Below are 60,948 nucleotides of genomic sequence, written 5' to 3'. Positions count from 1 at the left end.
TGCAAAAACCTTATTTTTTGAAAATAGACAAAATGTTTTATAATGGGATTATAGTGGTGAGATACTGCCTAATTTGAAATAGTAGAGAACTAAACATATTTTAGCATTACAGGTCCTTCTCAAAATATTAGCATATTGTGATAAAGTTCATTATTTTCCATAATGTCATGATGAAAATGTAACATTCATATATTTTAGATTCATTGCACACTAACTGAAATATTTCAGGTCTTTTATTGTCTTAATACGGATGATTTTGGCATACAGCTCATGAAAACCCAAAATTCCTATCTCACAAAATTAGCATATTTCATCCGACCAATAAAAGAAAAGTGTTTTTAATACAAAAAACCTTCAAATAATCATGTACAGTTATGCACTCAATACTTGGTCAGGAATCCTTTTGCAGAAATGACTGCTTCAATGCGGCGTGGCATGGAGGCAATCAGCCTGTGGCACTGCTGAGGTCTTATGGAGGCCCAGGATGCTTCGATAGCGGCCTTTAGCTCATCCAGAGTGTTGGGTCTTGAGTCTCTCAACGTTCTCTTCACAATATCCCACAGATTCTCTATGGGGTTCAGGTCAGGAGAGTTGGCAGGCCAATTGAGCACAGTGATACCATGGTCAGTAAACCATTTACCAGTGGTTTTGGCACTGTGAGCAGGTGCCAGGTCGTGCTGAAAAATGAAATCTTCATCTCCATAAAGCTTTTCAGCAGATGGAAGCATGAAGTGCTCCAAAATCTCCTGATAGCTAGCTGCATTGACCCTGCCCTTGATAAAACACAGTGGACCAACACCAGCAGCTGACACGGCACCCCAGACCATCACTGACTGTGGGTACTTGACACTGGACCTCTGGCATTTTGGCATTTCCTTCTCCCCAGTCTTCCTCCAGACTCTGGCACCTTGATTTCCGAATGACATGCAGAATTTGCTTTCATCCGAAAAAAGTACTTTGGACCACTGAGCAACAGTCCAGTGCTGCTTCTCTGTAGCCCAGGTCAGGCGCTTCTGCCGCTGTTTCTGGTTCAAAAGTGGCTTGACCTGGGGAATGCAGCACCTGTAGCCCATTTCCTGCACACGCCTGTGCACGGTGGCTCTGGATGTTTCTACTCCAGACTCAGTCCACTGCTTCCGCAGGTCCCCCAAGGTCTGGAATCGGCCCTTCTCCAAAATCTTCCTCAGGGTCCGGTCACCTCTTCTCGTTGTGCAGCGTTTTCTGCCACACTTTTTCCTTCCCACAAACTTCCCACTGAGGTGCCTTGATACAGCACTCTGGGAACAGCCTATTCGTTCAGAAATGTCTTTCTGTGTCTTACCCTCTTGCTTGAGGGTGTCAATAGTGGCCTTCTGGACAGCAGTCAGGTCGGCAGTCTTACCCATGATTGGGGTTTTGAGTGATGAACCAGGCTGGGAGTTTTAAAGGCCTCAGGAATCTATTGCAGGTGTTTAGAGTTAACTCGTTGATTCAGATGATTAGGTTCATAGCTCGTTTAGAGACCCTTTTAATGATATGCTAATTTTGTGAGATAGGAATTTTGGGTTTTCATGAGCTGTATGCCAAAATCATCCGTATTAAGACAATAAAAGACCTGAAATATTTCAGTTAGTGTGCAATGAATCTAAAATATATGAATGTTAAATTTTCATCATGACATTATGGAAAATAATGAACTTTATCACAATATGCTAATATTTTGAGAAGGACCTGTATAATTAAAACCTTCACACGTTTTGTGTCATTATATGACTGGAATTTACAATGCTCTATGTCTTTATGTTGACAAAGATTGTTTTATATTTGTTAATAGTGAAGACCTGATATTTATTCTCATCATAACACATATCCGACCAATAATCTCCAAAAAAGGAAATCTGCTTACAGATTTTACTTCCCCCATTGCTCTGCTTCGAAGAGGATGTCAAATGCGTTAAAAAAACAGAGAGAGGAAGACAGAGGAGAGGGAGGAGAGAGACTGAAGCATATGTTTGGAGTTGCCTTTTTTACTTCACTCAGTCTTCTTTTTAGGTCAAGGATGAAGCGTGTTGGTTGTTCCCTCTGGCTTTATCCACTCATGCTGGCTTTGTTACAACTTTTGGGTAAGCATCATAACACAGATCTGTTTGAAATGTTTTCTTTTAATTTAAAAAATACGGTTTGTGTGAATACATTTACATCAGTCTTTCTCTATTTCAGACTAACAATAAAACATGTATCAAAGGAAAAATTCTCAGTGTTTTGAGGATGAAGTGCAGTGTTGTAATTTTCTGTTGAAATCATCTGTTTAGATAAACCCACACATCACCCGGTGTAGCAATCACTGATTGCACATTGCAGGTGATGTTATTTCTTAGGAAAGTTTTGTAACTCGTACTGGATCTTTCTTTCATGCAGAAAAACTGTCAGCCTCCACTTCCACTCCTACCTTTCCATCACCAACCCTGGACATCTATTCATGGTCAGGAGACTCGGTGGTCCTGGTGTGCCGGGCCCCCAAGGGTCACCGTGGGGTTCAATTCACGTTGTACCGTGACACAAAACAGGTAATTTAATTTTATTATTAAAGAGTCCATTTTTTTGGAGTATGTTTGGCATCTCCTGTGAGTATATTTAGTGTTTTATTTTCTCATTTCATTGAGATGGACATGCATGAACCACAGTATGGTACTGAGCAGGTCTACTTCACTGTCAGGATGGAAGAACCAGATTCAGGCCAGCACTATCTTTACTGCTGCCTATACAAGAACCAGGAGGGACTATACAGTCTTTTCAGTCCCTACTTACAACTGAAACAAAAAGGTATTTTTTTACAACTTCCCTGTTTTATTCCTTGTTAGCAAGCTTGAGATGAATTAAACCTTGAATCAGTCTTTTTGTGTTTTTCAGATCAAGAAAGAAATACATGTTTCTGTACTTTATTTCAACCCACATGGTTGATCTCTGCACTGTTATGAATATCACTGTAAACTGATCAGTTATGAATGGTATAAAGAATTAAAGTAGAAAAACAAATGAGTCACACATTTTTTAGGTTAAAGCTCTGCATTAAAAAAATCATGTATTTATAGAGTTGGTTTAGTCTGTTGCCAGCTATGATTCTTCACACGGTGTAAAATAAACACTCCCATCCGCTCTGCGCTAACCCCAAAAACACACTTCAGTATGCAGGTGCTGTCTGTGTCTCCTATTGTCCTCAACTCTGTGGGTGTGAAAAGCTGCGGTTATATCCTGTGCTTCATATAGAAACCACACACACCCACTAACTGATACACACACAGACAAAAAGATGAAACACATAATGTACTGGTTTCCACTACTGCCCCTCACAAAAGGAAGTTTAGTTAGAAACATGGAATATGGCAGTATTGTAGATATAACATACATCATCCATCTATTGTCTCAGTTGAAGGGAGTGGGGGTGGGGGGGCTATCTCCAGCAACCACTGGATGAGAGGTGGTGCTCATCCTGGACAGCTGGTATCCAATACTGATATATGTTAAATCAAGTAGGTCACAAACAACTTGCCATTGTATTGTTGAGCTAACTCTTCTCTGATTTCTGGTTGTATCTTAAAGGCCTTCAAGCATGCTGAATATACCTGAGTATACCTTTTTATCAGAAAGAACAACCTTGATCTCACTCTATTATTTTAGTATTAGCCATCTCTAGGCTTCATTATTTTTAGAAGTGTTGGAAAAGGTAGTTTTTATAAGTAGTTTCAGTCATTTCTTCATTTAAATTGTGTTGGTAAAAAATATTGTTTTAGTTTAAATCTTGCCACAGCGTATCTGTCTGTCTGTCTGTCTGTCTGTCTGTCTGTCTGTCTGTCTGTCTGTCTGTCTATCTATCTATCTATCTATCTATCTATCTATCTATCTATCTATCTATCTATCTATCTATCTATCTATCTATCTATCTATCTATCTATCTATCTATCTATCCAGCATTTAACATTGGAATGTGTTGCTTAAAGGTTGTTTTAATATGACAAACAAGCCTCACCAGAACACATATTCCAGTTTATTAAATATGTCCGTATGGATAGATAGATATATTATTTATTGTCTTTGAGGGGGCTAATATTTTGCTGATTATAATATATATAACAACAATAGGTTGTTGGTGAATTTATGCATTGTGCAACACTGTTGTTTTAAGTGTGAAGCAGAAAAACACTTTTACTGGTTGTGATAACGATTTAGTGTTTCTTCTTTACTTTTTTGTCCAGCAGCTCAAGGCCCGTCTCCTTATATTCCCTCGTTCCCTTCACCAATCCTATCTGTAGAGCCATCCAATTGTGCAGTAAAACTGGGGGACACGCTCCAGTTTCGATGTAGCGTCCCCACTCAGTCAATTATTATCTGCCCACTACTGACGTTATGCATAACTGGCGTTATTTTACCAGAAATTCTTAACATTGCGGGGACTAAACTGTTCAAGATGTGTTTCAACACCAGTAAATGTTTCTGCAGTAAAGACAATAATTTTGTTACTAGAGTTACAATATCTTGTAACCTGAGCACATTTTTTGCAGATTAGTTTAGTCAGTCATTTTCTACCGTTTATTCCATAGTGGGTCCTGGGGAAGCTGGTGCCTATCTCCAGCAGTCTATGGGCGAGAGGCGGGGTACACCCTGGACAGGTCACCAGTCCATCTCAGGGCAACACACAAACAACCATGCACACACTCATTCATACACCTAAGGGCAATTTAGATTGACCAATTAACCTAACAGGCAGGTCTTTGGACTGTGGGAGGAAGCCAGAGTACCTGGTGAGAACCCACGCATGCATGGGGAGAACATGCAAACTCCATGCAGAAAGACCCCAGGCTGGGAATTGAACCCAGGACCTTCTTGCTGCAAGGCAACAGTGCTACCAACTGTGCCACCGTGCAGCTCCAGATTAGTTTAATTGTGTGAAATACATTCTACGTCATTTAATTTTGTAAGGCTGAAGCCATGTGGCCCATGACATAGACCCTTACAGGTAGGGTAGTAGAGATAATATCCTAATCAAATGAGGATTCTAGTGACAATCCCTATGAATGCTTCTCAGTAAAGAAGGTTTTTGGAAGCATAATGCAGAAGGTCAAAATGCTGAGATAGGAAACAAACCTGGGGACAAAACGTGCTGCCTGACAAACTTTAAGGTTTATGAATCACTGAGTTCATTGATTGATTCATTTTTGTGGCATGAACAACATTTGTGATGTTCTTATACAAATGTTATTGTTAGAATACATAATTCAACAGGGGGTAGTGGGGTTCTCAGTAGACAAGGCATAAAGCCTGAATGTTGGAGGAATGAGACTGAAACAAGCACAGAGATAAGGCTAGGATTGTCAAGAACAAGAAATTTGTTTTCTTTACGCAGACTAATATTAAAAAATAAAATGCGTGGCCACTTTGCATTGTGTTACACTTTTAATTATATAGTATTATAGTATTTTGTCATAAATTAAGTGGACATTTGAAAAAACTTAAATGATAAAATTTTTTATTTTGTTTCATGCCAAAACATGACTAAAAAGGAAAATAATGCTGGATGAAGTTATCATAATTCATGTATTTGAGGGCTAGTATATAATTTCACAGGACTAATGTTTTTTGGCCATTTTTTGCTCCCAGGTGTGCTTCCTGTGCCCTCCCTTGTTCTCCAACCGCAGACAGATGTTTGGCATTTGCTCTGTACAGGATCCCCCGCATACCCCGGTTCTATGTTCTCACTCTATGTGGCTGATAATGAGCTTCCTGTGGCAACTTACCATGCAAAAGCATTGCAACATCAAGTCACATTCCCAGTGCCTGTCCAGGACTCACCAGTGACCTTTTATCAGTGCCAGTACACAGCTCTGTTAGGAAGCGCGTGGAGCACCTCTAAGAGAAGCGCCCCTGTGGCTTTATCCACAGGTAGGGACCTACAGTGCTAACATATGCAAAGTTCTGGGTGATTAGAGTTTTGACAGTTTCTTTTCCTGCATCTTTCAGGAATGTCCCCTCCATCATCAAAAGGTAGGCTACAGAGTGTATCTTTATACTTGTCTTTAAAATGCTGGATTTTGATATAATGTGTGTATACCAGGTGTGGACTGGCCTCTTGCACTGGGCTCCTTCTCTGCAGCTGTATTGTTTCTATGCTCGCTGGTTTTTGTGGTTGTGCTGGCCAAGAGGAAAGGTACATGCCACAAGAAACTCCTCTTTTTATTTTAGCTTTTCTTCATTTGTGAAAGTCATGATGTCTGTAATATCTCTTATATTCACTTCTTTAAAGTAAAATCAGCTGCCGAGGAAAAGAAGAGAAGGTAATGCATCCATAGTCCTAATACATCCTGCAAAGAGCACTGTTATTCCGACTGTTTTTCAGCATATGATTGTGCCTTTTGCACTACAAAAATAAATGTTTTCCTAAAGAAAGAGACTAAGAAAATTAAATAAAAAAATGAAATGAAAATGCAATATTTTAAATATAGAGTACTAAATATGTACATACGTATATTTTAAAATGAAGAGTAAATAGGAATTTACCAAATAAATGTATATTTTTCATTGCTAATTGATACATTTACATTAAATGGTGCCCTTGTTGCTCTGTTCCAGGCAACAAGCACAGTTCTGGACTAAAGTGCATGCTCAAGACCACATTGTGGGTAGGTTCTCTTCTTCAGAATCTCATTTCCTCCTGGCTCAGAACATTTTTGTAAATTTTTCTGCTCACATGCTTTTATTAAAACAGAACGTAATGTCCCAACTGCATGAGAAAGAGACATGCTGAAAGCATTTCTATAAAAGTGTATCTGACTGTGCTTTCTTTTTTCAGATCTTACTCTCAGAAGTACAAGTTTTACTTCTCAGGTAAACATTTGCTTTTTGACACTTAAAATCAGATGTCTTTTTACAAAGAAAAATCTGAATAGTGTGGCAAAGATTTGTATTCAGCTCTCTTTACTCTGATACCCCTAAATTAAATCCAGTGCAAGTATTTCCTTTCAGATGTTGCCAAATTAGTAAATAGTCCACCTGTGTGTCATTTATTCTCAGTGTGAAGAGTTGTTCTATAAAGGTTTACTAGAGAATATTGATGAACAAACATCATGAACATCAAGAAACACACCAGATAGGACATTAATCAGAGAAGCAGTCAGGAGGCCCATGGTAACTCTGTAGGAACTATAGATATCCATAGCTCAGGTAAGAGAATTAGATGACAGGACAACTATTAGTCAATTCAATTCAATTCAAAAATACTTTATTAATCCCAAAGGGAAATTAAATGTTGTTATAGCTCATATTATGTAGGTTTCTTCAAAGAGCCGTTGTAGATGCTGATGGCTGTGGGCAGGAAGGATCTCATGTAGCGCTCCGTCTTACAGCAAATCTGAAGAAGCCTCTGACTGAAGACACTCTGTTGTTGTAGGACCGTCTCATGAAGAGGATGCTCAGGGTTCTCCATAATGTTCTTCATTTTATGAAGAATCCTTCTTTGTACAATGATCTCCAGAGGTTCCAGAGGAGTCCCCAGAAGAGAGCCAGCCTTTTTTATCAGCTTGTTGAGCTTTTTTAAGTCCCTGGCTCTGATGCCGCTTCCCCAGCAGATGATGGTAGAAGAGATCACACTTTCCACAACAGATTTATAGAAGATATGCAGCATCTTGCTGCAAACACTGAAGGCCCTAAGCTTCCTCAAGAAGAATGGTCTGCTCTGTCCCTTCTTGTAGATGGCTTCACAGTTGCATCTCCACTCTAGTCTGTTGTCCAGGTGAACACCGAGGTATTTATACTCGTCCACCACCTCCACTTCTTCTCCCACGATGGAAATAGTGTTTGACTTATTCCTGTTTCTCTTAAAATCATCTCCTTTGTTTTAGTCACGTTCAAAATGAGATGATTGTTTCCACACCATGCCACAAATGTCCACCAGCTCCCTGGACTCAGCTTCTTGTTCATCTCTGATCCACCCCACGACTGCAGAATCATCCGAGTATTTCTGCAGATGACAGGAGTCTGTCTTGTACTGGAAATCTGAGGTGTACAGAGTGAAAAGGAATGGTGAGAGTACAGTTCCCTGTGGTGCTCCTGTGCTGCTGACTACCTGGTTAGACTCACAACCCTTCAGTCTCACAAACTGGGGTCTGTTTGTCAGGTAGTCTTTGATCCAGGAGATTGTTGAGGTCTCCTCCTGAGTCTTCCGGAGTTTCTGACAAAGCAAATCAGGTTGGATTGTATTAAATGCACTGGAGAAATCAAAGAACATGATCCTCACAGAGCTGCTGGCTGTGTCCAGATGACAGTGGGTTTGTTGAAGCAGGTATATGATGGCATCTTCAACTCCGTGCACTAGGTTAGTTTAGGAAGAATACAGAAAACCACAGTGGAGCAAACTCATCTTAATGAGCCTTGAAACACAAATAACTATCCCCAAGGCTAAGAGGTTTGTTCACACTGGCTGAGCAGAGAGCTTGCTAGCACTCAAAATAGTTCAACCTTTTGAACCACATATGCAAAACACCATGAAATAAACAATGTTTAGATTGTTTCATCCTGAACTAATTTTCTCTCTCCAAACACCACCTCTTAGTGAACCATTTTAAAAGGAGGATGGGAGGATTGGTAGGGAAGCCATGAACTAAAAAGGACATTGACGTGACAGCTGCTCAGTAGCCCCCTTTTGGGGTAGTTCATGCTGGGTCGGCACGTATCAGGTGTGTAGAGCTGTAGTTCTGATCCCGTCATCTCCAGGCTGTGGGGAAAACCACTTCAATTAGAGAATGTCTCTCTAGCACTGGCTGCTTTTCTGCAGAAGCTCAAAAAGAAAAGTTGAAGACAGATTGTCTTAATAGCCCCTTTTTGCATCAACGCTGAATTATTTGGACAGCAGATCATACTTAACTTTGGTTGTTCTTGATCGATGGATTTGCTAAAATCAGATCGTGCTCAACTTTGGATCCAGCTTTGAAATATTAGTCCATCCAGATTTTGTTTGTGAAAACTTTGTCTTTTGCCTTCCATGTCATTGTTATGCACAGTGTTGTTGTTCTATCACATTAAAAAAGCGATGAAACATTAATATTTTTGGTTAAAATGTGAAAACACTTGAAAAGTTGAAAAGGTGTGAATTATTTTGTTAGAAACTGTAGAAAGGCAATACTTGCAAGTAAGATTAAGGGGTCTGATTTAGATGTTTGATTCGCATTTATTTACAAGAAATGTAAAGGAGCAGCTAAACTTTGAGAATATAACTGAGAATCGCTGTGACAGAAAAGAGAAAGTATCTGCACTTTTTCAGCTGGAATTTGTGGTATTTTTCTAACCTCAGTTTGTAGATTCCTAATGCAAACAACAGTAAACTTTCGAAACCTCTTTGAAGTAAACACACATCTATCACTACAAATCAACAGATCACCCCTCCACAGCGTATTTTAGTTCAGATCTGCACACACATTGCTTTTCATTAGTGCTGTTGTTCACTAATAGTGCTTGCTTCTCATTAGGTATAATTATTTTCATTGATTAGCTTGATGAAAGGTTCTTTTCAGACTAAAGGCTCTCTCCAGGCTACCTTTCCGCTCCTCAGCAGCCATCATAAACAGCAGAATGCCGTCGACACCAGCTGCTTTTTCCTCATGCTGGTGAGCAGGATTTCTTTTAGCAGAAGAAAAATGATCTGCGGTATATGTTGTATGTCTTGTGTTAGTAGGTGTTGTTCGCATAAATAAATTAGAATGTATTTGGGTTTCAGTTATGCTAATTAGCCCCATTATGAACAGTATTTCTCAGGGCTATTGGTGCAAAAGCAGAGACAGAGAAGTTGTCTTTTCATATAAACCTAACATAATCATTTAAAACAGGGCCTAACTGTCACCTAAACTAAGCCGGAAGATATAAAGGAAAAGAAAGCTCTGCTATTCTAGTCTAACAAAACAAGCTCAAAACATTACATGGGTGACACCAACCTACTTACCTAGTGTGTATAACAGAGAAAAAACTATGTGATGGAAATGTACAGGGTACCCCAAACTTACCTAGCCCACAAACTCCCACCACAAACCTTCAAACAATGCTAGAGAACAAAGCATGTGCCAAAAAGCCAGCCAGGTGAAGTCACACCCCCAGCCCTACAGGTGAGCAGTTTATGTAGAGCTGCCTGATCGGCTCCCTCAAGCCAATCAAGACGAATTGGCATCAGCCTGCACTCTGAACCCGTGAGAGACAGGAGACACAGGGGGGAACACACAGTCCAGCAGACATGTAACACACCCACCCTTACAGGTCCAAACAAAATGTTTGGTATGCCTAAAACTAAAAATGCAAGGTTGAAACGTACGTGACAAAGCATCTGCCAAAACATTTTCCGACCCTTTTTGATGGCAGATCTTAAGGTTGTACTCTTGAATGATTAAAGCCCAACGCATAACTCGCTGATTTTGATTGTACATCCTAGAAAGGAAGACAAGTGGGTTATGGTCTGTGAAGACTGTTATGGGCTTCACACTCAAGCCAAGATAAACCTCATAATGCTGCAATGCCAAAAGCAATGCATGCGTTTCTTTTTCAATAGTAGAATACCTACTTTGATCAAGGTTGAACTTCCTTGAGAAGTAACCTTCAGGATGATCTATGCCATCTTTATCTTCCTGCTGCAGGACAGCTCCTATCCCAACTGCACTGGCAACTACCTCCAATTTAAATGGCAGATTGACATTTGGGGCAGAAAGAACAGGAGAACAAGAAAGCAATCCTTTCAGACTCTGAAACGGATGCTGACACTCCTCAGACCACGTAAAAGGTTTAGAAGCACTGGTCAAAGCAGTTAAAGGGGCCGCTACCGTTGAAAAATTCCTACAAAAGCGACAATAGAACCAGGCCATCCCAAGGAATCGATGGAGCTCCCTCCTTTTAGAAGGAACTGGAAAGTCAGATGACATTGCAGAATGAGGTCATTCCCTCTTATGGGCAAAATGGGAAGAACAGCAACTCTGCAAAAACCACTCACAAAATGTGAGCTAATGTGAATATTATGCAATAGAGTAGAAACAAAAGACATTTAATACCTTGGATGACCACATTTGACCGACAAGATGACATGGCAGAAAAAGACAAAATGCCCTCTCGGATAACAGACTGGGAACCACCTGTGTCCCTCAGTATTGTGACTGGCTGGTTATCCTTTGGATTCCCTGTTAGAGAAACAAAACCCTGAGTAACAAAGGGTTTGAAACAGGGATCTAGATCATTCTCAGTTTTAGACATCTGGGTACTGGGGTGAGATACATTTTTAAGCAAACCCATGCCTTTTGTTGGGGTTGACGAAGCTTTATTCTTTAACAAAAGGCAGACAGCAATGACATGAACTTTTTTATGACAGTAAAAGCACTCCCGTAACTCCCGTGAAGGAAAAAGTGGCTGCTTGGCCTTGGCTTCTGACTGACCTGGTTCAGGTTTTGAGGGACAGGCGGTTGAAACCCTATCTGTATGAGGTGCAGCTACAAACACATTTTTGTGTGTCAACATGAACTCATCAGCTAAGACTGCAACTTTTGATAATGAGGCCCCTTTTTGCTCATTTAAGTAAACCACCATTTGCTCAGGCAATGTAGTCTTGAAATCTTCCAGCAAGATTGGCTGACGAAGAGATTCAAAGCTTCCCTTGACTTCATTAGCTACATACCATTTATCAAATTAGACAGCTTTCTCTCATGCAAATTCCACGTAAGTTTGACTACTAGACCGCTTATGATTCCTAAAGTTTTGCCTGTAAGCCTCTGGCACAAGCTCATGAGCACGCAAGATAGACTGTTTCAGTACATCATAATTCATGCCATCCTCAGTTGACAGTGATGATACAACTTCTTGTGCTTTACCCATTAGCTTACATTGTAGCAGCACAGCCCACATCTCCTTTGACCACTCTAGTGCTGTTGCAATCCTTTCAAAGGCATTGAAGTAGGAATCAACTTCTGACTCCCTAAATGGTGGCACCAAAGCAATATTTCTGCTAACATCAAACCTGTTTTTATTTAGCAAGAACTCCACAGAATCAGATGGAACAGATGAACCAAGCAATGACTTACTTTGCAAAAGCCTCATAGCTTCCACTTCGAGCTGTTTTAATTTGATCTCCTTCTCAGCTTCAATTTCCAGCTTCCGAATCTCAAGTCTGAGATCAAACTCAGCTTTACGTACCATCTCTCTTTCATGTGCTTTCAACTGAAGGCGAGCCAGCCAAGCATTAAGTCTGACATTACCACTGGAACTACCGAGGTCTGGTGACCCAGGATCGAAGCGAGGTATAGTCCCAGGAGGCATCTGATGTTCCTCCAACACCTTTGGGGGAGTTATCATGGCGACAGCTCCTGTTTCCGACGGGGAGACTCCTAATTCACCAGAAGAAACACAATCACAAACATCCAGATCAGTTTCACTTGAGTCCCCTAGGATATTCAGCGCAACCAGTTTTTGCAAAACAATATTCTTAATTTCCTTTTTAGCAACATGCTTCTTCAGAGAAATATCAAAAGGGTCTGCAATGGCCAACAAGTCATTCTTACGACATAACTCCACCTTCTCACGGCAAGGAGCCTGAATGAACTCAGGGGGGGAAACACACAGTCCAACAGACATGTAACAGCCATCATAACATTTGAATATACTTTGATATAATCCATTCCACTGTAGCTCTGGCTGTACGGTTAGTCTGGTCCTGCTGGAAGACAAACCTCCGACCAAATCTAAAGCTTTTTGCAGCCGTAAAGGTTTCTTCCAGGATTGTCCTGTATTGATCTTCATTCATTCCCCCATAAACTCTGACCAGCTTCTCTGTCCCTGCTGACAAAAAACATCTCCACAGCATGATGCTGTCACCACCATGTGTCACTGTGGCGATAGTATGTTCAGGGTGCAGTGGTAGTACACAGAGCATTTTGCATGTCGGTCAGAAGGTGAAATTTTGGTCGGAGCGTCTTCTTCCACATGTTTGCTGTGTTCCCTACTTGGCTTTGTGACAAACCTTAAAACAGGAGTTTTTTTTACTTTCCTTCGACAATATCTGTCTTCTTGCCACTCTTCCATAAAGACCAGTGTGTGGAGCACATAGCCATTAGTTGTCCTAGTGTGAATCTGTGCAAGTCCTTCAGTTACCATGGGATTAATGCTGTCCTTGTCGGGCTTTGTCAATTTAGGTGGATGGCTATGTCTCGGTAGGTTTGGAGTTGTGTCATATTCGATGCACTTTGGCATCATGAATTGAACCATCCTCTGCGAGATGTTGGAAAGTTTGTTATATTGTTTTATTAAACATCCCCATAACTTTTTCTTTGACCTGTTTGCTGTGTTTCTTGGTCTTTGTGATGCTGATTGTTCACTAACAAACCTGTAAAGCCTTCACAGCAGCGTTGTATTTATACTGAGATTACTTTACACCCAGGCCAACTCTATTTAGACTCTATTAGGTGGCGTCAGAAAGCAATGGATTTTATTTATGAGTAGAAATGTAAAGAAGGTTGCATTGGATGAAGTCTTCTTTATTCTTTACTTATTGAACTTTCAACATATTGTACTGGTTATTTTGTTCCTGACTAAAACTAAATTTGATGTTTGGACTTAGTAAAAAGTTGAATACAGATCACATCTGTGGAAAAGGAGTAATGGAAAGACAAGGTGATATATGAGCACTCTAAAGGACAGTATTTAGCACTTGCGTTTTTATGTAACCTTGATCATCACAAGCTTTCTTTCAGAAAGCGAGAGATCAAATTTAGCAATGATAATAGTGGTTAGCCACAGGAAATGACATCGCACGTACTTTAGTAGGCTGCCTTACTATGCTTGATTCTTTACAGGAATGGGCCTGCGGGGACACAGAAGCACCCTCCAGATCTTCTCTCTGGAACCCCCTCTCTACTTTCACAACCCCGATCCATTAGAAATGTTTGTTTCATCTCTACGTGTGTGTGTGTGTGTGTGTGTGTGTGTGTGTGTGTGTGTGTGTGTGTGTGTGTGTGTGCGTTCGTGAACTTCATCAAGGTTTATCTATGTAGCACCAGTTGCACAGCAGGACAGGAAAAGGATATTTCCTATTCTACCTTTTTCATTAATTTGTAGCAGTAATTGTAAGGTTTTTTCTCCTGATATGCTTGTTTGATCTTACTGAGTATATGAAATTAAATACAGATTTTATTATCTTTTTTACAATGTTGACTGAAATGTGGATTTTTTTCTGACTTACGTATGATTGATTGATTGTATGTACGAACTTGGCAATAAAGCTGATTCTGATTCTGATTCTGATTGATCTGCCAGGATTCTGCTAAATATCCTGCAGAGGGCACTGTTTCTTTGCATTTTTAATGTAATGGAAAACCTTGCAGAACAACTGGATTATTGCCATTTATGAAGCTTGTGTCCTTGATAGTTCCATGGCAAAATTGTGAGTATGATATGCATGAAGCCAAACAAACCTATAAGCATTATCAAATTATATAATATGATTTCCTGGCTTTCTTTTTACTATGCCACAATAGGAGATCATAGTGCATCACATCACAGTCCCATAACTGCGTCCCAGAGGACATGTTATATGAGTACTATCTTAAAAGGATGTAGGAGTAAGAAACATGTCCCTTCTGTTTGTATCTTTTTTTATGATGCACAATAACTGGGCAGAGAACGACTGTCCTTCCACAGCTGAAAGGCAACATTTTATCACATTTCCTGAGCCTCACAGCAGCAAAACTTGTCAGTCACTTCCTGAAAGCTGGAAATATTTGCAGAAGGTTGTGAAGATTGCTAAGAATGTCCTGCTTATCTGAGTCATGCTCTTACTGTATGGCCGCCAAGACGTGCATTTGGTGTAGAGCTATTTAGCCGTAGATCATGTGATTAGGCTCATCTATCAGAGAATCATAATAGTCATAAGAGGCATCAGGAATGTGAGTTCAACATGTTTATAGGCATAAAATAGCCTGATGCTGTCACCGTCTGTGAGTTCAGGACGTACTACACTAACTTATAGTTCATGCACTGGTTAATTGACATGTACTCAATTTAGTTTATTTATATAGTGCTAACACAACAGGCGGGGTACACCCTGGACAACAAATATTGTCTCAAGGCCCTTTAAAAGAAAAAAATTCAATTCAATCCAATCGTACAGATTTAAAATCATAAATTCCAATTTGATCCTAGTTATCAAAAATGCAGTCACGTTGAGTTAATTATTCAAATTGGTTATAAAGTTTCCTAAACAAACCCAGTAGATTGCATTGAGTCACTGACAATCATTCACAATAAATTAATAAATTATTGAAAAGTTAATTTATTTCAGTAACTCAATTGCCTATATAGATTAATAACACACAGATCGATGATTTCAAGCCTGTATGTATGTTAATTATGATTATTTGCCACTTTTGCCACGAAAATGCAACATTGCATTTCTTAAAAGATTAGAATATTACACCAGACCAGACAACATTTTAATACAGAAATATGGGTTTAATGAAAAGTACGTTTAATACCTGCTTAAAGGTTGATTTTTTCAAAAGGTACTTTTATTCTGACAGTCTCATCAGAACGCATATTCTAATTTATTGAAGAGAATTGCATTTGATTGAAACATTTACATTACAAATAAATGAACCATTTCTCATTTGCACTAGTCTATAGAGCACAAAAAGAAAAGAATGGCGAAGTGTAGCAACCTTTGTACCAAAAATATAAAATCTGCTTAAAAATTGCAAAACAGCTTTTTGTTCTGTGAATAAGGTACACTGTGAGTGTTCTGGGTAAGATGGAAAACCATTTGATGGAGCAAAATGTTTTTGTTAGTTTTGCCAGCACCTCTCTACGTCAGACTTACTGCTGGGAGGCGTGATTCTGTGAGATCCATGCGGAAAGGCAACACGGACTCAAGCTGATGCAAATTGTCAGATTAACCTTTTTGTTATGGCAATTCTGGCGAAATAAAAAGTCAGGACCTCATGTTCTTCAGTTTCCATTAGCTGTTAGTTGTGTAATTGCAAGCATTCAGATTAATGTGTGTAAACATTTCAGAGATTGGTTTGTTAATATTTGTTTGGTTGTAAAATTGCTTGGAGTGAGTGGCCCCGTTGGTCTGAGTGGTTTAAACTTTAACTGTGTAAGCAGAGAGTTACAGGGTTGGGTTATGATGCTCTGAAGAGTCACTCCCCAGAAATCTACTGAAACTCCATTTCACAGATGTTCACTATTGAATTTGAGTTTTTCAAAACTGGTTCTGGAAGTTTTTGTTTTGTTTTTGCCTTTACCTCCTCATGCTGACGGGACTAGAGCCAGTTTGAATGATTGGAATCAAACCCTTACACTAATGTTATGTAACCCCTCACTGTTGATTACACGGTGTGGTAATAAATGACTCAGTTGGCTGCTGGAGCTTTGGTAGCTTTGGAACTTGCTAAGTTGTTGCAAATAATGTAGTAATAATGGACAAATGTTACTAGTTTTTATGTGTTTTTTCATTAAAAAATAATGATACAAGGACTATTTTTGTCATTAGCTTGAGAATGTTTTTGTGATTTTACAATGACTATGAAATGTTTTACTAATTAAATAAGTTAATTAAATTGTGGTTCTTTAACTGGAAATAAATGTAGGTGTTTTTAAAAGGTCATTTAGGTTTCGTGGCCCTAAACATGTTATATTCAGTGGCAAAGACAGCAAATATGGCTCTTTAGATTGAGAAGGTTCTGGAACAAGTGAGTCAAACCTAAATACACACTGAATTAAAATGAAAAACATGGACAAAGCTGCAGGCCTGCTTTGATATTTACTGAAAAAACTTTACATTTTATATGAATATCAATTGGTTACAGCTAGTGGTGAGCAATGGGGACTTTAGATTTTATCACAATTTGTTGCAGTATTTATTATGATAACGATAAAAGTATTTACAACTTCCTTTCAGTCTTTTTTAGGCATCTCTATAGCTGTGACTGAATGTCCCTGCAGTCAAAGCCCCACAAACACAAATACTGCTCTTAAAAAACATAAGCATTTTGTAATAGGCTCTTCAGAACATCAGTTACATTAAGAAGTGTGTTTTTATTGTTAAACTGCATACAGTAACTGTATTTAATCATATATTCGAATTTATTGATATTTATTGATGCTCTCATGGAACCCACATTAGAGAAAATTGTAAAAATAACAATCCTGACAATACTGTCATCATTACTTGGAATTTATCATTTTCAAGATAAATCTAAATTATTATTATGATAAGAATTTTTTTATGATTACGATAAACGAAACGATAAATGCCCATCCCTATATCCACGTTGGCTCCACACACGAGACAAACAGGTCTGTGCTTCAACTCTGCAAACAGATATTCTGCTTCCCACTAATTAATGAGTTCTGAACATCACGAACGAGGAAAAGGACTATCTGGATTGTTATTAGGGCAAAGTTCAAAAGCCAGAATCTGCAATAGAATAGGGGTGTGTTAGTGACCCTGGCATGGGTAACTTGTACATCTGTGAAGGCACCATTAATGCTGAAAGGTAGATACTAGTTGTGGAGCAACATCTTATTCAGGGTCGTCCTGCTTCTTTCAGCATGACAGCCAATCCACATTCTGCAAGTGTTACAACAGCGTGGCTTCGTGGTAAAAAAGTGCTGATACTAGACTGGTCTGCCTGCAGTCCAGACCTGTCTCCCATTTAAAATGTGCATGATGAATCATAAAATATGACAACAGAGACTGTTGAGCAAATGAAGTTGTGCATTAACCAAGAATGGGAAAGAACCACTTACAAATAATTTTATTCTGTTTTTATTTACGTCTCAACTTCAGTGAAACTGGGGTTGTAATTATGTGATTTCTGATGCAGGTGGCAATGGATTTTATTGTGGGGTGTCACAGTAAAAGAGACTTAACCCTAATGTGTGTCATACCTTTCAGACTTTTATTTGTAAGAAAGAGAAAGAAAAAACTCAAAACCACATATGACGTCTGTTCCAGTTCACTATTATGCACTACTTTGTGTTGTCTATCTCTAAATATCGGAATAAAATACAAAAAGGTTTGTGGTTGAAGAAAAGTGAAAAGTACATTTTTATGGTTGGCTGAAGAGGCGGAAAAGGTTTGTTGTACTAGAAGACAATAGAGATGCTTTTGTCTTTGTCACTGTAAGACCTTGGTCACAGATTTTTTATGCTTTTCAGAAGATAATGAATATGCTATTGTTACACTTTTAAATTTTGCTCTATGACTCATTAATAGGCACCATTACATCTTGTATGTGTTAACAGTGAATTGAATAGGTCCACTCCCTGACACACAATAAAAGAAGTCAGGTGCGTTGAAGTTTATTTTTAGTGACTCACCTCAGCTATTTAATCCTACCTTTCACAAACTTTAAAGCCAAGAACCACACCCAAACACTAAGCATTACCAGACATACAGAACTTCCACTCGAAGGGAAATCAAAAGAAGAATCTTTTCCATTGTCTTGTGAAAGTACACACATGAGACAAAGTGACTGAAAACTGAAGCCATCTGTGAATGATCATCACGGCATCATGACTGTGGCTGAATTTACTGTGAAACTGTTTGATTGGCACACATAAGACCATTGACACCACAGGACACAACATTTGAAGAAAAAAGAGGCAGTTTAAAAGTAGAAACAGTTCATGATGTTACAGCAGCTCTGCACCAAGATTTGTATCCCAGTTCTGTTTGAATTACTAACAACAGCTTTGACCACCGACCTGTTGGTGGCAGCATTGTGCTGAAGTGAAGCCACACTCCCTGGACACTGCAGATGCCTTTTCTTAGAAGAACTGTCAAGCAATGATGCTGTTTTGTAATGAAAAACTGAAAAAGAAATAAAATTAGCTAAGCACATAACTGGATAATATTTGACGAGAGGAACGAGTTAATGTTTTTGTTCAAAGTGTCCAGACTTGGTGGTGGCCATTTCACCTCTTTGGTTCTTCGTATTTTTGGAGTTTTTTGGAGTTTTGTGTGCATCCTAACTTGACTACTGATAATTTGAAAGTCTTTTTTTTTTAATTCTACTGTTAACATGTCTACTGTAAGGAAATGTAGTGATGTGAATATCTGTCACCAGGTCACCTGGAGGTCTTTTAGTTTGATCAGAGGTCATAATTTGTCATGTGTCATAAGACTCAGACTTGCTATCAGTAGAAATACGGCATAATGTAAAATCTTCAGAAAATAGTATTCATTTAAATTAAATTATATGCAACATTTTAACATTCGTCTCATTATGTATCTCTGTAGTTCATCAAACCTAGTCTTAAACTCAGAGAATAGTTGGCCTTTTCAGTCATGGCTCCTGGAAAAAGTGTATAGTCAGCTATTCACTTCCTTTTTGTAAGTCTCTTTTAAAAACACAACTTTTCCGAATGAACTTCAGAGCACTAAGTTGATATACCTGTTTTAATGGTTCAGTTCCATTTTACGAGTCTTTTATGTCTGTTTTATGACTGTTTTCTGTCTTGGTTGTCTATCTCTTTTCATTTAATTTAACAGCATATTGGTTACGTGTTTATTTAATTTCTTTAATTAAATTTTTGATTGATGTTTTTTTTAAATGGGCTTTAAAATTGGACGTGGAAAATACTTAAGTACAAATAAAAGTAAACTGATATTCTGTAGTTTAAGTATGTGGCTATGAAAGGGTTTGTTTAAGGGTGCAGAAGACGGTGATAAGGGGGTCTAAATTGGCTTTGGGGTAACTGACCCAGAGCTATCAGCAGAACAGCATGTGTAAGTATAACGTGTGTCATGACTTGAAGGTGATTGAGTTTTGTTTTCTTGCCTCTGATCATAGTTATGTTTTTCAGGTGGTGCTTTAGTTGATCCCTTTAGGTTTAGTTTCCTACTTGTTCTGTTTATGGTGGATTTTATGTTCTATTACATTTGTAAGATTTTCCGTTGGTCATTTTATTTCCTTGCATCTCTGTTCTGCTCATTCATGTTTTGGTTACCACTCGCTGCCACAGTCAGCCCATAATCAGCTTCATCTGGTCCACCTGTTTCATACCAATCAGTTTCATGCCCTTTACATACACTGCTGTTCCATTTACTCCTCATGGATACATCCTGTTGCCATGCCAAGCCGACCCATGTTCATGCCTGCATCTGCTTCCATCTGCCTGTTGTGAGATAATAACCACTCCATGCTGCTTCCTGCCTGTGTTCATTCTGGGGTCCAGTCTAAGAGCCTATCCTGACAGTAGGGTTGTTTTTGTAGAATTAAGAATTGATAACCCTAACTCTTTAATAAACAAATTTAGTGTTTGTTTTTTGGAAACAAGACAAATATTATATAAAATATGGAAATACCTGCTGTAAGAAAATTTGAATTTCCACTCTTGCATGTGCAATCAGAAATAGTCTTACTAGAAATACCGTGTCTAGTGAATTTCCAGTCATCTATCTTACAAGCAACCTGAGATATTAGTTTGGGAATATTTTCTTGACATAAGTTGAGTTTAACATGTGTACGTAAAATCCAAATAGGTGCACAACTTCATAAAATTCTCTCCCTCTGGGCAAAGACATATCACAGGAGAAGAGGCTGAAGACTGACTGTGTCACGCAATGTTGCTCTGACGACTTTGTGCCAGCAGCAGTTTGGAAAGCAGTGATAATTGTGATAATGAAACATCATGGAAATGAGTGGAGCTGAGCATACGACACATACACATTTATTTTAGGGCTGGAAAGCTGCCAGGTTAGATACCGAATGCAGAGATAAGCTGGTTAGGTTGCAAATTCAGAAGAGAACAATCTTTGATGTTGAACTGGCATTATTCTGATGTAACCTAACAATAAACACGTTGAGCTTTGAACACTGAATGTCACTCTAAGGCTTTCGGTGCTGTGTCAGTATGAGTGGCATCATAGCTGTGCAAGTTGCCTCATAAAGATTGAAGCTTATAGGAACATTTTTAATCAAGTTGTCTTGGGTCCACCATAGATTTTTACAGGCAATATTAGTGGTCCAGTCCGAATTAGTTAGTCCAGTCCGAATGAGGGGATGAATTATTCACCGGACACTGGGAGGTCACAAAAGCATGCCCTTATCTCATCTTCATGCAAACGTAAACAAAGAAGTGCCCAGAAGGGTTTCCACCAAAGCTGTATCCATGGTGACACATCTTTGACAACCAACAGTGAGACCCAGCATGAAGCTCACAGCTTTGCAGAGGACATTTCTAATTTCTGCTGCAGACAACAAATATCCACAGTGATAACTCTGGTGATGAAACATACACCAGCAGGACTGATATCCAGACATAACACACACACACGTATATGTGTGTGTGTTATGTCTGTTATAAACACATAGACAAAACAGATAACAGCACAACAGCAGTGTGTCCAGTGTGTGGTGCTGCCTTATAAGTGAATGTTTACATGTTATAGTGTGTTAATGCCCCGGTGGTCTCTTAAACAAGTAGATTACCTGGTGTTGAAGTTGCATTTGGTTGTGTTGGTGGTCCTCTGGTTTTGCTAATTTGTGGACCTGATCAGATGTGGTATGAGGCAAAGAAATGCTCTGTGGTGGAATTAAGCTAAGTGTGAAATAGTTAAGATTGTCCACTGTAACTGCATGTCATGTTTGTCACTAGAGATGCACCGATCATTAAACTGGCTTTAGCATCTTAGTTATTAGCACAATTAGTGCTGCTAGCATTACTAAATCATCAGACTGAGATTTCCACAAGGCTGCCAACTTTTCTAAATTCAGAATGTTGCACAACAGACAGAGGCTGAAAGCTCAAAAGGGTAAAACAGAGCCACTGTTGTACTTCTTTTAGCTTTCCTGCTATCTGTTCTCTCTTGTGCACTCATAGCCTGAATGAACCAAATACATGCCCCGATGTATCATGGAACACACAGGTTTTCATTTTGAATAGTTTCTTACACCTCAGAGCTTACTGATTTGATTTTTAACACCATACTGATCCTGAAAATAGCCAATTTCTTCCTTAGCAACACACATTAGCACACAGTAAGGATGTGTGAACAAAACAGGACTATTCAAGCAAAAAAATCAACCTATTCTGTTTATTAGCTGATTTCTTCGTAAATCCCTTCCTTCTTTTTATATACATTTTCATATTTTATAATAATATATTATCATTTTTTTAATCCTTGTGATTATAGCGTATCAGCTGCTTATCCTGAATTTTACACCCTCAGCATTTCAAGTACACAACCCAGAAGCATTGGTTAAATACTTCACATCTTTACTCCATAGAGGATGAAATAGATTAAGATGGATACATCCATGCAACCATGACCCAGGCCTAACCTAACCCATCATCAAACAATTGTTGTGCCCTCACATACACTAGCTGTTTAAGCCTACAGTAAATGAAGAATAAAACTGTGAGCAACACCAGAAGAAAGCTGAAAAGATAAAAGTAAACTGAAAGAAGACAAGAAATAGAACCAATCCTGCTGAATCCACTTATGAGGAGCTTTTTGTATGATTAGAGGTGAACAATAATCACGCTGAAGCATTTGTCATGTCTATTGTGGTGCAGTCTGTTTTTGCTGATGAAAGTGCAGTAATTGTTGTCCAGGGAAAAGGAGCGGAATAAGTTGGATCTCTCCATATTGATTTCTGTTATTTTTTTTTTCCTGACTCACTTGCCAATAAAGGCATGCACCCGTTGTACTGAAGGATATGTCTTCAGGACATGTTTGTTAGATGATGAAAAGAATAGTTTCTTCTTACAGAGATAACAAGAGGCATGAAAGGCATTTAAGTCACTTTAAAAAATTCCTCCTGGGAATTTGTTACAGATACTTTCTGTGTATTTATTCGGAAAATTCACAATTGCAACTAACATATATTATTCCAATATTATTTAAGAAAATCAAAATAAAAAAACTTTAACACAATTTAAAAGTTACTTTTTTATAACTTTTTTGGTCTTCATTGCATTATTCATCATCTTCATCTTTTCTTTAAGTAATATTTTTTTGTCTTTTCATCTGTGTAGCATCAGAAGCAGGCCAACATCTTACGTTCTACATTGTGGCCTGTCTTATTGTCTTTCTTCTCTCCTCTTTTCTGAAGAAAACGTCAGTGTTTTTATACTACTGCCATTTTTCGTGCTCCCAGTTCGCCTGGCCCCATTTTCATGCCTCAGTCTTCGACCTCTTTCTGATTTTCCTTCATGTTCTTTCCTCTTTGTCATTGTTGCTCCCTCCTGCTTCGTGTTTCCTCCTTTTTTATACAGATTTGTTTTGATTTCACCCCCTACTTAAAGAAAATGTAAGTCTCTGTGAATGCCCCCTGGTCTTCAGTCGTCTTCCAGATTGCATCCGTTGACCTGGCCTGACTCCCACAGCTGCACAAGAGGATTCTTTTGTCTTGGAGTTCGGGGACTCTTGCGAATCTGAATGGAAAGCAGATGAAGAGGAGAGTCAAGCACATTTTACAAGAAAAGTCAGATAAATAAAGAAGTAAAATGAATGCATTAATGTCAAGTGAAAGGAAAAGGAGAGAGATTTTTATAATTTATTTACTTTTTTAAACCTGAAAAGTGTGGCTTACAGTTGTATTCAGTCCCCTTTTCTCTGATACACCTAAGAAAATCAGTTAGCTCTTTTAGAAAGTCATCCAATTAACAAATAGAGCCCACCTATGTATAAATTAATCTCATTATAAATCCAGTTGTTCTGTGAAGACCTCAGAGGTTTGTTAACATTAGTGAACAAACAGCATCATGACGACCAAGGAGCACAGCCGACAGGTCAGGGAGAAAGACACTTTTAAAGCTGGGTTAGGTTATAAAAACAATCTTTGAAGCTTTGACCGTCACATGGAGCATTGTTAAGTCCTTCATCAGCAAATAAAAACTGCAAACTTACCAAAACATGGCCATCTACATAGAATAACTGGCCAGACAAAAACAGCATTATTTAGAGAATTATCTCTATTATTATAGATTACTGGTTACTCTGGAGGAGCGGCAGAGAGCCACACCTCAGATTGGAGAATCCATTGACAGGACAACAACTAACCTTGCTCATGAGAGCATAACTGTGTTTTAAAGGGGTGCAAGAAAAAAAGGCCATGGATGAAAGAAATTCATAAGAAGTTCCATTTAAAGTTTGCCACAAGCAGGGACACAGCAAACATGTGGAAGAAGGTGCTTTGAGCAGATGAAATCAATATTGAACCATATGGCCTATAGGTGTGGCACAATCATCCCTACGGTGAAACATAGTGATGCAGCATCATGCTGTCAGAATGCTCTTCTTCAGCAGAGACAGGGAAATTGGTCAGAGTTGACACAAAGACGGACGGAGCTAAATACGGGACAATCCTGGAATAAAACCTGCAAAAGACTCGACACTGGGCTGGAGTTTTGTCTCACAGCAAGATACTAAACATACAGCCAGAACTACAATGGAATGGTTTAGATTAAAGTTTTATTGATGAATGGTCTAGTTAAAGTTCAAATGACATGTCCAGATGACTCTGTCCAAATGACAATTTGTGGCAAGACTTGAAAATTGCTGATCACACGTTTTCCGTCTAATTAACTGAGCTTGGGCTATTTTGCAAAGAAAGAATGCAACACAACAACATATAAAACAAAATCATTGTTTGAACATGCATATTTAAACACATCTCAGTCGGTGCAGCTGAAGCCTTCCTGAAGGTGGAGCATAGACTCAACCCAACCAGAATTAAGCATCGTTCCAGCTTGTGTTTCCTCAAGACAGATTTGTAGGACGGAACCAAATAAACAATACAATCCGAGAAGCCAAGCAGAGCTCTGCCAAACGACTTACAAGCATCTTTCACCGACCCATGGCAGCAGTTCAAACACCCCAAAGAACAAATGAGACACATGACATGTTGATAAAAATGACCTTGTGACCTCCGGCATCTACAGTGATTAAAGTCTGCTGCTAGATGTGCAAAGGTGGTACAATACTTCTCAAATCTTTATTCATGAAAGACTTTGAAAGCCATGTATCATTTTGCCTCAGTGTTTACAATTCTGCAGCAATTTGTGTTGGTCTTAAACATAAAATCTCAATAAAATACATTGAAATCTTTGGTTGTAATATGACAAAACAGGGAAAAACTCAAGGGGCACGCACACTTTTACAGAGGTAAAAAGTGTGCATTATTTTGGAAGGGTAGAACACTGTAAGCTATTCTGAAGTTAATGCGATGTTGATCCTGGGCCATATTCAGGGTTCCATTCTCTCCTGCAGAATCCTTACTTACTAATTAAATTCATGTCAGACGAAAGCTCTATGCATTAAGCAGACCGAGGGGGATAGTCAGGAGGCACAGAGAAGAAAGAGGGTAAAATGATCATGCTGATGTCAGATCAGACCTTGCAGCTAAAGCCTCACACTTTAATGACTCACCAGATTAAACAGCAGCATTCTAGAATAGTCATAGACAGATTAGTTTCAAAGAGACAAGACAGGTTACAAAACTCAGCAGGAATGCAAACCGGCTCCTCTATTATTCTATGGACTTGAATGCACATGCACACACACATGCTTCCTCACATGCTCACATATAATCACACTTTCCACATTCCATGTTTTCTTCCCTCCGCCTCATTCACAAGGCTGTTTGCCTTCTTTCCCTTATCTGCGGAGATAAGTGCCTTGCTGTGTGTTCAGGACCTTATCAGATATTTGTGTCCCATATTCAGTGCAAAAAAAAAATGCTGACATCCTCTCTAAAGATTCTTATCCATTATAATTATATATTAAAGTTACAGAAGTGTTCATAATCATGCTGCTAGGAAACTGCTTTAACCCCCAATGCATAGTTTTAATTAACACATAAACACAGTTAGAAAAGCTTTATTTTGCTTGTCTTAGTGGCAATCAGAGACTCCAGGAGGTGATTTGCCTACATTTTCATGTTCTAAACAGTGTACCAGCCATTCATACAGTGGAAAGCCCTTAAAAACTGAAGCAAGCAGCTGTGAAAGGAAGGAATCTAGAATGCTTACACACCTCTGGGTGGAAAATCTTATCCTCTTGACTCTGGACAAGTGGCCACGCAGACACCTTGTCCACTGACTGCCGCCCTGCAAGACAGAGGCAATTATTACAGGATAAACATGAAGGGAAAAGTAGCATGCTGTATCTGCTGACAGCACTGTTTAATGAGGAGGCAATAAAGGTTAAGAGCGATTATAATGAGAAAAATTTCACTGAACATCAATACATTACAAACCAAGAATAGTAGTAGATACTGAAGAGCATGAAAAGGTTGCACAATTGAACAATGTTATGTAATGAACAATGTGTCCTGCTCATTTAATTGCACCGTGGCACACCCTAGTCATTTCAGCCCTTTTATTGAAAATGAAATGACTGCTGTATTCTTTTATCCATTAACCTTTTATTCTATAAACTCACTCAAACATACAACAAGGCTGTGGTTTCCAGCTCTGAGATGAACTGTAACCCTTCAGGACTCTTTTTAAAATGGCTCCCACTTCATACAGTTAACAAAGGGCAAAATATGTATTTAGTAGAGATGTAACGTGGTCTTGAGGCCAAGGGTTCCTGGGATATCAACATCTGGAAATATCTCTCATCAAAGTGAGGTCTGTCTCCCAACATGAAGTTAATTTGGGATTGGGTGCAGGGCCAAACCTCAACCACACCTTTAATTACCTAGCAGTCTACTCATACCCAGTTCACCCATCCGACAGACCGTCACGTTCTTTCAACCCCACCCTGCCTTACACTCAACCCCATCTCTCCTCATCCTCCTCTTCATCCCATCACCCTCATCCCTCTCCCTACTTACTAGTCTCATTCATCTCTATCCACTCTTCTTTGTTCCAGGTTCCACCTACAGGGTCCTAAATGGGTTTGGGAAAAGCTATTTCCTGAAGACAGCGCCCCCATGCTGTGTCTCCTCTCCAAAGCCTTCATCTTCGAGTGTCACCATATGAAGCAGCCTCACACCCAACCCATCCATCCCATTGGCCCCTTCCTTAAATAAGCCTTTAACCTCATATCATTGTGGCATGGCCCTTGCTAGTTGGGTGCTATTTAGTTTCTGTCAGTATATGACTGTCAGGTGAAGTGATTTTAAATTATTATTGTGAACCCAGGATTAGAAGGTGGGTGCTTTAAGCTTGATACCCTGTATTTATGTTCTAACAAGGCATCTTTTGAAATAAGAAAAGGAAGTAGTTCTTGGGTCATTGACCTATTGTGTTGAAGGTTTGGACTAATAAAGACATTATCAGACTGACTAAGACCATTTCTTCATTAACATTTATGAAGCTCCCAATAGTTTAAAATTATTTGTGTAGAAGCATTTTAGGTACATGGTAGAAACAGGAAACGGTGGCAGAATAATAGACAGATCCAAACGATTTGCAAACTCTGTGAGAACACTGTAATCAGCAACACGTTAGTTGCTATGACAACAATGCTGGCATCTGCTTCACATATTCCTGTTGATGCTAACAGATTGGCTTCTTTAAAGTTTTGTTTAATTAAGTCTTGGCTGCATTTAATCTCTCTAATCTCTAGTTTAAAATCTAAAATACTTAGACCTTAGAATAAAACCTTTATTCCAGTGGTTCCTTAAAACACAGTTTGAGATTTGTGGAACCTTTATTTTATTTGCACAAAAAGGAACATTTTCATTACTTTAGTGGCTGTAGGATGACTTTAGTTTGAGATAAGCGTTAAAACCTCTGATTATGGACTAGTTACACATGAACTTTTTCTAAAATTGTTATAGATTCTACAAAGCACAGTTTGGGTTTTAAGCTGATCTCTGTAAAAGAATATTGCTAAAATGCTGTCTCATCTCATTTCTGTGAACCCAACATAGTGTATAGTGTCCCAACATGAGTAGGATGTCTTGTTATGCCCTTAATATTCTGCTCCGTACTAAGATTTATCTGCCTTTTCAAGTTTGTCTTGTTTTTGTCTTGTTGCAGTCAGTTTAACTTTTTGGTATTTATTTCAAAGTCCAATCGTAACAGTGCATATTCTCAACAGTTTGAGTTGGGTCATCCTTGATGACTCCTTCTCTCTCTCTCTCTCTCTCTCTCTCTCTCCCTCCCATCCATCCATCCATCCATCCATCCATCCATCCATCCATCCTTCCATCCATCCATCCATCCATCCATCCAACCATCCATCCACCGACCGATTGGTGGAGATGTTTGGAACATAACAAGGCTGATGAGCATCCATTCCCTTTACCTTTGTCAACCTAATTCCATAAACTCTATGCTAAGTTAAAAACAGAGGCTTTCTTTACCTACTAATGAATTTAAGCTTCAGATAGTCTTTTTCTACAACAAACTTTCCTGCTTTTGGACACAGTATAGCTAAATGACCCGTGATTTTCCCTTTCACAGCTTTTGTTATTAGTTTGACAGGCCCGAATATTTTGGAAAAGAGCTAACTCTCATTTGGAAATCTTTGAGATTTTCCACTGATGGGAGAGAAATAAAGTAATATGGTGGCAGAAGCAGTTTCAGAGGGATGTATTCATCATTTTTCCAATGGTGAAAAAAAGAATCTATACCCCCTCACAGGTACACATAAAAACCTTTTCCTGCCACATGCAGCATCAGTTTGAACAATAATTGATCCACTAACCTTCATATGATTCACTTCTTCCATTGGACAGTGGCCCAGGAGCTGGCATTTCTTTCTTTGAGGGTTCTTCGGCTAGGTCGATGCCCCCATACAGGCTGAGCCGCAAGCTGTGGAGCTCCTTCTCCCTCTCTTTGGTCTCCTGGATATCCTGCCTCACTTTGTCTAAATTAGCTGAGGAGCGGAGCTTAAAAAAGGGGTTCCCCTTTGATGCTGCCACCTCCTTCTCCTCCCATTCCTTCTTTGTCTTCATCAGCCCATCGTGCCCTCTTGTCTTGTCTGATGAATTGAAACTGTTTTTAGTTTCTGGAATTGCCTCTGCCTCTTCTTTAACTTTGTAGTGTTTCTGTGCTGGAACAGTTAGGCCATTTTCTATGATGATGATCTGACAACCGGTCCCTTCGGAAAAGTTTGGCCCTCGGAGACTGGAGTAGTCTAAACCTTTGGAAGAGGTTTGGCTTTGTGAGGGATTGGACATCATGGGTTTCCTCTCCATGTAGGTCTGTTCTGGGGTGGATGTCCCAGAATCTTGACTTTCCAGAGTTAAATTCAAATCTTCACTGCTGTTAGACGACCAGGACGGGGTCTTACATTTAGGTGAGATTGTCAATGGAGGTTCTGGAGATATCCGCAGGGTCTCAAAGAGCTGTTTCCTTTCTTTTATTTGGCGGATTGTGCCTTTGTCATAGAAACCTGGAATTTTCCCAATTTTGACCAGATCTTGCTCCCGCTGAGACTCTTCGTGGATCTCTTGCTGCATCTTTTTGCCTGCAAACTCCCTGTCCTTGTTCTGGGACCACTTGGGAGATACAGACTGGCTAGAAAGACTTTTTCTTAGAGGAACTTCTACGTACTCTGGAGAGGTGCGTGGGTTTGGAAGTCCTCTGGACCTTCTCAGGCTTTGCTCACGCTCTATGGCTCGTCTGATCTCCCTCTCGATGGGGGTCTCCATGGAGACAGGGCTTGGAGAGTCTGCAGACATGCTGGTGCTGCTGTATACCGTGCTGTTTGAGTGGAAGTCTGCTGACACTCCACTGTCACTCTGGCTATCTTCTGACATATCAGTCCTCATCCTGGTGTCTCTGTTGGCTTTAAGAGGTATACCACAGCTGTTTTCTGCCTTAGGCTCCTGTGTTTGGACTGCCTGGAGATACCTGAAAAGCCCTTCGCTCTGTGACCTCACAGCCACCTTGCTCTTTTTAACTCTGCTCTTATACTGTCCTTTCACTCCACCTGTTTGCTCGTTTTCACCCTCAGTCCTCTCCCCCACCCTGCTGCTCCTTTCTCTTACAGCTGCAACGCAACTATGGCCTTGAGAGGCTTCCCCGCCCTGATTGGCCAGCTCCATGGTAACTGCAGAGTCAGGTGGAGATCCCTGGCCAAACACCTGTTGTTCAGTTTCCTGGTTTTGGCCCTTGTGACAGAGCTCAGACTGGCTTTGTGGTGACACTGCCTCCTCCTGTCTGAATGAGCCACTTGCAGGCAGGACTGAGTCTGTTTCTTCAGGATCAGAACATGAAGGTTGGAAACCAACGCAGCTCAACTCTCGTGTATCTGAATGATGCTGACAAGTTGTTATGTCTGTACTTTTTGCCTCTTCTTCTTCACTTTCATCAGCAAAAGGAGGAGAGTTTAGGTTGTTTCTGTCATCTGAGCTGTTGATGTCAGAGAGACAGTGTTTGGCTGATTGGGATGTAAAAGTTTCCGTTTTATTGGTACAAATGTCAGCATTCATCACGCTTGTTGAATTCAACTTTGATTTTATGTCTACTTCCTGATGAGCTGGCGCAAGACATTTGGGTGTCTTTGGGCAGTCTCGATTGTCTTCAATTGGTTCAGCTTCACTGATCCACTCCCCCACCTCACCCTCCAGGCTGGAAAACCCCTCTTTCTCACCATACTCTACCTCTGATAAGGCATTGAGTGGCGGTGGAGGTGTGAAATTATCCTCAAAGAGATTATCTGCTTTTTTAGATTCCTCTTGAGCGTAAGATAACTTTTCAGGTCTTTATTTTAATTCTATTATAGCTCCTCGTGTCTCTCTCAGAGTGCACTGGCTAATACCTGCAGATTTCTGGTTTTCAATTTTAATTACATCAACCATTTCTATTATCTTGATTGCCTGGCTTCTCTGTACAGCTTCGACTTTGGCTCCAGGTTCCGGGACATCTAAGTCCTCCTCAGGCATTGCCTTGGGGGCTTTTCTATCTTGCAGAGAAACACTGTGGCCCATGGTTGCACCCTCTTCACCCTGCATCTTGACTAGAGAATTGAAGGGACCTTGCTCCTGCCAGGTTGTGGGCTTTGTTTCCATGGCAGCGGGACTGCTGATGTAAAATGTTTTGAGCAATCAGGTTGTTGGGCCTCTGGCCAGTGAGTCGGCCCTGAAAGCATGGGGGAGCAAAGAGGGGAGCAGGATGGTGATTAGCAGAGTTTAACAACAGAACATTGTCAGTCCCTTTTAATGCTATTATTGCAGCGTCTGCACCGCTGAATGAATAATCATCTCTATTCAGTGTGACATTTATTGTGCAGAAATCGTGAAATGCTGAATGCTATCTTTCATTTGCACATTCATGTTTCACTTGGTCCATGCTGATCACGCAGGAACACACATTTCAAAGGAAATACACTACACAAATGTAAGAACTTAAAGTCTGACTTCTGTACATATCTAGAATTTGAACAACATGTATCTCATTGAAAACTATCAGAGCTTAAATTGATGTTTTGATATGAACAATTTTTGTTCCTACTAAACTTAAATATCTTAGGGAGAACTCTAACAAACACATGTCAATGAGCACCTAGTTGTCAAATTGCTGATGGGTATGTAAATGAGGACTAATCAGATGCCATTACCTCAGAACTAAGTCCTGCTGTGGGGCTGCCTTGCTGGCTGTCAGATTTGTAATTATGCACAGCAAATAATAAAACAAATGGTGTCTAAATATTCTGTGTGTGCTTGAATTGTCATGTCGATACCTACTCATTGACATTATATTTTCTCTCGTTTGCATTGTGAATTGATTGTTTCTAATGCTGTGTTTTTTTTTCTTATTTGTTTGTATCTGACCAACTGGGGACTACAGAGGCAAAGTAGCCTTTTTACTAATTCTAAGATATTTACAAGGATATGTTCATTAATATGCATTGTCTCTTTTAAACAAACAAGAAAAGCTTACATTCTTTTCAGCTAAAGATCAGTCGTGGCCTGATTGGGTAACTTTAAGGGTTAATGGTAACGCTAGAGATTCAGGGACCAACTGTCTATCTAAGAGATTCAACATTTTCTTAAATACACATAACAAGAACAAAAGTTAGAATCTGTATGGTAAGCATGAAAAATTTGGTTTTGAAGCAAAATTACAGTTACAGTGCCTTGCAAGAGTTATCCATACCCCTTTAACTCTTTTACATTTTGTCACAATACATTTGTGATTTATTGTCAGCTGTTCTGTGAAGGCCTCGGAGGTTTGTTAGACAAATCTTTCCTTTATGACACATTCCAAGAAGAAAGGAATAATAAGTCCTGTTTGCAGTTTGCCACAAGCCATGCAGGGACAGCAGAAATGTGTAGGAAGGTACGCTTGTCACAAGAGACCATAGGTGAAAATTTCAGCCTTAATGAAAAACTATGCAGTATGAAACTGACACTGCACATCACTACATTCTCATTGTAAAGAAATGGTGGTGGCAACCTTCTGCTTAGGGGATACTTTTAGTCAGGGACAAGGGAGCTGGTCCGAATTGATGAAAAAGATTTGAAGCACTGTTTTGGGTTGATTCATCAAACAACATCCTAGTTTTCCAGTTGCAATGCAATAAAAAAAAAAATAAGAATATTTTTATGAATCACTTTATTGCAGTCTTATGATGTCAGGGTAATTTATCTTAGATCTCATTATTTGCTGAAATCCTTTCATTGGAGTTGAATATGTAAATAATAGTTAGTGTGAAGCTCTGTTTTGTTCTGCCTTCTTTCACGGCAGAGAAAGAGCGCTCCCAATCGACAGGAGGTTGGTTATAACACTGAACATCGCTTTGGCTCCAAGGCAGCGACTGCTCCCCTGCGCGTGGAGTGAATAAAGTTTTTCGCTGAGCACACATTTCTTTAATCATCTTACAGGCTGGGGAATAGCTCAGGATAAGATACACACACACCCACACAGCCTAAAGGCTTCACTGATTGTTTTGAACTCCAGCTATGCTTGAATCTTGTTATTTTAACAAACACACATTCCTGCCCTGTGTCCACATTATTGCCCTTCAACTCATTGCTTTGGATGAGCTGTGCTCACACGCATGCAGACTTCCAGTCAACATCCTAACAAATCCCCATCACCAGTGATCCTTGCCGAGCCACTTTAGCCAGTCTGGATTCTGATCATTAAGAGAAATGTGGGTCACAGCTTTGGGGATGACAAATGTTTAATGAACTGGGATGGAAGGACAAATAATACACAATCCTTCACATGGACATAATAAGGCCAAATAGAGGGGCGCAAGACAAAAAGAATGGAGAACAGTGTGGGAACAATAATAACAGCAGAAGGAAATCCACAACAGAGCGGTGCGGCATTCACCAGTTGCAGACTGTGTTCAAAGTGCATGTAGTATCTGGACTGTCGTTTGTGAAATTGCGCACTCTACTTCTTGCTGTGGCAGACACAGCACACCACTATCATTTCAAGGAGTGTTTCCAGACTGGAAAGAGAATTACAGTTTCCTGGAGTCCTTTTATACGACAGACTTTGTTTTTTTTTTTTTTTGGAAATGAGCAGGTCCAGAAGCAGCTTATTATGTGCACAGAGGGCTCCATTCAGAGCCTATTATGAAATGTTCCCTATTGGTGTCAGGCTTAGGAGGAATATGGGGGAATATTGGGCTGTATTCACTCCCATACAGTTACTGTTCAGTGTAAAGAAGACATTATATCTGATTCCTGGTTTAAAAATCAGTGAGACATGTGGAATGTCCACATATTAAGTGTCAGCTACTTTCAGTTATTTTAGTAGACTGGCACATCCTGTCATAATAGATTCATTTCGGTTTTTTTGTGAAATGAAGCTTTGCCTGAAAGTGCCTGTGACAGGTGTTTCCCAAAATGCAGAAATTGAAAGAAAACATCCTAATATTGAAGGAATTGGGAAGTAATATACATGATATTAGGATTAAAGGCATGATAAAAGACAATTGTGACACAAAATAAGCATATTTCCTTGTTAAATTTTGCCAGTCCAATGTCACCCAGAAATGAGGTCTACGGGAAAGTCTCCAGTCATTCACTGTGTGAGTGTCGTGATAAATGGTTCAGATGTTAATATGGTGAAACCGTGCATAGCGGGTGGTGGCAGCAATACTACGACAGCAGCTGTTAGTCTGCACTACTTTCCTGCAGGAAAGAGGATCAGAGCTGCCTGGATCTAAGCTGGAAAATTGACGAGGGATGGATGGGCTGGTCCAACAGAGCACAGTCAGTTGTAATCGGAGGACTTTTAGGCAAACTGCTTCAAACTTCTTGTTTGAAGTAGTTTGCCTCTGATATCAGCGGTCTGATGTCGCAAGAGAAATGATATCAGAGGTCCTGTTATCTTCCAGTGGAAGGAGAAGTTTGAAGCAGAGTCTACAGCCACGCTTTTCAGACCATCTGATGTGAAAGGATCGCCAAAGAAAAGGTTGTTGATGCTGCTGCTAAACAGATCAAGGCTCAGCAGATATCGGCAGTTATTGTTAATGATTAAAAATCCAAAATTATATTTTTTATTATTAATCATACTAATAACCAAAATTATTATTACTATTAAAATACGATAAATTACAGGTGCATACGATATATTCAAATACATGTTTCTCTAAAGATTCTAATATAAAGTTAAACAAAATGACACACCAGGTAGTGTCTTCAGATCTTGAATCATCCCTTGTGTCTGCTGCTGCTGGTCCATGTTGTCATAATGGTGGGTTTAAGACTCTGATAACACACAATCACGAGAAGCAGAGTTTGTTTTGAAATGATTTATTCTTAAAGCCAGGGAGTGGATGAACAGGAACCAGGACTGGGTCAGTGGATTGGACTGGAATTAATTTAGGCATGTGGGAGAAGGAGACAAATTTAGATGGATTCAAAACTCAAATATTGGATCTTGCAGTATAGGTATTTCTCGGCAGACTTACTGAGTTGGTGGTTTGAGCTAGACGGCGGGGGAATAAGTCCTTCTCCACAGTGTCTGTGGTTGGCAGGCAGTGAGCGGGCTTGTTCCAGTAATCTCCAGTTGGTTTTGTCCCTTTTTCTGCGGCGAAGCTCTGCTGTGTCTTGAGGGGGACGTTGGAGGTGGACAGGTAAGTGAATACTCCTCTGAGTTAGGCTTGGTGAGTTCTTTGAGAGGCTGGGCTTGGAGATGGAGAATAGAACAGGGACCATAAGTCGAAGTCGAAGACTTTGAGATTTCACACTCCTTCAGAAATGACTCAAGACTGCTGGTGCAGAAAAATCCATGAAACACCCGACAAGGCTGGATCTGTAGATCAAGGCAGACAAATGAAACGATTAATTTTCAAGGATAGCAAAACTGCATAGAAGCAGGGGTCAAGCCGTTTACCACTGACTGAACAACAATGAGCTGACGCCTTCCTCTGGCTCTCCACTCCCTAAAGAAGCCCAGCTGATTGCTGACAGATGAGGAACTCCTGTGTAGAAGCAACTGCCCGTCACACCCTAAAATGGAGAAACAGAAAAAAACAGCACAGCACACACATAACCTGCACACAACCACCATGGATTCTGACATTATCCCCCCCTTAACGGACGCACGCCCCCTGGCGGCCGGCTGGTGGAAGTATTAGTAGAAGCTTCAAAATCCGAGATGAGGGCGGGGTCCAGGATGAAGCTGCGAGGCACCCATAGGCAGTGCTCTGGGCCGTAACACTCCAAGTGCACAAGATACTGTAAACCACGCCCCCTAAGCCTAGAGTCCACTATCTTACGGACTGAGTAGGCAGGATGGCCATCAATGTCCTGGGCGGGTGGAGAGGACCTGGACGGAGGGCACAATGGACTGGTGATGACGGGCTTGATCTGAGATACATGAAAAACGGGTTGAACTTGGTAATGAGAGGATAGTTTAAGGCAGACTGAGGAAGGACTGAGCACAGTGTCCACCTTGAAAGGACCTAAGAAGCGGGGTGCCAGCTTCTTAGAAAAAGCCTTTAGGGGAAAGTTTGAGAAGATAGCCATACTTCTTGGCCAGGGTGGGGCAGGAACACTCCTCCTATCAGCGTAACGCTTATTCTGGGTTGATGTGCGCTGGAGAGCGGATTTGGTTTGGTTCCAAAATCTCTTATATTGTCATAAGTGGGTCTGGATAGAGGGAAGGATCCGGTCAGGGATGCTAGTAGGAAGAAGAGAGGGTTGGTAACCACAGGAAGCCTCAAAAGGAGACAGACCTGTGGCTACGGAGACATGGCTGTTGTGGGCATATTCTACCCAGACCAGATGTTTGCTCCAAGAAGTAGGGTTGTTGTTACATAAACACCGTAGAATGTTCTCCATTTCCTGGTTTAATCTTTCACATTGACCGTTTGCTTGAGGATGGAACCCTGAAGACAGCTTGGACTCAGCTCCAAGAGCTGTGCAAAAATCTCACCAGACTTGCGAGATGAATTGGGGACCTCTGTCAGAGACTATTTCTGAGGGTATACCATGTAAACGAAAAACATGATTGGTGAGGAGTCTGGCTGTTTTGGCGGCAAAATCTAAGGCTATGTGTGACTAGGGACGACAAGGTACTGAAAGGGGCTGAAGAAGTCTGGCAGGGGGCCTATAGGAGGACTTATTTCTGGCGCATGTAGTACATGCAGAAACAAACTCTACCACATCCCGATTAAGGGTGGGCCACCAAAAATACCTGCGAAACCGGGCTATGGTTCGACTTGAACCGGGATGCCCGGAAAACCTTGATGAATGCTCCCATAAGATAACCTGAGATCTTAAGTTGGTGGGTACATAAAGGCGACCTGGGGGACCACCACCTGGGTCAGGCTCGATCTGTTGGGCCTGTCTAATCCTATCATCCAAACCCCATGTTAATGAGCCAGCTATGCATGATGGAGAGAGAATGGAGTCAGGCTCGGACTCTCCCTTAGAGGGTGAAAACTGTCTGGACAAGGGATCTGGTTTAGTATTCTTAGCATTCACATTTATTTGTTTCATTATATATATATATATATATATATATATATATATATATATATATATATATATAGATATAATTTTTTATTTTGTATCTTTTAACCCTCCATACATTTCCAGCCTCAAGTCTTTTGGTATCTCTATCAGTTTTGCAAATCTAGAGATTTGTATCGCAGCTCTTCTTTGCTAAATAGCTCAAACTTCGTCAGATAGGATAGAGAGCATCTGTAAACATCAAGTTTCAATTCTTATCAAATATTCTCCATTTGATTTATGACTGAATTATTCTAACATTCAAATAAGCTTCAATCCAAATCAGTCCATTGTTTCTCTGGCTGTGTGTTTAGGACAGTTTCCTGCTGGAAGGTGAATCTTCACCACAGGCCTTCTAAGTCTCCAGCAGGTTTCCTTCCAGGAGTCCCCTATTTGGCTCCATCCATGTCCCCACCAGCTCCCACAGTGTCCCTGACCCTGCTGATAATGCCACCACCATGTTTAGCTGTTGAATGTTCAGAATGATGTGCAAAGATAGTTTTTAACCACAGAGATAGTTTTTTGTGTATAGGCCAAAAAGTTCATGTTGGCATCCTTTTGGGTGCATGACTAATTCTTGTCTTCACCACAGAATCTCCTACCTGAGCTGTGATTCCCTGCAGTTCCTCCAGAGTTACCGTATGCCTCTTGACTGCTTCTGTAATTAATGCCCTCCTGGCTCCTGCCTGACTCATGCTGGTAGGTTTGAAAACTTGACCTGTCTGTTGGTCTTTATGAGGCTGTTCGCTCTCTAATGTTCTCTAACAAACCTTTGAGGCCTTCTCAGAACAGCTGGATTATAATGAGATCAATCTACACCCACATGGACTCTGTTTACAGGTGAGGTGACTGCTTAAGCAATTTGTTGCGCAGGATTTTATTATTTGGTTTCAGATCAAAGAAGGCTGAATACACATATACTCCACACTTTTCAGATTTCTATTTGTAAATAATACTGAAAACAATGTAGCTTTTCTTTCTACTTCATAGTCATGGACAGCATTGTGTTGGTCTATCACATATAATACAAATAAAACACACTGAAGTTTGTGTTTTTTGTAAAACATTCATAAAGGGTATGAATAGGTACACAGATCCTGCTGGGCTACAGCAGCAGATCAAACTGCTTATACATACAGAGCCATGCTAATAATAATCTTACTACTGTGGTTTATGAATGCTGTCTCATGGCCTAGTGAGCCATTTCCCTTCTTCTAATTTGCTTTAGGAAACAAAGGGCATTTTACGCCTGATGAGCTATGCGGTTTGGTTTTATTCTCTACAAAGAAAGCTGAAGATTGGAGTTTGTCAAACTCCCTCAATCGAAGAGTTTCAGAATGTGGATTAGAGCTCCTTTAAATAATGGGCTCATGTTTTCCTTATTTTGTGTTAGAGTTAAAGAACAGCAAAATGATGTTCATTATTAAAAACACAGCTGCAAGAAGGCCTTAGAAATAAACTTGGTGCCAATTTCTGTGATCAGCTGTGTCCAAAGGCAGTTTAAGATCTAAGGCCAGTCAGCAAAAAGCAAAATCAATTTAGTCTGTCCTCAGCTAGAATTCTGCTGTTATCAAATTGATTGTTTTAAGCAATTCTGTGTATATTTCAGTCTCTTTCTATTCAGTTTAAAAAAAAAATTCTCATTTGCCTCAGTTGTTAAGTTCCTGTACTGCAGTTCGTTTCTCTGGCAGCTATATATTAGATCTGTGTTCAATAATTTCCTATTAGACCAAAGAAGACCTTAGAAGAATACTAGATTGCAGTTGTACATACCTGCCAGCAAACCGCCTTCCATCTGCCTCTGAATGACAGAAACAAAGACCTGAAAATGCTCACTTGCTTCAGGTCATCAACACAAATTGAATCTGTGCTCATGGCTATGTTCTCCAGCGATTGTATTCCCTCCCATTGTGCGTACCTTCCTTGCACCGCATGCATGCACATTCACTAATACACAGGGAAGAAAGAGAGCATGTGTGCAAGAACACAGGCGCTGAAGGCTTATGGGGATTTGAAAATGTAAAGTATTAATCCAGTTAGTGATTAACAATATCAGAGTGTGTAAGTAAATGAAACAATACGCCAGAGAGGCGTCATGATTTTACATCTGGGAGGAAAGGAAGAGGTAGTTAGTGTCCAACTAGTCACCCTTTTAAACAACAAAAGTGAACTATGACTACATTAATGTCTAAAGTGTTGCACTTTATAAACCATCCATCCATCCACCCATCCATCCATGGGGAAGAGGCGGGGCACACCCTGTATAATCCGCTGGGTTAAAAACAATCCAATTTAGGTTAGGTTGCTAACATAGTCCCGGGCCAAAAATGGTTCAGTACAGCCCTGGGTTTATTTAATACAACAGGGTTGGGTTCTATTACTATTATTATTATTATTGTTATTATTTTTTTTATTTATTATTAATGATTATTATGTAATATTTGGTTGAAAAATAATGATTTTTTTTATTATGCATTTATTTTATATTTATCCTGTCTTCAGGGATCAGTGGGCAGGAAGCAGGATACACACTGAACATGTTTCTAGTTTATCACAAGGCAACTGAAAATGTACAGAATGTTTTGAGATGATGGGAAAATGTCAGGGAAAACCCTTTCATACACAGGGAGAATATAGAAACTCTGCACAAAAAGATTCAAACCCAGGACCTTCTTACAGAAAGTGGCAACACCTGTACCACTGTATAGCCCTGAATGATTTCTGTATTTAGTTTAATTCTGTATTAAAAAGATTAGCTTTAAAACAGACCAACAAGCTCATGATGCGTAGTAAGACTTTTATTGACAAACAATTGAATTTAGATAAAACTCATATAGCATCCTCGCATGTTGCCACTACCATGTTTTACAGCATCTCTAAACCCGCTTTAATCGTCCTCACAACTTGTCCCTTGTTTTTATTATGCTGTTAGTGTGGAAGCTTAAAGCTTTGTTTGTTAGAATAAAAGTGTTATTATTGTTTTTACCATATGTAAAGATGAATTCTGTGAATTCTTTGTTCTGGGCATAAGGGAGAGGTCACTCTGAGCAGCATGCAAGGCCTGTCTGGGAACAAATTACCTAAGGGAGAGTTCTTGGCGTGAGGAATGACTGATGGGCTTGTTATTGTAGAAGTGACCTTGCAGGTGCAGAACTGCGCTTGAGAATCAATGTTGTGAGTGCCAAAATGTGTGTTAGTGAAAGGGTACATCTGATTGGTCAAAAGGTCTCACATACACAACAATGATATGACTGTTGTATATATATCTTGACTCATGAAAGGGATTTTGGGATTCTTTGGGATTTTGTATGAAGATATATTCAGACTTTTAGGAGGACTTTTAGTGAGCCTAGGAGTGTCTTAAGCAGGCAAGATGGTGGAAAGACCAAGAGAAAGAAGAAATATTCTCCGTACAATGAACAACAGCAGCGAATTAATAAAATGCTACTGGCTCAATCTCGCAGGGGTCCACCCCCTTTAAAGTTGAGTAAATGAGCACAAAAACGTCTATCAACAATCATACAATTATTAATATAGAGATAAGATAAACTTTGTCATCTCCCTAGTGGGAAATTAAATAGTTTCAGTGGCAGGACAGATTAAAGATGCACATCTAGTAAAGTAATATTAGGAAGGATAAATAAATGATAGAAACCATGCTAAATAACCACGAATAAAAAGTGAACAAAATTACAAACAATATTGTACAGAATTATTTATATATTTAGACTGTATAAGGCTTTGAAAAATTTATTTGGAAAATATTTGAAAAAGTCGAAAATATATATTTATACATAAATACAAACTGTAGACAACAGTACAATAATCTAAGAACTATATACATAGAAGAAGATGTAAATGAGGTGAATAAATATTTGCTGTATTTTACATGATGTCAGCAGCCTAGGCCTAAATGGTCATCTACAACGCTCCCCATCTGTGGAGAAGCTCTCTGGTGTGCTCCTCTCTAGCTTCTGAACGCAGCCGGTACCAGCAGGTACCATAGCTGCTCACATTCCAGGCTGGTGCTGAAAGCAGAGGGAACAACGCATTGATCTTCTCGGGAATGCCTGTTTGTTCGCATTGTGATCCCAGGACCGAATCTACCTTTTAACACTCTTCTCTTCTCCTCCGCCAGCAGGCTCTGCTCCTCTGTCCAGTTTGGTTTTCTGCACCTTTTTTTCTTCGTTTTGTTTTGGTCATTTTACCAAACTAAACCTCATTATACAAGAAGGAGATCACAGTAAAATGCTGAATTTTAATATCAATATTAAATTACTTCATATGAAATAGATGCAGTATGAAAACGACCAGCATGGTGTGTAAACATAATAATAAGCAAATCAAAATAATGACGAGCATGTAAATAAGTTACGTTCAAACATTTTGATGCTGTGTGACAATTAATTTATTTTTGCTAAGTCAGCATCATGATTTACACATTTCTAAATCATCGGTTAATTTCTCTCCACTACTAGGAGCACATTTGTTTGTTTGTGTTTGTTTCTTTTAACAACCAATCACAACTCTTATAGGACAGCATCACACCTAGTAAGGGCATCAAAAGCCTCTTCACTAAGATAGGAATCTCCATTGTCTCCTCACTCAGAGTCGCTTTGAGCAGAGAACTGAATCACCTCTGAAGCTAGGGGTCCTTGTCGAAACATTTTAGGCTACGTTAGGAGCTCTCTGAGAGGACTGATAATCTTTGTGAATATGGGCCCTGGGTTGCTGTAGGGTTTGATGAGTTGCATCATGGCTATTTCTGTACACGTCAACACATACTTTGTGGCGAATAGACAGGGATATGGATAATGCTTCATCATCATTAACTTCCCTACTTTATTATGTGTTAAAATCCAATCAGTGTCATCAAATAAAATTTAATAATCTAATCTAATCAATATCTTTAAACATCCATGCGACTAAAGTGTTTACACTCTTTGTACATAACTTTAAATGATCATGATGATTAATTGGATATTTTGAAAACACATTTATTCTTTAAAACACAACATTAACTCTTCAATTGGCAATTGGAATTTGAAGGAGTATGTTGGATCAGGCCACTTAAAGAATCAATACTTAACCTATTAGAAATCAAACGAATATATTTCTGTTATTGTTGTAATTATTATTATATTCAGTCATCTTCTATTCAGCTTCTTCCATAGTGGGTCGCAGGGAAGCTGGTGCCTATCTCCAGCAGTCTATGGGCAGGAGGCAGGGTACACCCTGGACAGGTCGCCAGTCCATTGCAGGGCAACACACAAACAACCATTCACACACAAGGGCAATTTAGAGAGACCAATTAACCTAACAGGCATGTCTTTGGACTGTGGGAGGAAGCTGGAGTACCTGGTGAGAACCCATGCATGCACAGGGAGAACATGCAAACTCCATGCAGAAAGACCCCCGGACGGGAATCGAACCCAGGACTTTCTTGCTGCAAGGCAACAGTGCTACCATGCAGCCCTATATTATTTAATATTAAAGTAAATGTAAAGCAAAACTCTGCACACACAATATAAATTCACACACTTCTTAAAATACAAGAATTTATTCACAAAATAATTAAACTCAAAGTCAAACATATTTTAATTAACTCGTTTACTATACTAGAGCAATTCAACTAAACCTACCATTCTTACAGCCATTAAGAATTTCAGTTCATAGCCGATGCCACCCACAGAGAAACAACATGCCTCACACTTTTGAAAAGCTTGCTACACCACTGGGTCCCAACAATGATTCATTAAGAAAGAACATAGCATGCACACAGAAAACTTAAGAGGGAAACTTCTGCATCTGAGGGAGAATTGAGGATCAGATTATCTTTAGCTGTCGGGGAAGGACTGTGGGTCGGACCAAAGCGCAGACAAGAGCTCGGTAGTCGCATCATAGTTACTTCCTTGTTTATTCATAAAAGTCCAAAATGTAACAAAACACACTGCAGGGATGAAACAAGGATTAGATCAAAACTTGCGCAAACCTGCAGGTACTCATAGCAAGGCATAGCATAGTCCAAACGAAGCATAGGTATCCAAAGCGTAGCATAAACGAAGCATGAACAAAGCATAGACATAGAAACGTAGCATAGAAACGTAGCATAAACGAAGCATAGACATCACCAACATAGAAACAAGGAACCAGCGAGGAACTAAACAAACAGAACAACTAATATACACAGAGCACAGAGAGGGGAACAAAAGGCAGGTAATCAAAGAAACAGGGAACAGGTGTGACAAGGAACAGGTGAAACAAATACAAAGGCTGAGGATGGGTGAATGGACTGAAACAGAAAACACAAACTAAGCAAGAGAATAAATCAGAGGAGGAAATAAAGAACTAGAATAACTATGAACTAAAGTAAACAGAGAAACTAGAGGGGAACATAGAAACAATAACTTAAGAAATAAACAAAGAGCCATAAGGATAATCAAAATTACAAAATAAACCAACAAGTCCAAAATGTCACTCCATGACAAGCTGATTAAGGATTTGTGATGGCCTGACGTCCTGTCCCCGCCTCTTGTCCAGTGACTGCTGGAGATAGGCACCACCCTCCCCATGACCCGGCAGTACTAAGCAGGTAAAAACAATAGATGGATAGATGAGTAAAGATTGAACTTTATTTTACACAAATTAACTGGATAAAAACACTTTTGTTAACTCTATGGAACGTCTGAAAGAAAAGGAAATAGAGGAGTGAACCCGGAGTTAGACATCTTTGGTCCATCAGGGCTGGTTACCTTGAACCAAGAAGGGTCTTGTTTGGTCTAACAGTCTCTATCCTGGCACTGACCCGGGTCTCGGTTGTCCCCTCACTTGGACTTGTGAAGCAAATTGTAAGCCGTTTTAGGTGAATGAACAAAGCACAATCAAATCTTAACCAAGTTGATTCAGACATGGTTATTCTGACTGGGCACAACTTCTTGGTTCTGTGTGTTAGCTGATCAATCTCTCAACTCATTGTTTTCCCACTTTGCACTGTCTCAGCACTAGGAGCACACAGAAGTCATAGGAGTGTTCAGGACAGGTTATCATACTAAGGCCGGACAAATTCTAAAAATGTTTTCTTCTTTAGACTTTCAGAAGGAGAATTTTCCAGATATCTTTATTTTTAAGATCTACTACATGCACTTTTTCTTAAAGGAAATAACAGTTTATTCATGTTGAAAAGCCCACAGTTTGGACCTATCAGGAAAAGATGATTCTCTTTAAAGATCATTCACTTCAACATGGATGGACATACATCTAAATAAACAGTTTATCATAACAGTTTCATAGTCAGAGTATTTAGACAATCTCAGGAGAACTAGTCATGTCACCTGCTAAGGCTCTTGATCAGAATGTGAAATGTGTGCATGTGTCAACTTCTGTGCATTTCTTAATGCTAGAATTTTCTGTTTCTGATTAAATAAGGCCATATAACAAACACCTAAAAATATTGATTTCTCTTTGTAGTAAGTTAACATGCTTGTTTGGGTTAAACATCTGTTATAATTTGGATTAGAATATGTTATCTTTATAATAAGAACCTTAACATTAAAATGTTTTTTCTGATTTGCCTTGGCTATATGTTTACATGTAATTTTAACATTAACAGAAGTCATGTTGGTGCAGAGTTTTTGCTAAAAGACCAGAAGTAGCTTTTTATCTGACCTTTTATAACTTATACTGCCTCAGTAAATTGCAAGGTGGTAGCACCATCCTCACATATATTTTAAAACAGTAATACAGATGGCAGAAAGCTAAATAAATCCATTTTTACTGGTAGGCCAAATTTCCTAGTTACAAGTTAGAATAATATACAAAGATGTGCCCCAATGCAGGAAATCCAAGTAAAAAATGTTCTTATCAACCCAGACTTCAAAATTCAAAATAGCTTTCATGTGTTTAAAATGTAAAATTTGTTTTGCATTTTTGGTTCGCATCTCATTGAATCTTTTACATGCTACGTCTTTTTCAACCTCTATTGGTGAACATATTACTTTAGGGTTTCAACACGTAAGCTGCACAAAAATCCATAGAAAGCCATTCGTTTGTGTTGCTAACAGTAGCTACTTAGTTACTGAGCACAGCAATTAGCATGTCTTACAGGTCCTTCTCAAAATATTAGCATATTGTGATAAAGTTAATTATTTTCCATAATGTAATGATGAAAATTTAATATTCATATATTTTAGATTCATTGCACACTAACTGAAATATTTCAGGTCTTTTATTGTCTTAATACGGATGATTGTGGCATACAGCTCATGAAAACCCAAAATTCCTATCTCACAAAATTAGCATATTTCATCCGACCAATAAAAGAAAAGTGTTTTTAATACAAAAAACATCAACCTTCAAATAATCATGTACAGTTATGCACTCAATACTTGGTCGGGAATCCTTTTGCAGAAATGACTGCTTCAATGCGGCGTGGCATGGAGGCAATCAGCCTGTGGCACTGCTGAGGTCTTATGGAGGCCCAGGATGCTTCGATAGCGGCCTTTAGCTCATCCAGAGTGTTGGGTCTTGAGTCTCTCAACGTTCTCTTCACAATATCCCACAGATTCTCTATGGGGTTCAGGTCAGGAGAGTTGGCAGGCCCATTGAGCACAGTGATACCATGGTCACTAAACCATTTACCAGTGGTTTTGGCACTGTGAGCAGGTACCAGGTCGTGCTGAAAAATGAAATCTTCATCTCCATAAAGCTTTTCAGCAGATGGAAGCATGAAGTGCTCCAAAATCTCCTGATAGCTAGCTGCATTGACCCTGCCCTTGATAAAACACAGTGGACCAACACCAGCAGCTGACACGGCACCCCAGACCATCACTGACTGTGGGTACTTGACACTGGACTTCTGGCATTTTGGCATTTCCTTCTCCCCAGTCTTCCTCCAGACTCTGGCACCTTGATTTCCGAATGACATGCAGAATTTGCTTTCATCTGAAAAAAGTACTTTGGACCACTGAGCAACAGTCCAGTGCTGCTTCTCTGTAGCCCAGGTCAGGCGCTTCTGCCGCTGTTTCTGGTTCAAAAGTGGCTTGACCTGGGGAATGCGGCACCTGTAGCCCATTTCCTGCACACGCCTGTGCACAGTGGCTCTGGATGTTTCTACTCCAGACTCAGTCCACTGCTTCCGCGGGTCATCAAAGGTCTGGAATTGGCCCTTCTCCACAATCTTCCTCAGGGTCCGGTCACCTCTTCTCGTTGTGCAGCGTTTTCTGCCACACTTTTTCCTTCCCACAGACTTCCCACTGAGGTGCCTTGATACAGCACTCTGGGAACAGCCTATTCGTTCAGAACTTTCTTTCTGTGTCTTACCCTCTTGCTTGAGGGTGTCAATAGTGGCCTTCTGGACAGCAGTCAGGTCGGCAGTCTTACCCATGATTGGGGTTTTGAGTGATGAACCAGGCTGGGAGTTTTAAAGGCCTCAGGAATCTTTTGCAGGTGTTTAGAGTTAACTCGTTGATTCAGATGATTAGGTTCATAGCTCGTTTAGAGACCCTTTTAATGATATGCTAATTTTGTGAGATAGGAATTTTGGGTTTTCATGAGCTGTGTGCCAAAATCATCCGTATTAATACAATAAAAGACCTGAAATAGTTCAGTTAGTGTGCAATGAATCTAAAATATATGAATGTTAAATTTTCATCATGACATTATGGAAAATAATGAACTTTATCACAATATGCTAATATTTTGAGAAGGACCTGTACATTTTTAGAAGTTAATTGCAGCTGTGGTATGATTGAACAGAGACTAACGGGGTATTAGTTCTTGTTTCTCTGTTGTCTGCTTCAGATTTCTCAAAAATAATTTCCGCTTCACTTCTCTTTGAGTAGTTTCTGTTTAAAGCAAACATCAAAGTACTTGACCAAGCCGGTTTTTCAGCTGTTTGTGTGTATTCACTGAATATCACAGTTAAGCATCTATAAATGTGTATCTAAATAGTTGACAACATTCCTTTTGAGGTCCCACATGGTAACTTAAGTACCAACAATGGAGCTTGTTCCACAGTTCGTGAACATTATTTGATTTAATTCAAATTCTGCTCAATTTCAGTCCAATTCACTTTATTATTTTAATCCAAAACAAAGATCATCTGAAAGCCTTTTACAAAAAAAGGTCAAATGTTTTTACAGAAACATATATTGAAGTCAATCAGTGCCACACAGTCATATCGACAAATTTAGATTCAGTTACCTACATCCAACCATTGTTATAATACATTGCAGAGAAATTCATTTTATAAGGCCAAATGGTAAAAAGTTATTTATCAAAGGAAGTCCAACTGATTGCACCAGATCACTGACTTAGCAGCGATCCCTCGCTAAACAAACATTTGGCAACAATGGATGATTAATTGCAGCAAAAATTGATTCTTCAGACTGTAACATCAATGTGTTTTCATACTTTTTGATCCACCATCTCCTCTTACTCAGGTGATGCTGCTGATGATTAGCTCTGGGGGTGCTCTGGACAAAGCTCCTTGGTTGGATCTGCCACAACAGGCACAGGCAGCTGATAACATTTCAGCTGAGCTCTGAATTCCTCCATCTCCCTCGACTCCACCTCCCTCCTCCTGCTCAGCAGGTACAGATCTACAGAATGCCTTCTACTGGACTTAACAACCCAGCGCATCACAAGACAGTCCGGACAAGACGTATAGAGGAAACTTCCTGTGAGGTTGAAGCGATTCCCCACATCAAAGGTGAAGGAACTATGGTCCACTGAGACGTTGTAGTGAAGGTGCTGGCAATGATTACCAAAGCGGTTGATCTGGGTGTATGAGACAGTGGACGGCTCACTGGAGTTGGAGAAGTACATGGTGATGCTGTCTCTCTGTCTTAGGGCGTCCATTGATGGAGCATGGTTGAGACTGCCCGCAACTAAAGCCCATGTGCCCTCTAAATGATGAGGAGCCAGAGACTTCAGAGGATGGACCAGCTTTTCACAGACCAGAGGAATTGAATGGCTCACAGAGACCAAACAGAAGATGGCGACAGCACACACAGCAAACATGTCTTGTTAGTCCGATGCTATGCTCTCCACTCTTTCTCAACAAAAGTGTTAGAGCAGTTGGAAAACCAGTGTTTTTATTCCTGAAGTTGCCGGAAAATAAATACAATGTTGCAAAAGACACTTTTGCAACATTGGACAAGATCTTTAGTCCTTGTCTAATGTGTGGATTCCAACATTGTGAAATCAATGTAAACTTCATTATTTGTTGATTTTAAATTATTGATTCAAATGTTTTCTGATAAATCTTTTCAGTCCAGAGAACAAACCTGACTTACACAAGAATCACGCGAAAACAAAAACCATACACCACTTGGGGGAAATAAATCCTTCTACAAGCTTTTTTGACCTTTTCAGAGATGAAAGCAGCTATTTAATGATCTGGAAGAGAAACCATGGAGAAAATTTTACATCTCGATTCTTATTCTCATTTAAATCTCTTGAGACAAATATTTCTTCTTCAGGTATGAATGCTGAAATCATTACATCTATTTTGTGCAGTATTACATGTGATAACTAATAAAGGATGACATGTGTTGAGTAGTTCTAATACTGATTTTATTGGATATATTAAAATGGCTTCCTCCCACAGTCCAAAAACATGAGTGTTAGGTTAATGGGTCTGTCTCAATAGCCCTTAGGTGTGAATGGTTGTTTGCCCTGTGTCTCTCTTTGTTGCCCAGCAATGGACTGGCGACCTGTCCAGGGTGTCCCCCGTCTCTTGCCTGTAGACCGTTGGAGATAGGCACCAGCTCCCCTGTGACCCTATAGAAAATGGATGGATATTAAATGCTGTGGTTTTAAAGACATGCACTAGACCTTAGGGCTGCTCATATGCCGTTGCTCAGGGGTTCAATGCTGTGCTGCCTGCTGATTTAGTGCATTCACAACCAAAGAACCTCAAATTATTGTCTAGAAAAGTTGTACTGAAGCAACTGACATCTGTTCTCTTTTGTCCAGCCATGAGCGCTTCCCCAGCTGTCACTGTTATCTCTATTAGAACTTTTTTTTATTTATTAATTGGATATATTTTTCTTTCTTTTACCCTTAATAAATCCTGGTGATGTATCAGGTCTGCTAAATTATCCTCGCCAGTCAGTCAATCAGTCAGTAATTTTTTCTACCGCTCATTTTTCTGGATACCCAAGAATCAATATTCTGAAAAAGGATTATATGAAGTTTTGAATACCTAAAATATTTTGAAAATATTTACATTTATTCATCAATTTCTTTTTGGCAAATCTTTTTGTTTATTTATTTCTGTTTTCACTCATTTAATGAAAATTCTTAATCTTAAGAAAAATTTTATTTTTGCCAAAAAAAAAAAAATGCTATACAAGGAAGGTGGCAGTGACGCTGAGGCGGAAAGTCCGACCCATATGCAGAGCCTTCAATCTTCAACAGCCTGATGCAGCTTCGACTCCCGGCCCAGGCGACCTTTGCTGCATGTCTTCTCCCTCTCTCCACCACTTTCCTGTCAGCATCCTGTCAATGAAGTGAGAAAAATAAAGGCCACTAATGCTGCAAAAAAAAAAAAAAATTTTATATATATATATACATTTTTGGTCACAATCAGGTTGTCCTAAGTGTTGCTTTAAAAGAAACAGTCAACTGCACTCTTTTGTCTTTTCTGTGAAATCTGCTGTAATAAATAAAGCGCCTGATTTTTAATTCAAGCAACTGCCACAAAGTTCAACATATTCAATGCCTTTGCTAGTCAGATAGATGATTCTGCATATACAAGAACTCCCTTGTTAAGACTAATTAACCTACTTGAGATCAATTTAATTTTAAGCGCCTTATAATAAACTTTCTGCAGTTTGGGTTTCCTCCTAAATGTCCTGGTGTAGTCAGGCAATCAAATAAACCTTGCTTGTGTGAATCTAATGTGTTACATTTTTTAGCTTTAAACACCTTCTTTGTGGATATACTGTAATTGTAGCAAAATACTTCATATTTTTTTATTTTATATTTCTTAGATCAGAAAATGAGAGGTGATGTTGTTCTAGAACAATGGTACTATTTAAAAATGTTGGGAGTATTTAAATCAGCGAATGATTCGGGTCCTAAATAACTATTTCATTTTACATGTTATTACAAATTTTGTCCAAATTATACAATCTTTGCCAAATAATGATGATTCTTATAATTTTTCCCCCTTTCCTTGAGAAAACAGTAGGATGGGACAGGTTGCCTCGCTGTGTCAATAACGGATTCGCCCTACACTTCGGTGGAAAACAATGTAGTTTTTCTAAAGTTGACCTTATTGCATTAATGGTGGTACGAGCCATCTGTGATTCAGGAAAGAAATTGGACATAATTACGGAGAGACAAAGATGACGAGAACCTTTAATAGATTAGGCAAAGGCAGATGCGATGAAGACAATTTGAGTTGGAATTTCTTTATTTTATTTTTTTTTCTGATGAGCAAAGTTAAGAAATTAAGAGTTGGACATGAAGAAAAAATTCCTCCACAGGTGACCAGTCATCCGGTCAGCCTAAACTGTTTCAAACTCATCGTTTTCTCTCATTGTTCTTGACAAAGCTCCTTTGTAGGATCCAGCACAGCAGGTGGAAGCATTTTCAGACACTGCCTGAACTCTGAACTCCTCTAACTGCTCCATCTCCACCTCCCTTCTCCTGCTGAACAGCCACAAGCGTTCAGTTTTCTTCAAATCATTGGCAAAACGCATCACTATGCAGTCAGGACAGGACGTATACATGAAAGTCACAGTGAGGTTCAGCTGATCCCGCGCATCAAAGCTGAGGGTGCTTCCTTCCAGAATGACGTTGTAGGTGCCATGGTAGCACTTTCCGCCGAAACGAGTGCTCGGTGAATACGAGGCGTTGGAGGTCTCGCTAATGTTGGAAAAGTAAATGCTGGAGCTGTCTCGAAGTTTAAAGAAGTCTAGGTGTGCTGAATCATTGAAAGTGCCTGCAACCAAAGCCCATCTCCCGAGCAGCTGCAGAGGGTTCAGCTGATCCAAAGGTTCTAACAAGTCTGTGCAGGCCAGAGGAGCAGCCTGTTTCACAGACAGCAAACAAAGGAGAGCCACAGAAATCCCAACAAACATGTCTGTGAATTTTAAAGTCGCTAAATGTAGGAGTTGTTTTATGTGTAAAAAACTGGAAGGCTGTCACCTTATAAATAATCTGGTAAAACGTCTGTGCATCCCATTATTTCACAATCTGTTCAAACAAGATCAATATGAACCTGGAACATCTGCAGTGATCTAAGCACATACAGTCTGAACATTGACTTGGGGGACTACATGTACAGAGCGTTGCAAAAGCATTCAAAAGCCTTAAAATCTTATACATCTTGTCCCTTTAAAACCAGAAACTTCAGTGCATTTGACAGGGCGTTCATGTGACAATCCAAAGCATTTGTGAGGGGGCTAAAATAAAATACATTGTTTTCAAAATTTTTATTAATAAAAATCTAAAGCGTCTGACATCCATTCGTATTCTATTATTATTTGACCTTTGTGACTTTGCGTTAAACATTGTGGTTGTAATGTTGCAATAAAACACATGACTGGATTTGAGCGACTGAAACAGCAGAAAGATTAAATCTCTTATTATTTTTGGATATTTTTTTCTTATTTTCTAAAAACAAAATGACAAAAAAAGAAATGGATACTTGTTGATATTTGATTCCATTTTTGATTTGATCAAAATTCAACTCCTTCATAGCTCTAATCTTAAATTACGCTCCATATTTGTTGTTGTCGGCTCTGATGATTCAGTGGGGCTGACTTACAGAGATAGCTCAGTAGTTTAAAAGTGAGAGTCTGCTATAGGGTTATAAGCAGTTAATATCTTACCTGCAGCAGATAACTCTCTGGATGTTGTTACATCCACTCACCTATAGGGAGCTCTCTTACTAGGAGGGAGTTTCCTGTTTTTCTCTTTTGTTAGTTTGCAGTCCTGCTGTTACTCTTCATGCACAGATGAAGTCAATTCCTCCTCATCTGTGGACTGCATAAAGCGTCAGTCACCCAGTGCTGAAAGCTTTTTCTGTCAGCATCTGATTTTGGTTGATTGAGAAACTCTGCGTCTGTGACCTGTCCAGGTTCTGCCCTGCATCTTACCCAATGACTACTTGATATAGACACTTGCAACCCCCAAGACCCTGCAAGGATGATGTTATAGACACTGGATGGAGGAGTAGTCTTGATTAGTTGATCCCAGGGGCTGAACTTAACAGCTAGTTTGAGAGGTGTCATAAGTAAGAGGACTTCCATCAGCATAAAAACACTCCAAGCTCATAATGTCATGGCAGTTTATTCAAAGGCTATTTTATGAACCTTTAAAATGTTGTCACATTTGCATTGGGCAGTGTATTCACACCAGTAAAGTCCTTTAGCTTGTTTGATCCGGACCAAAAGCGGACTTTATTTTTTTTGTTTCGTGCGGTTTGCTTTCACATTGTACTGTGATGGAAATTCTTTTATTAAGTGCTCCAAAGTGTATGACATTTAGGTTACCTCACTCCTCAGAACATCTGTGTTAGAGGAGGAAGCTGTAAAGCCATTATCAGAAGTTTAATGGTTAAAACCCATCATTTAGGGTGATGTCTCATGAAGAGCAGATGGGTATGTTCCTAGATAACTTTGTCACCTCTGAACCCGAGGAGGGTCTAGGTCATAAAACACAGACTCTTTGAAGTTGAGATAACACTGTCATGTTTGGTATAAATACTGTGTGTAACTGTTGATCGGGGCTCTGCTTCACTGACTAACCTCAGTGACAGGGTCTTCAAACGCTTAATGCCTTGTAATAAAACTTATAAAAGACAAAGTCTGGATTTTCTCTTGTTTTGAGTCAACTTCTATCCACTTTGATAAGAAAATTGCATTACAATTTTAGCGTCATGAACAGGATCTAACATGCCAGAGGAATCCGCGGGAGGGGACACGGACGCCTGGCCAGCCTGGAGACTAAGTTGTCCTCTGTCCACCTCCATTTTACGGAGGGGAGTCCTTGTGCCTGCCTGCGGCTTCTGGCCGAGTGGATCCGAACTATTTGTCTACAAATATATCTGGGTGAGAAGTTGCTCTGTATGATATAATGTATATTATTCTTTATTACACATTAACCATCATCTCCTAACTAATTAATTAGGTACCGGAGTCGCGAGAGGGAGGACATCAGCTGAGGGCCCGGTCACTCTGTTAGGAAAACAGGGAGGTTCTTATTGGTAACAATAAGATAAAGCAAAACACAGGGTTTTGCGGGTGTTTTTTAGCAATGTTTTACACCTCATAAAGGAGAAAAGCCAGACGGCAGACATGCCGCTGAACGGGTAAAAAGGAAAAAAAAATGGTTCCGGAACCTTGAGGCATCAGGGGTGTCTCCTTCTCCAGACTCTGTGATTTATAAAATAATGAAAGGAAAAAGTGGGAATGATTGTGTTAAATGTGCTTTAATTTGGAAGATAAGTTTGGTTTTTCACAGCGTGGAAGTTTGAGTGTAAATAAGTTAAATAGTTAAAACAAAATAGTTTAAATAGTTTAAAGTAAAACAGTTGATGGATGGAGATGGAAAAATAAAAAATAAAAATAAGAAAAAGATTAAAAAGCACAGAGTGCATCAATTAAGGGGTTAAAGAGTTAAAACTTTCCTGAAAGAAGTTTCGTTTGTCTTAAATATTGCGATCAGTTGGAAAAGAAGGTAAAAGTGAAAAGGGACATTAGAGAGTCGAAAAGAAAGTTGTTTTAGAAAGGAGTATAGTTCATGTTATGAAAGGAAGTGACAGGCAGGTGGACAACTGACTGACTGACTGATAATATTTCTGTGTGCAAAATCTGAACCTATACTAAACTTTTCTTCTGCCTCTCTCACACACATATACACACATATATGGGATTTGAGTGCAACATCTGCGTTTTAGAGTCTGGACTTTAGAAACCTGCCCTTCTCCATGGCTACTCCACCAGAGACGCTTCTCCAGCCCGGCCTGAAAGAGAGGGAGCCTGCCTGCCTGCCTGCTTGTCTGCTGCTGCAAATCACAGTGTGAGTTTCCACCAAAACGAAACTCAGAAGAAGTCTGGCCCAAACCCACTGAGATGGACAACGATCCATGCTGTTTGCAAGAGCCAGAAGAGCGATACACTGGATTTATATTGAAAGCACATCTTATGAAGGCAGAAGAGAAACAGGCCGGAGCAAAGTTTCTTCTTTCTCCCTCCTGGAGAAGTTAAAGTGGACAAAGAAGGATTGAATGTCTCACCAACAGACCTGAAGGGCCTGGTTGTTTTTTGGACTGATAGAGGACTGTGTGCCATGACAGTCTGACTCTGGAGCGATTTAGAAACTGATGGGGGTAAAGTACAAACACACACACATTTGCATAAATCTTTTCCTATTTTCTGCAACAAAGAATGCTTATTAACCGCTGCTCATGTGACGCTTGCTTGACGTTGACAGATATAGCGGGTTAAAATATTATTTTAGGGTTAGAAAAGTATCTTCAAAAGGGTGATAACTTAGCTCATTTGATACTTTCCAGTTAATTCTTTTAGAGAAACAAGTTCTCTTTCATCGTGGAATATTCAGGGTCAATTATTATAGTTATTAAAATTTATTAAAAAGCAGAGGAAGTTACAACATCTCCAAAAACTCAGCAGTAACCATGTGTTTCTATGTTATTCTCAGGACAGATCTCATGAAGGAGCATTTTTAAAACCCAGCGCATGCGTAACACCTGATGGGTTTCTCCTTCAGGTATTATTTTCTGTTGTCAGAGTTTGTATCCCATAAATCTAATGGGTAGAGACCTCATTAAAACAGGCTTAGTTCTACTGCAGATGGTCTTCATACAGTCTCTGACACAGTACTTACAGTTTGGTGCAGTTTTTGTCCGCAACTGCTAATTTACGCTTATGGAAAGTACAAATTGATTGTTTTTCACAGCAGCTGCTGGGAAGAGGTTATATTAGGTTTTTTCTTCCCTCTTCTGATTCATGCAGCGTGTTTATTTACACGGTACCTTATATCAGGTTCTGACAAAAACTATGAAAGGCTTGGTTCTGTAGTTTCTTTTTTCTCCCTTTGGAGAAGGAAAGAAAAACCTAATCCGTTCTGTGTTGCATAGAAATATTAAAACACTAGTTGTTTTCCAAGATAACAACAGCTAAAACTTGAGAGTAATTGGCTTTGTTAAACACATTTTCCTTGGTAAAACAAACCTTTAAAATGAGAATGGAAAAAATTGGGTTATTTTTTAAGGTAAGAAAGATTCTGATTGGACAGTGGTACCACACAAAAGTTAAACTAATCTCATGTTCCCTAAAAGACTCTGCATAGAAAAGGCCTTCAGAACAGTGGAGTTATTTTCCACCACAGTACCAAGTTTTTTAAGCATGCTTTTTCTTTATTTTAAAACAGATCTGTATTTTTGTTTTGTTTTTGGGCTTGGGTTTTTCTTTTAGCATAATGTTTGTCTGAAGCTTCTTATGAACTGGTTTAGGAGCAAATATGATCTGAGGTAAATTAGGAGCTGTGAACTAGTGATTTTTAAATCTGATTATTGTCCAAGCAGAAATAATACACTAATAGGTCTGGGGAGATTTAGCTAATCCTTCAATCTCTGCAGAAAGCTAGCATCATTGTTCAATGCAGCAGTATTCAACCTGTGGTTCCTGGACTCCTGAAGCCCGTGAGCCATAGATTTTGGGTCCATAAAATTATAATATTTAATTAAAGGTAGACCGATTACCTATTAAAACAGATCTAAGCCAATGATGGGTTCCAGTCATTTGGTGGCTTTGAAATGCAATAATACTCAAAATTTCAACTCTGGGGAACACAGATTGGGGTTGAAGAGTTTAGTTTTGGAACCAAGGCTAGGATTCTTTATAACAGAATACAGACAAGTAAAATCCTTCATTTTAGGAAAAGAAAATAAATAAAGGCTCTCTCAACACTAAAGAGGATGGTCGGCTCAAACTCCATTCTCCTTGTTTGATTTCTTAGGGTTTAAAGATTAAAAGAATACCTAGGAGATAAAATATTGGAACATTTATCAGCATTTGGATTGTAAAAGAGGGGTTCTAGTAATAAGTTTCTCCTCAACTCTCAAAATTTAAATAGCCCAAATTAAAGAAAATGATGTTTGTTCTCCTTTTGAAACACTATGTGGGAAAAAGTCCAGTTTGGAGTCAAGCTTCTTGGCTTAATTCCTGGTTAAGTTTAACACTGCATAAAAATGTCAACAACGGCTTAAAATACTTCTTTGCATTTAACCTGAGCAGATAAATTTTTGAATGCAGCTGCGATCAAATTGAGCCAAACAAAAAGAGAATTATAACAATAACTCTCAGGGTTGTAGTTATTATTATTACAGAGTTACGGCACAAAGAATTGGCAAAAGGTTTCAGCATCAGGGAATTTGGATTAATTTAAGAGGAAACTGTTGCTGTGCTTCTAAATACTTTGAGATCTTTTTGGACTATGTGCACTCATTTTAAAAAGGATCCTGAAGATTGTCATAACAACATTGATCAATTACAGCATTAAAAGATATGGCTGAGAAAACATATTTTGAAAAGAGATTGTTAAAAATTTCTTTTAATTCTTGAAGCTTCAAATTTGCCATTTGGGTTAGGGGGTTAGGGTTGATGTTTTGTCTTTGTTTTGTTGGAATGAATGTTTGTTTATATATTGCATGACAAAATAATCCATGTTTAGAATAATGTTTCTAAATCTCAGATTGATTAAAACTTTGAGTTTTCAGGAGAGTTAAGAAGCAGCTTGTTTCTGAGGTAGGTGCATGTTAACAGTTTTGCAGTTTAAGGTTCACTAAGATGGGTTTGAATGAAGAAACTGTGGGTCCGCCCATAGGCTGTCCATCAGAGGTTAGTTCTGCGTGACTCCGCCCACCTACCAGGTTGGTTCATGCCTTTGTTGTCATGGTAACGCTCAGCACCTCCCTTCCTGAGTTTTAACAGTTTAAGAGACAATAGAGTCAAAATGCTTGTAGTGATTGTTGCCTTAAAAACATGTTTGTTTTGGATGTAGCATGACTTTTAGATTTATGTGTTTTACTATTAAAAGGTTAATGAAATAGTTTAAACTAGTTTGAAGAATTAGTTTTACATACAGAATCATTGGTGATTTATTAGATTGAAAGTTTCCCTGGTGCCATTAAGCTAGCTGACAGTTCAAGATATGCCAAAATTAAGGAATATATTTTTGATACAGAATCTGAGTCATGACTTCATACTTGGTGGGAATTATTTATTAGATTCAATTTGGGTTTATGCATCCGAATTACGTTAGATGTCCATTAATCTAATGCTTATCTTCATACAAGACAAATCAGGATGATATGTGACTAATTTCTAAGTGAGACATTGATGAACTGAATAACTAAAGTTTGTGTTTTGTTGTTAATGGAACTGAATTGCAGGTAAAAACCTCTGGATTTTCTTTATGTTGCTTTCGTTAAATTCATAGTGACACATAGTTATGTCAGAATTCATTTCTTTGGTTCTATGTAATGTGATCTTGGTTACTAGAACATTTTTGTACAAACGTTTTGCTGAATTGTCACATGGGTTAGACCCTGCGCCAGAAGAGGGGAAATGTCAGAATAAAGCAACATGTTGTTCCAAATGTTTTAGCAATCATGGAAAAAGGGTAGCTCAGACCTCCAGTGAGGACTTAGTGACAATGCGAAAGAAACGTTGTACTTTGTTTATAAATGGTGCATAGCTCCCTAAGACCACATTCTGAAAACCTGTCTGAAATTATGGTGTTGATTCTTTTGTGAAATTTTACATCTCCACAGATTAGACCATTTTTGAAATTCTTTTTGGGTATTCTGAAACTATGAAATGTTGACCTGTAATCAGACCTTCCTCAAACATCATGTCACCCTTTTGATATTCAGAATATTTAGCTGATGGTCATTGCTAGTATATCAGGTGAAGTCAGAAGATCAATTCTTTTGATTTTGTTGGATGTTTTGATGAAGTTCATGTAGTTAAGCACTTAGGCTTGAGAATGGGACTTTGAATTGAAAATTAGCCAAGTGTTGTGAAGGCTCTGTTCTCACTTATATGAGATTGAGACAAAGGACGCAAATCTCAGTCCTTTTGAAGTGCTGTGTGGCAGGTCTCCTAATTTGGACATGGGGATATTGCCAAGATCATTTTCTTCCACATCTTTGTGTGAAGATAGGATGTTGTTTTACTGTCAAAACCTGTCCACTGTGTTTTCTCAAGTTTCACAGACGGTGAAGGCTGCATTACCAGAAACAGCCACTTCCACCCTCCAGTCCTTTATTCCTGGCGACTGGATTCTGGTCAGAGAATTTAGGAGAAAACACTGGAAGTCCAGACGCTGGAATGGCCCATATCAGATCCTACTAGACACCCAGGAAAGCTGCAGGAAAGCTCCAGCTCCTCCAGCTTCATCTGGCTTCCAGGACACAAGTCATCTTCCAACTGGATCATCCACGGCCTGAAAGGTGTGAGGACAGCGGACCACCACAAGACAAGGAACTGTAAGCTGATCACTGGCGAGTGATTGAAGAGGTGGTTGAAGAACACTGTTCTTACAAGGGCACAATAATCCCTTGGGCAGTGCAACGTTATTTCAGAATCTACTTAAGGCCATCGCATTGCCTGAAAGTTAGAAATCATAAGGTCATTTGCCTCACTGCACACACACCACAGTGAGAAACACATAGGAAACATACAGGGAAGACCTCTACACATTTGCACATAACCTTTCTCTGGATGATGGACTGGCAATGTCTGCAACAGAGAGACAGTCAAATATGCGCCATGATGCTTATTCTCCTCAATTTCTTAACATTTGGTGGCTACTAGGGGCTCCTTTGCCTGGACAGCAAGGGTCAGCCAAATTTTTTCTCCCACTTTGACAGCGAAACTGACTCTGAGGAGGAAATCTCGGATGCTTTTATCTAACTTTCATGTTTATTGCTTGATATCTATCATTATGGTATTATTCCAAATTTGAAATGTGTTCATTTCCACCGTTGTTTAGTTGGACTATGGAAGCCTAACTTCCAGCAGGTTAGAGTTCCTGTTTCTAAACATATTTCTAGAGGAGCTTCCTACGACCGCCTACCTATACCAGACTGGTAACAGGGCAGCTTGGAGCACAGAAGCCACTCAGGAGAGGCAGCAGGATTTTTGAGTTTTGTTTATAATTTGTTTTCTTTGAAAAAAAAAACTGTTTGCTTTCAGTACCAGAAGAAAGGACATTCCACTTCAAGGTCACGATGCAGCTATATGGAAGATGGTCTGTTCTGATGCTAATGATTGGTATTGCAAGTATTTTATTACTCTTGTGTTCATTTGGGGAAAGGTACAGCAAAGACAATGTGTGGCTAATCTGAGTAATTATGCCAATAATACTCATCAGCTGATTCGAAGAGAGATTCATCACTTTCCTGACTACTATGATCATGCTGATAATGTCTGGTGGCAACTGATGCATCAAACCGTGAGGAAAATAAGAAATGACAGTTGCTATGTTTGTTGTCTGATTTCATGTGCTATTAATGATCAACCATTTTTAGTACCTGTTCCTATTGATACTACTTTCTTTCCAGATGGGCAACATCACCAGCTGGTGGAGGTTATTTGTCCTTGGGTGAGGAATTATATTGTAACGCAAAGCAGAAATGTTAGTAGATTTTCTAGTGAGCTTAATCTAATATGTGCTACTACAGGAATTCTTTATAAATTTTGGGGTAATGAGAATCAGTAAGATATCCAGATATAGGCACAGATATTTGTATTGCGCAGGAGGGAAACACACCTTATTTCCTTGGGAAGACCGAAGGTTGCAAAGCTATTATATCTGTTTCATGTGCTTTAATCAACAGACATAAATTTGAGTCATGTCCTATCAGAACTACTGCTTATACTATTTCAGGATCTTTGGTCCCAGATCCCTTTGTGTTAACTCTTAATCTTACAGCCGTACCGCATGGAAATAAAGTTGTATGACCAGGCAGGTAAATTAACCAGGGTTCTTGTTACTTTTCCTAGTAGAGATGGGTACTCGTGTCCTAAGAACATGGTTTGGATGTGTGGAAATAGATCATATCTGTATCTGCCTGCTAATTGGTCTGGAGTATGTTATCTAGCTCGCTTACTACGTACAGTCACAACTTATAATTCAATCAGCCCATTATTAGAGAGGCAGGTTTCACTGTTCTGACCAAGGAGCAGCAAGCTCTTAGAACAATGAATTTGCAAAATAAACAGGCTTTGGATTATCTGTTAGCTGAGAGGGGTGATGGTTTTGAAGAATTTTCCTTTAGTTGTGATTATCTTGTAATCAGAAGAAAGGAATTGTGATGGAAATTATTTTATCAAGTGCTCCAAAGTGTATGACCTTTAGGTTACCTCACTCCTCAAAACATCCGTGTTAGAGGAGGAAGCTGTAAAGCCGTTATCAGAAGTTTAATGGTTAAAACCCATCATTTAGGGTGATGTCTCATGAAGAGCAGATGGGTGTGTTCCTAGATAACTTTGTCACCTCTGAACCCGAGGAGGGTCATAAAACACAGACTCTTTGAAGTTGAGATAACACTGTCATGTTTGGTATAAATACTGTGTGTAAATGTTGATCGGGGCTCTGCTTCACTGACTAACCTCAGTGACAATGTCCAGATTTTCTCTTGTTGTGAGTCAACTTCTATCCACTTTGATAAGAAAATTCCACCACAGTACTTTTTGCAAATGAATAATAACTTGTAAACAAAGCCATGAGGGTGACGATTATTGCTCCCATTGGACAGAAATAACGGACAGGAAACAGCAGAGAACTTGAAACTTAAGAAAACAACTGCAGACATGCTGCGTGCAGCAGCTCTGTTCTGCACATTTGTGCCGTTATTATAGCTGCAATAATATTGTGAGAGTCAAGAGCAGCTCATTCAACACAGATTTTGCGACGTTCTATATATAATTTTGGTACGGCGTTGGAGAACGCATGTGTCCTGTCCCACAACATGCCAGTAGTGTTGCTATGCAACATACAGCTCATCAGGTATGATTTCAGT

At 39.4% G+C, this 60,948-nt stretch overlaps 2 protein-coding genes across 4 annotated transcripts; one reads left to right on the top strand and one right to left on the bottom strand.

Moving 5' to 3' along the window:
- Positions 1–1,972: 1,972 nt before the first annotated feature.
- Positions 1,973–14,283, top strand: LOC124868043. 3 transcript variants are annotated; one of them, XM_047364817.1, is made up of 10 exons: positions 1,973–2,102; positions 2,398–2,546; positions 2,643–2,802; positions 5,635–5,916; positions 5,995–6,018; positions 6,089–6,181; positions 6,278–6,308; positions 6,604–6,653; positions 6,824–6,858; positions 13,842–14,283. In XM_047364817.1, exons 1-10 carry the CDS (start codon positions 1,988–1,990, stop codon positions 13,923–13,925), a joined length of 1,023 nt encoding a protein of 340 aa, XP_047220773.1. In that variant the 5' UTR covers positions 1,973–1,987; the 3' UTR covers positions 13,926–14,283. The 3 variants fall into 3 exon arrangements, with proteins under 3 accessions (XP_047220773.1, XP_047220771.1, XP_047220772.1); XM_047364815.1 differs by lacking the exon at positions 13,842–14,283 and adding an exon at positions 9,540–11,098; XM_047364816.1 differs by lacking the exon at positions 13,842–14,283 and adding an exon at positions 9,529–9,695.
- Positions 14,284–22,069: 7,786 nt separating this feature from the next.
- On the bottom strand, positions 22,070–38,787 carry misp3 (MISP family member 3). The gene is made up of 4 exons (XM_047364594.1): positions 38,655–38,787; positions 28,661–31,041; positions 26,033–26,106; positions 22,070–23,430 (listed from the first exon to the last, which is right to left on the bottom strand). The coding sequence occupies exons 2-4, from the start codon at positions 30,390–30,392 to the stop codon at positions 23,335–23,337; spliced, it is 1,902 nt and encodes a 633-aa protein (XP_047220550.1). The 5' UTR covers positions 30,393–31,041; positions 38,655–38,787; the 3' UTR covers positions 22,070–23,334.
- Between the last annotated feature and the right edge of the window lie 22,161 nt (positions 38,788–60,948).

Source organism: Girardinichthys multiradiatus, chromosome 5 (genome assembly GCF_021462225.1).
Source record: "Girardinichthys multiradiatus isolate DD_20200921_A chromosome 5, DD_fGirMul_XY1, whole genome shotgun sequence".
NCBI lineage: Eukaryota > Metazoa > Chordata > Actinopteri > Cyprinodontiformes > Goodeidae > Girardinichthys > Girardinichthys multiradiatus.
The sequence above is the reverse complement of the archived record's forward strand: the minus strand, read 5'-3'. Positions and strand labels throughout refer to the sequence as shown.

What these genes read in the sequence shown, in the direction of transcription:
- LOC124868043 (XM_047364815.1), top strand. Translation starts at nt 1,988, where the DNA reads ATGTTTGGAGTTGCCTTTTTTACTTCACTCAGTCTTCTTTTTAGGTCA. An exon ending in TGTACCGTGACACAAAACAG is followed by an intron (nt 2,547 to 2,642) that starts GTAATTTAATTT and finishes CATTTCATTGAG; the next exon opens with ATGGACATGCATGAACCACA. An exon ending in TGTGCTGGCCAAGAGGAAAG is followed by an intron (nt 6,182 to 6,277) that starts GTACATGCCACA and finishes ACTTCTTTAAAG; the next exon opens with TAAAATCAGCTGCCGAGGAA.
- misp3 (XM_047364594.1), bottom strand. Translation starts at nt 30,392, where the DNA reads ATGAATGCTGACATTTGTACCAATAAAACGGAAACTTTTACATCCCAA. An exon ending in AAGAAGTGAATCATATGAAG is followed by an intron (nt 26,107 to 28,660) that starts GTTAGTGGATCA and finishes TCTGTCTTGCAG; the next exon opens with GGCGGCAGTCAGTGGACAAG. An exon ending in ATAAGATTTTCCACCCAGAG is followed by an intron (nt 23,431 to 26,032) that starts GTGTGTAAGCAT and finishes CTTTCCATTCAG; the next exon opens with ATTCGCAAGAGTCCCCGAAC.